This window comes from Anser brachyrhynchus, assembly GCF_964034855.1.
Source record: "Anser brachyrhynchus genome assembly, chromosome: 3".
NCBI lineage: Eukaryota > Metazoa > Chordata > Aves > Anseriformes > Anatidae > Anser > Anser brachyrhynchus.
This window is the reverse complement of record NC_137696.1, coordinates 108,812,105-108,870,886: the sequence shown is the minus strand read 5'-3', so window position 1 is coordinate 108,870,886 and position 58,782 is coordinate 108,812,105. Positions and strand designations below refer to the sequence as shown.

Below are 58,782 nucleotides of genomic sequence, written 5' to 3'. Positions count from 1 at the left end.
TTATGACAAGAAATCTTTGTGTACCAGCTCCAAACATTACAGTCATTATAGATAACTCAGAATGATTTTCTAGGCATCATAGATACTAAAAATAGTTATTTGATTAGAATTTGGTACTGTGGGGACTCTGCAGGCAAATGCAATAGCCATTCCACAAGAAGAATCTGTGAATTTGAGGTTTACTTCTGCTGAAGAATTAAAAGGCCCCTTCCATCCTACATCAAGCAAGTTTCAACTTCCATGGTTTTGAGGTGGGTAGGATTGCCTTTAACTGCCTCTGACTTCACCTCCTGAATCACAATGCAGCCTGAGATTAGTCTTTAATGTGAGGATCGGGATATACTATTTCATCATCACCCTGCTCTCCATGCTATTACAGAATATTAATAATATTCCTTTTTATATGATAATTTAACAGAGAGCATGGATGATTTTCTGTAAAAGTAATTATCTGTTCAGAAGCTGCCTTCCAGCTCCGTGATTAGACTATAACTAGTATTGCTACCTATACTTCATCAATATCCCAGATACTGTCTGACTGTGGAACAAACACTGGTGATGCTCAGAATAAAAAGCAGTGTAGATGCCCCCCTGCTCAGTGCTGACTCAACAGCCAAGATACATTATTACTCCTGTCCCATAACTCACCTTTATGCTTCACTGTACTAATCAAAAAGCTCTGATTCTCTGTATACTTCCTAAATGAAATAATAATGCTTTTTCTCCCTTCTCCCTCATACTCATTTCTGTGCAGTACCAGCAAGGCAGAAATATTTAGCATATTTCTGGTGCTAGGCTGTAATTTTATTTTTTGTGCAGCATGCATGACACTAGACAGGTGTTTTGAAGTGTAAATAAAAGGCAGCGTCGTGTGGGACACAGCAGACAGACTGCTGCAGAAGACCCCAGCTCTGTGCAAAATGCAGCGTCTATCTGTTTAATAGGGCGGCAGGCCTGTGTAATGAGCAGAAACCGCTCGTGTAAAACCTTTGCTACAGCCCTCCAACTAAAACATACAGCACATTCCAAGCAGGCAGGAGGTGGAATAGCACAGCTCCAGTGTAATGTGGAGGGTAACACACAACAGCTCCGTAAAAAGACCTCTATAATAAGTATAGGAAGGGTATGACAGGCCTCTTAAGCAAGGCAGGAGCCAGCAAATAGTAGCAGGCAGTGTTTGCTCTGACAGGCGTGATGCCGAGCAGCCTAAAGGCCGTGTATGTACCTTAAATGTGTGTGCTCAGAGCAGGTTTCTAAGCAAGTTATCCATTTCCAACATTATGTGCCTGTGGTTAAAAGGATTAGCTAGTGGTAATCCAGTTCTGGAGGAGATTAACTTTCAAAAATAAGGGAAAGGTTCTGCAGTGGACACATTTTTGGCTCTGCTGGCTTGGGTGGAGTATTGCGCTGGGTAGAGGAGGAGGGGTTGGACAACCTCCACCCTCTGTTTATCTCCCCACTAGAGGCCTCTACACAACTGTCAAAAAAAGCTTTTATTGTCAGCATATTTTTAGGCCACTTAAGATGACAAAGTGCAGAAACCAGTTAGGCAGCCTTCTGTGGAAGGCAAAGCTGTGTGCAAACACAGCTCCAAGCACAGAGCCTCCCCTTGGGTAACAGTGACTTCCACCCTTGTCTGGTAGCTGCCCTATGAATAGTAATATCTTTAAGCTATATATTAAGTAATTTAAATAATATATTTAAAGGTCTATCTTGACTTCACATCAGCTGGGTTTATTTAGTGTCATTCCACTGCCTTCAGTGAGGTTCCTTTAGTTATTGGTGCAAGCAAGGTGAAAAGCGGGAGGGTTGCAGGTTGTAACATACAAAGTAAACAACAGAACAGATTTCTCGGCATATTGTTATATCTTTCAGCTACTGCTGTTTTGAAAGCTATGGCTCAGCTATGTTACACAAGCTCTTTGGCTTCCCATTAAAACATTATTTCAAATAGCTCTTAGTTTTAGAAGCTGCTTTTCAGTGCTTCAGCCTTTTCAGGCAGAACCAGAGCTGATGCTAATGACATCAGCATCGATGTCTATCCCACAGATCGTAGCAGGTCTCTAATTCCATCAAGGGAAAGACTTGAGGGGTTGGCTAATGTCACCAGAAACCCTCAATGGAATTACAGCCTCAATTGTGAGGGTCTGGAGAATTTCACTTGCTGCAGTACAGGGCAGGAGTATTATCATCCTGCCGCCTCTCTGCTGCCCTCTGAGGCATGGCATTATTGAATTGTCCTGAGTAGGGTGGAGAGATTAGGGAGAAGATGTGTCTGTAACCCCTTGGCACAGTGGAGGTGTCTTCTAGGGTTTTGTAAACCCAGGCAAGTTAGGGGACCCCCACCCCACCAACCTGCAGGTTGCTCTCCTACAAAGGACTGGTTTCCAGCTACAGAAGGAGTGATGCCTAGAGACCCTTTGTTTTAGGAACAGGATGTTAAATTCATTATATAGCTCTGGGTGTTGGGTTTAACCCTGCATGTGCCCACATTGATATTATCTGTATACTGCCAGTAGTTTTTAAAGGTATCTTGCAGCTGAGGTTGCATTTTGCATGTTTCAGCCTCTTCTGTGAATGAACTTTTCCTCTCCCCATCTTGTAACATTAAGCGTTTGGTGCACTACTGTTCAGATGACAAAAGACTACTGTATGAAGTTCCCCTGCTCCTGAATCTTCCACCTGGGAGGCTGGAAAACTTATTTCATTTGCAACCAGAATACACGTGTGTGTCCGTATGCTCTGCTGGGTGACAGCTGCAGCTATACACACCTGGGAAAACCCTTGCAAAAATATAACCAAACCAATCGACCAAACCAAAACGACATAAAAAAAAAATGGTAACAAGAACAAAACAACCAAGCAAAACACAGGGGGTTAAAAAAAGGCATCAATGTTATACAGTTTCACTAAAATCAGAATACAAAGACATATGGGCAGCACCTGGGTCTGTAGCTGTGACCCTTCTCCCTTCCCCCAGGAGCACAGCTCTCTCTGGCTTCTGTAGGCAGAGGTCAGTGATAATATTCTGTTTACATATTTCTGAAGGTCACCTTCATATAAAACTTGCTTTCTTTCTCCAGATTCTCAGGACACATTCCCCAAAACCTTCTTAGCAACGCTGAGGTGATAATACCTCTTCTAGCCCACTCCCACCCCCCAGCACCCAGCTCCAGTTAGACTGGCAGAGAAGCTATCACACTCTCCTCTTCTGCCATTGTATGCTCCTGCAGAAATTGCTCTCTAAGCTGAGTTATGCTTCCAGCCTACTTAAAATATCATAGATTTTCAGCACAAACTGAAACCTAATAACACTAATGAACGGGGAGCTTTTATCTTGCTTTTTTGCCAAGTTCAAGTATTATGGCTCAAACCTTCATAATTACCCTATCATTTTTATCTGTGATTGCTTAGTGTGATGATTTCATGAGTTTTTCTGGGGAAGAGGTAATCTAGCCAAGGAACATTTTCAGGCTATCTGGCAGCCTTTCTTTTCAAAAGATGTATTGTTCGTATTGGAGTTTACTATTTCATCCAATTCGTCTTGACATTTTGCTGCTTGCATGGTGAGCTCTTAAGGAAAAAGATAGTTTAGTCTTTGTCCTCTTTATCTCTCCCCTCATCTTGTTTGTTGTTAGCCTTGAAAGCAAAAGCAATGGCTATCCATAAGCCAAAAGAAAAGACAACTGACTTCCTTCTAGGTTTATCTGGCCTGCTTCAAGCTAATTTAAAGAAGTAGTCCTGGCAGGCCATATAAATGAGGATATAAATGGTCATAACCTGTCTGGGAGACTTCTAAATGCACCTAGCAGATTTAAGAGCACATATCTAATTGTGCCTAAATCGCTTATGTTCTTTTATAAAATTCCTTATCTCCAGTGCCCTCCTGTAGTAAAACACAAAAGGAGAGAGAGGGGTCTTAGACCCTGAGATTGTTGAATTTCTTTTAAAGACTCCATTCAACTGAAAGAGAAATTAAGCCTTGAAAAAGGATGGTATCTCTCACAAAAAAAAAAAAAAAAAAAAGAAAAAATCTATAGTCATAAGGGTGGGTTCTTGTAGGTTGTCCTTTAGGTTTTATTTTTCCCTGGCAGTATCTTTTTTTTTTTTTTTTTTTTCCTTGCAAACAAAGCATAAGTCTTTAGATTAACATATCTTTTCTAAAGTGATCATATGCACTCCTTTAAGAAAATATATGGAAAGCATTATATTCCCATGAGAAGCTGCATCATTTCCCATCTGGAAAACTCTTGTAACTAGCCTTGAGAAGATAGAACTGTTTTCCCATGATTTTTTTAAAACATCTTATGCCAAGCTAAAATGGAAATTTTGAATTTTATGAAAGACGAGATTCTTTTTTGTTGTTGTCTGTTTGTTTGTTTGTTTTTATTATGTCACTAAATTTGGAAATGTCAGAACATTTTTTCCATTTTGTTTTGAGAATGTCAGAAGGTTTCAGTTCAGCAATATTAAAAAAAATCATTCAGGCCATGGCAAATCACAGTATTAAATATTAAATACTCTAGATATGTTATACAGAGAGTAACATTAATATTTAATCCTTAGGTCAGAGGAAAATGCATGAAAACAATAAAACCAAATCAATTTATTTTAATACTAGTAAAGATCTTTATGTTGTTTAAACAAACAAAGCTGTGTTATTAATTTTGATGTGCTTTTATTGAAAGTTCCAGCTTTGCCAAAAATGCCATCTTTAATTTTGAATACTATCTGCAGTCATGTCTGTCTGTCTCCAAAAGGATATTGTACAACTGGTCATGGCACAGAGAAGGTCAATAAAGCTCAAAGGTTTGGTGTGGTTCCTGGGATCAAACGCAAGTCTGGCAGCTGGGAAGAGGTGGATGAGGGCAGATCTGGCACCATGATGGGCTAGAAAGTGCATTGAACAGATGATTCATTTCCTTGTTCAGAGTAAGGACCAGTGAGGGAGTCAAAACAGATGAGAGAGGCTGGTTATGTACATAGGCACATACAAGCCATGAGGCTCCTTGCAGCAGAAGGCATGTGAATCGAAACTTTATTGTAGAATCATGGAATGATTTGGGTTGGAAGGGACCTTAAAGAGCATGTAGTCCAAGTTCCCTGCCATGGGCAGGGATGCCACCCACTAGACCAGGTTGCCCAGATCCCCATCCAACCTGGCCTTGAATACTTCCAATGGTGGGGCATCTGCAACTTTGGGCAGCTGTCCCAGTGTCTCGCCACCCACATTGTGAAAGATTTCTTCCTTATATCTTATCTAAATCAACCTTCTTTCAGTTTAAAACCACTGATCCTTTTATCTTGACTTTCTGAGTAACTGGACAAACTACGGGGTGAATGAAGATCAACGGCTGGGCTGCTGAACACAGATGTGCTGTGCTCTGGGTCAGGAAGCTCATGAGGTGTAAATGCTGGAGGCTGGTGGGGGGTTAGCAAAGTGTAGCAGTTTGACAGCCTCCTTCTCTGTACCTTCCTTGTGCTAGCCAGACTTCTGCTATGGCCCAGCACAGCTGCTGTATATTCTTATATTACCAGGCACAAGGTTTTCTGGGAATCCTTTATAGCTCCTGGTTCAGCAGCACATCAGCAGCCCAAGCAGAGCTGGGAGCTGTGTCTGGGTGGTATCTGCTCAGTCCTGGGTTGTCCTCATCACCTGCACAGTGAAGACTAGAGTATCCTATGCCCTCACTGACTCTCCAGCCCAGCTCTCCTGCACTCTTTCTCCCCCCAGGGGAAGACACAGGACCCCCAACCTGCTGTGAGGGCAGCAGAACCTGATGGTTTTGTGGGACACACTCGGGGTCTCTCTGGGCAGTCTCCTTAAAGTGCTTTCCAGAGTCAAATCTGAAAACTACCCACTGAAATGGCCTTGAGCTCTTTGAGAAACAACTTTTTAAGAACTGCATATTCTCCTTGTTTGCATTAGCCAGAAGCAGAATAGTTGCTTGTGTACCTCGTCCCCAAAAGGCAAAGAACCAGCAAGCTCCCTATGGAGCCCATTCTCAGTCCCTCATCACTGAATCTGCAGAACACAACTCTCCTATGTGAAATATTGCTTAAAGATGTGATGAAGAGGGCAAGTTGTTCATGCCAGCTCATTTTCAGGCTGTCATCTCTCAAGCAATGCAGCAAGCTTGTGATGCACTTTGGAAAATCTAGAGGGAATAGAAGTATGTGGTTAGCCAACTAACCACTGGATGACACTGTTGTTCCACACAGCTACAGCTGAAAGGCTTCATCTGGCAGTGAAAATGTGCCTTGTAAAAGAAAAGTGCAGATGTGGGGTTTTAAGTGTTTAGTGTATTTTGTGTCTTAGTGCAAGGGGCAAATTCATTGCATTTGCCTTTGTGTATGTCCTCACAATTAAATGCTGGCTTTCATTCCTTGGCGTTTAGGTTAAACAGCCTGATTCAATCTGGGTTTAGCCACTACTGCCTGGGTTCTCCAGATTCATAGCAATGAAGAAAATAGTAACTTCATATGTCACACAGGGCGGCTTTACTTACAACATCACTTAGAAGATTAAAAATAAATTGAAGCATATGTCACTTCAAAGGGGGCAAAAAAAGGACATCTGCATTATTTGATGCATTAATGAGAAAGTTCTGCCGAGTCTTGATTTGAACTGTATGGGAAATGATGCGATTGGTAAGCTTGCAAGTTAAATGTATTTCAAATGAAATTGTTTCTGAAATTTGTATTTAAGCTAGGTTAAGGGATGCTTGCATTTTATACTTCGCCTTCTGACATCTTGTTCGTAAATTGAGCTTTACCCTTTTAACTTGAGGAGTTTACAATAAAAAAAAAAATCAAAGCAATTTAGCTACAGATATCTAAGGCTGCATTTCAGTAGAATAAGCAAGAACAGCTCTCCTGCCTGAGGCAAATCTTATCATCCATGACCATCTGTGCAGCTACAAACTAACTACCTCCGGCACTGCATGATTCTGTAGACATTGGGCTATAGACTAGCAAACTAACATCCATCCATCCTGATTTCCACCCCCAGCTCCAAATACTCCTTGTGATATCCTCGTCTCATTTTAAACAGAAAACAAGCATCTCTGTTTTCCTTGTATATCAAATATCCCCCAAAATATAGAGGACCTGATCCTTTTTATCTTTCCCATCCCTACTGCAGGGATAAGGATAAGTAAAGGTCAGTAAAGCATGGCTGGATGCTAGAGATGCATAGACAGAAACAGTCATGAAATATTCACGAGGAATGATATGAGTTTCTCCACGCCATCTTGGTGCTTCTGGATTGTATGGCTCGACTGAGGAAGGTTTCGTTCGTTCTGAAGGAAATACGACTTCCAGGAGGCTAATGTTCTGTGTTTAATGCATTAGCTTTTCCCCTTGAGGCTCGGTTACAAATGCAGCTCAGGCCAAATTGATGAAATATCAGTTAATATGCAAGTCTGACAGCTTGGAGAGGACACAGCTGCAGTGAGCTAGGACAGTCTTGGGGTGATAGAGGAAAATCTAAATATATGAAGGCCAGTATTTGCATATGTGGATGTTTTAGAGGGATACACCAAGAGCTTATTGATGCAGCTAAGTAAATCAGCCTGTTTTTCCAGAGATAATTTCTCTGGTGTTCATCCTACAGGGGAATTTGGCATGGTACAAAAAGCCCAGGCCTAAACCATAGCCCATTTATTTTTTTATTGCTATGACATTTGTGCTGCGTAAAGACTTCAGATACGTCAACTTTTTCAGCATATGTATATCATGACTTTGTGAAAAATTGGAGTGTGGAGACATGCCAAACCTTAAATAAAATGCCTTCCATTTGGTTTACCCTGAAGCCATAGGGATTGTTCCAGCAGAATGGAGGAAGGTCCAGTTTCAAATCATTTCCCACATAGCTACATTCACAACAATATTTTAAACTCATTTCAAAAAGCCAAGAAAAATTTGCCTTTTAATATGGAATAGCCAATGCAGGTGAATAAATAACATACGTGATCAGATTTAAAAATATTTCCTATTGTTGTTCTTAAAAATGTATTTGTGTAAAGGTTTTGCACCTATAATCAGCTGATATGGTGAACTAGGCAGCTCTGTGAGATCCTAGGCTGAGTCCTCGCACCAGTCCATAAAATGGTGGCAGGAGCACAGGCCAGTCCTATGTGTTACTTTTTCCCCTTTCTGCTGCAATTTGTTAGCATGGTTTTTGGCCACAGTCTCCATGTGGTACCTTCGGTGCTGCAACATGGCCTGGAACTAGGACTCAGGACCCCTGGGAGAGGCAGGAACTGTGGGGATATCCCACCCATGAGATGAGCCTCACATTGAAAGGAGCCCTGCTAAAAGTCTCTTTGCCAGGGACTGATACATCTATGTAGTCCATAGGAGCTAATGTACGGATGCACATTCCTTTCTGATAATCCTGCATGCTCACATATGTCTCTATCAAGCTATGTGTTGGCCCAGAAAACAGCTGAGAGGTATATAACATATCTTGAGGTTACACCCCACAGATGGAAGCAGTTAGCTCTTTGTAGCCTGAATATGCACCACAGGGACTAAGAGAAGCCAGGAAGAGAAAATCCCTCAAATTGGAAACTGCCTTCACCCCTGTAGAAAAACAGGAAAATCAGAAATGTCCTCTTTCCTGAACATATTTTGTAGATATTATATAATGGTGTATGAATTAATTAATGAATTATCAACAAGAATTTGAGTGCATTCAAGTTCCAGAGCAGATTTTCTGTTAGCTTTTTTTTTTTCTTTTTTAATCGGATATGATGGCATTAATACAATGAAAAGAAAAAAAAAAGACAGGTGAGGCTTAAACAATGTTTTAAATATATCTCTTCATTGAGGTAAATAGAGGAAGACAAGAAAAAAATCCATAGATAAACATGTAAAACAAACTTCATGCTTACAAATACCTGAACATTTCAGTCATTGATTTATGTCCCAAATGACTTACACGACTTACACAGCTTACTATTTTCAAATATATACCTCTTGGTAAACAGCTTTTCCTCCTGATTTTCCCAAAGTTTGCAAATACTTTGAAATGTCTGGATAAGTTTTCAGCACTAAGGAACCCAAGCTCTGTATAAACCGTCCCGAACAGCTATCCGAAATTGCAAGCAAAATGGCAGTGCTGAGATGAAAGAAAAGCAAGTATTTATGGAACAAGTCATTTGATGAGAAGAAAATTAAAACATGAGCCCAAACAATAGGATTTATAAAGTCAGACTAATTGTGTTTAACTTTTCCAAAGCCCTATTTAGAGAAGCTAGCAATTATTTGTTATTTGATGAAAAAAAAAACTTCTCTGACTGTCTCTGTCTTTCAAAAATAAATGTTTTTAAGGCAAGGTTTCCATAAAATGTCTTCAAACAAAGGGATTTCTAAGGTCAGAGTTGCTAGAAAACATAGGCCAGACCTTCAGTCAATGTAAACTGGTATCATTTGAAGCCAGCTGGAAGGAGTGCAATTTATACCAGCTGAGGAGCTCACCCTCCATGTCTGAGGTAAAGCACAAACAGCACTGTTACTCTTTCCAATACCGTGACATGGTTTTCTTTCTCATCTGAATGGTTTGATTGCACATTTCCCTTTTAAAAGTTTAAGCTTCTGAGTGAAAGTTGCCTGATTAGAGTATGAATAGCAAGGAAAATAGTTGCTTGAGATTGGTAATGGAATTTATGCTTTCACCATAACTAGCAAATGTACAAGAACTTATTGTCATTGTAGTCCTGTAAAGTATATTTCATTTTCTCACTGTGCATATGGAAACACTGCAAACCTGAGTCCATGGCCAGAGAACAAATCACTGTCAGTCACTCCTTTCCGCAGGAGACAATCCATGTTTGCCTTGGTTGGTGGTTTCAGGTAAGATGAAAGCAGAAGCCTACGCTTAAGAAATTTGAGTTTGCTTTTTAATCCCCTTTTGCAAAGGCATAAATCATTGTTGTATATTACATATTCTCTTCCACTGGTGTTGAAATAGAAGCAGCTAGTTTCTGCCATTACAGTACAAAAACAAATTTGAGCAGTGGGTACGTGTTTCCCAATGAACCTTAAAGTACTTTTTCACCTGTGTCAAAAAAGAGGCCCAGGGTGTTCGAAAGTATGCCAATATTTTGAATTCTCTCTCAGATTCGTTATTGCAAGTCCTTGTTTTATTCTGTACTCAGAAATGAGTGGAATGAGAGTTGCCTTGTGTTTTTGCTAGATGGTGCCAGAGTACACTTGTGTTTCCCCCAGTTGACAGAAGTGGCTGGAGCAGAAATCTTTCTTTTTATTAGAAAATCCTGCACTAAATTGTAAGCTGTATAGTGCTGCTGATCTGCACTGGTGACTGTACACAGCGAAAGGCAAAATCCTAATTACACATAGAGGAAAGGCTGGTTTCTGTTAGCAAGCTGAACAAGGAAGTAGAAATACCTCTCTGTGTTTGAAATCTTCCAAAAGAAAAAAAAAAAGGTATACAAAATTATTTTGATCCATTGGCTAATGTTATGAAATCAGCAATCTAACTATGCAAATATTTGTAAAAGAGATTCAAGGAACATCTATGTATCTACAATTTGATAAACATTTAACACACTACTAATGTTGAGTCATTTCCATCAGGGACTCATAACTTGACAGGGTTGTTTTGCACCCCTCCTCCCTGCCCCCTCTTTTTTTTTTTTTTTCCTTCTATCTTCTTTGCCATGGCTCTGCAAGCAATTAACATGGGTGAAGAATTGCCAGAATAGAGTTTTTCCTTGATGTGCATATGTCACTGCCGTAATGTTACTGGAAATGTAATAATTTAAATGGTGAAACTAATTACCTAGAAAGTGACAGCACTGAATGTGCTCTTTCATGGACGGTTCATTGTTGACAGTGGCCCATTAGATATGATATTATGTTGGTTATAGTAGCTCTACAAGGGAAACAGCATCGTTATTACTGCTCTGTGTTATGAAAAATCTTTCCTTGCGGCTGTGCCTGCTGAATCTATGTTTGAAAGGTAAGCACAGTGGACAAAATACGGATCTCAGTTAGAGGGTGGTAAGTTCAGTGTTCTATTGACACATATTTGTATTGGTGGAACGGAATGAATGGAATAAGGCTTTTTTTTTTCTTTCTTTTTTTTTTTTTTTAAGTTCATATTAAAATAATTGGAGGAGAAAGAAAAATAAAGGAATAAATAAAGGTGTTCCCAAGATTTTCAAAGCAACTGGAGAAAGTGCCTTCTTTCTCATGGCCTTATCAGCCTCAGAGGGAAAGGATACAGGTGGAACCATTAAGTTCTCCTTAATGTCATGACAAAATCCACAAACAGGAAGATCAGGAAGATGGCCCCTATGTTCTCAGATACTCTGTGTATGATTTACATGAGGAGATGGATGAAGAGTGGACACAGCTCACCTTGCAACTGGAGCCTGTATTAAAACAGTTAATGAACTGCACAAAGAGAAGCAAACCAAGCAGGCGCTGTGTACAGGCTAATACATTCTTTCTGCATTATAAATATTTGTGTTTATGAAGATTAATGGACTGAAACATTTTAGAGTGAAGTCCGTTGTTTATCCATGAGCTGCAAACACCAGAGATAGCTACAGTGTGAGTTTCCTCACACTGTCCTGTTAATGACCTCAACTCTGACCTCTCGAGGGAAAAGGGGAAATTTAGTCCAGATCATTTATGGCCATTTCCCGTGCAGAGCCGTGCAAGACACTTATTGCTGACTTTGTAATGTGAGCTACTGGCAACTGCATGATCACAAAATTCTTAGTGCTCGAGGCCTTAGACCTACTAGGCATTGTAAAGTTAAAAGTTCAGAAGTTTTCACACTAAAAGGTTTGCACCAGTGTAAAAACACTCTCTAATCCTTAATGATTTAAGAAAGATGCTATGTAGCTTAACTGGAGCTAAATGAACATTTGACTGTACCTGCATGCATAACCATGCTGCAGTGATTTCCTTCCTTTTCTTAAACATTTTGTCAATAATTTCCTACTCAGGTGTAGTCCAAAGTAAGATATATAGTTTAGGGAGGGAAAGAACACAAGTAGAAAGTTAGGTCTAGTCTACCACAGGGAGATATCAAAGGGGTTTGGTTGTAATTTGTGACTACCAGTTTGGTTGTAGTTTGTGATCTCCAGTTTGTACAGAGGGGAAGACTGAATTCAAGCAAAACCAATCAATACTCTTCACTGCTATTTGAATATGCGTGGAATCCCAGCCTGCCTCACTCAGAAATGAAACAAATGAAACACATCTACTTAATCCCCTTTATGCCACATATTTGAATCATGATAAACGCAGTCGGGTACCCTGACTCAGTTGACAAGCAATAGCTCATTAAGTGGTGGTAATTTAATTGATTTTCCTCACTAATGCATATCTTAAGATAGACTGCCGTTACAGGAAGGGTTCAGGAGGTGGTTGATCCCCATTAAAACCATGTGATAATGCTCCCAGTTTCATAGTTTTACAGCCCGACCCCAGCCCATGCCGTGGCTGATTCCAGCCCTGCCCAGTAAGTCGTAGTGATGAACCAGAGTATTCATGCAAGCAAAGAGGCAAGATGAGGTGCAGGAGTATTTCAGGAGTATTTTATTTGTAGGAATTCCAAGAGGGTGCTGGGACTAAGGAATATTGAGAAAAAGGAGAAAAAAAAAAAAAGGAAGGAAGGAAGGAAGTCAAGAAAATGTAATGATAGAAAGAGCTCTTACTCTTACTATCTTCCTCATCACTGTAATATCCAAGTTTGCACAGCCATCAATAATATAGATATATAGATTTGTACTTCCTGTACACTTTTGGGACAGGCAATCATTTTTTCATGTTTTTAACATGTTTTCATGTTGTATTTTATTTTATTTTATTTTATTTTATTTTATTTTATTTTATTTTATTTTATTTTATTTTTAATTCATGTTTCTAGTGCCTCCTCTGATTGATCCAGGAATTCATCCTACCTGTATGCTAACTGCCTAAAGTGTTTTAATGGCAAGGTAAGTCCATGTTTTATCCTGTCTGGATAAAATCTATATCAGGACCAGGGATTCTGTAGCTGTAGTGTGTATACTATGCACTCTATTGCTCTGCTGTGACTTTAATTTTGTGATTTATGTAGTGAAAAGCACTAATGAAAGAAGACTGTGTATTTGTATGAGTCAATTTAAATAATATCCAAATTTGCAGTTTGTTTAGTAACTTTCAAGACAATTGGATATTTCAACACAGAGGAGTTTTCAGGAAGTTCATATGTAACTAAGTTTTGCTCTCCAAATAAATGGAAGTAGAGAAAAAGTACACACAGATACTTGTCTGATAATGGTGACTGATACTGTCTTGGTGGACAAAGATAAGTCCATTGTAGCCTTCCTGTTTACTTTCATTAACCAATTAACCGTTTTTCATTTGTTTGTTTGTTTTTGGTGGTGGTGGTATTGTTTTTTGTTTTGGTTTGGTTTGGTTTGGTTTTTGTTTCTGAGCTGTTTTTTCCCCATTATGACTGCAAAGACTGGTCCTGGAGCATCGCGATTTACCTGATCTTATTTGACGTGATAGGGGAAAACCATATTACCTGCAGTATTTGGCATCTGCAGTTACCCCTTTTGAAATGTCAAGACAAGAAATAAATTTTATAAAGAAGCAGTTCCTCTTGTTTCCTCCTTCTCACTTTAGAAGATGAGGAATGGTTACAGAGATTGTTGCATCAATAAAAGAGGGCTTTTGTGTCAAGACCAATAAATGAATGCAATGCAGTTTTTAATCTCACAATGAGTTATAGGGCACAATCAAATATAACAATAAAGATAGAATATTTTATTATTAAAATAATAACATAAGACAGCAAAACAAATATTTTCTCATCAATCTTCTAGCCATAAGCTTACTGAGTGAAGTGCTGAATGCATTGGAAGGACTGCAATGAAAGCTGATCATGTCATAACACATCAAGGCAAAAAGACTGAAAGTATCTAATGCTTTTTAATTTCAACACTTAGGGAGTATTTTAAACTAATTATTTCTGTCTTGGTATATGAATGAAACAAATGGTAAAATAACAATAATAAAAAAAGAGGATTCTTTCCTCATCTTGCCACAAAACATCCTTCCTGACCCTGAAAAATAAGTATTTATAGAGCTAGAAAAAGGAAGAGGAGGAAGAAAGGAAATGAGGGAAGAAAAAGGAATAAGAAATGGAAAACATCAGTGAAAATTTCTCTAGGCTGGTCTGATAGAGCTTTTTAATACTTAGTTCTAGCTCCTTGTTTTCCTGAATAAAAGGGTGAATTTATTAGATACATGCCTGGGTCTCTGAAAAATGTGTTTTTATGTTAAGTTAGAACAGGTTTTCAGTTCTTTAATATTTACATATGTAGTAAATAATCTACCTCCCATTTCAGTGCCATAAAATTGTTCTGCACTGTGGATTTTACAATACCAGATTTCCTAACCTATTCAATAAAGCATGGCCTTTTATATAAAAAGAAGAAGAATCCCATGGTATTTAAAATATCTTTCTTCTGACCTTTCTTAAGGGTACATCCGATTTGCAGCACTGTATAATGTGTTAGCAGCCAGCGAGACTGCATCTTGAAAATCGTTCAGAATTGATAACGTGTCCCTATGCACATGATCCTCATACACAATTTCCCTTTTCAAAGGAACCTGCTAGGAATCTGAGTTTGTTATTTTAAAACTCACAATAGTGGTGCTGTTTGGGCTCTTCATTTTATTCTGGTCCTTTTAAGGGTTTCAGTGCTCAAAGTATTTATACAATAACAAATTAAGAAGGTAATACTGCTCTGGGCTATGCAGAACAATGCAAGGGCCAATGCTGTCCAAGCATAAAAGATTTCCTAATCTGTGTATCTGAGCCTACTGCCTCCATGACTGTATCTGATAGGCAACACACTCTGTCTCTCCTTTAGCTTTCTTTTTTAAAGAATTTCAATACTCTCTTAAGCTTTCATATGAAAAATGCAGAAGCAGGGCATATATCAAGATGAAAGGTTATGGTTGGAAAAAAGCACCTTTCCATTTTTATTGCTAGCATTTCTTTTTTCCTTTGTAAACTTTCTCTGTCACAGGCAGTTACATGAATATACTAGCAGTCCAGTTCTTTTCAACACTGTTCATTTGAACTGATCCATGATAGATTTATATGGTCACAGATTCTTCATGCTGAATTTATTCTTTATATTTCTATAAATTAATGCCATTGCTATTAGAGATGGCTCCTGACAATAGGCTTCCCTGTTCAGGATCAGCATTTAATGTTTTGTGTGTTCTGGTGAATTCCCTATAAAATATTTCTACTTTATACAATGTAAGTGCTCAAACGAATACAGAGTTTTCTTATTCTTGAAAAAAAAAATCACTAGAAGGAACAATTCATGGTAGAAAAATGACTAGCTCGACAGCACATAAGATTGTTTTATGAAAACATTTTAGCACTGATAACCACATCTTAGATGCAATCCACAGCTGATGGCAAGCCATCCTTGTATCTGTTCCCACTGCATGTAATTAGCTTCTAACACATATCCACATCATACGTTTTAAATCTTCCTTTCATCTTTATACTGGAGTACTGATGTCTCCAACAACAGATTCTTAAGCAAGCATTTTATGACAGATGCTCTACATAGTCATTTTATATCTGTGGCATCAATAAAGCAATAAAACTTAATTGGTTACTTCAGCATGAAGAAGCTCATTTCTGACACCTTGAAGCTGCAGATTGACAGGCGGGTTCACTGAAGGGGAGAAGAGGGAGGAGAGGGTGGGTCAAAGCCAATATTGCTTTATGAATTACTTCTTATGGTGCTGGCCTGGTAATCAGCCTAATGCTAATCCTCTACTTAGTTCATCTGCAGTGGCGTACCTGTGTGTACCCAGTCAGACCAACAGAGTTGAGCACAGCTGGGGCAGAGGTTTAGAGGCCATTTCTCTTTAGCCAGTCCCAGAATTCCAGTAAAACAACTGAGCACTTAAGCAAACTGAAAGCTTTAGTATGGATGTATAGTTAGTGGGACTTCTATCTGGAAACAAAGAATTCTGTAGGTGATGGTAAGCAACAGATGAGTTTAATGATCCTAAAGCCCCCAAACCTCTTGGTTCTGGTTTATGATGAAGCAGAGAGCTTCCACCACTCTCTGAAAAGGGCCTGCTTTCCTTTACATGTTGCTTGAGTTGTGTGGGAAGAGCCAGCCTGGCTTCTCAAACAAATATGAGAAAGATGCTTGTATGCAAAAATAGCTTTCAAAGGGAAGCTCTGAAATCCAGAGTACAGAATACAACATTTCTTTGTTTATACTTCTGTAACACTAGGAAAAAAGATCTTTCCTCATTCTTTAAAGGCTAGTACAGGTGTCTTCTATATGAAAATGAAGTGAGGTTCTTGTCTTAATTTTGCAGATATCCGTAATACAGTCTCTGATTGAAGCCAAACCAAAGGAAACCAAGCACAAGAAATGTAATTTCTGAACCATTGAAGGAAATAAGAGTCTGTCCATGAGTGTATCAACTTTTGTTCATATGTTAATAAATAACTAGGGTTTTATTATTTCCTGTTGAATAGTCCCATATATTCATTTCTTGATAAAGAAGATGGAAAACAAAATTTAGACAGAACAAAGCTGATTTAGAGATCGTGATTAGAAAGTACAGTATGCACTGACTTATGACTAGAGTATTAGGTTTTTTCTTGTCTTCATTAACACATTCATTTACGTCATGTATGATGCAGCAGTGTTGCTTGGGTTATGATAGGGCTTCTGCAAATGTTGTGGTTGAAGTTAGGATTTTCACACTAAGCAAGCACACACCCCATTGCTGCTGAACACAGACTTTTTTTTTTTTTTTCTTTTTTGGTAAATTGTGCAACAAGGAAAATTGCTCAAATAGTTCCGAACTTCTATAACACTCAATCCTACTCTGACCTCAAGTGTAATCTGTTTTCAAGACCCTGTCACCACTTTTGTTTATTGAAGGGTGCACTCAATGCACCTGAGAAAAGCCAGAGTGATTGAGGTCTGGGCAAGTAGACATCTCTCCTCTCTAACCTGGCAGCTAATCACAAGCTTCAATCGCAGTAACTCACTTCCCTACTGCTTGCATGGTACGTGGGAACTACAAGGGGAGACTGAACATTAGGAGTCCAACCATCACTGTGGTCAACCTAGTGATCTTCCTTGTCCATCTCCCTTGCATCTTTCCCTAGCTCTTCATCCCACCAGCCCAGGCTAGCAGCGGTTCCACAATAGGAAGCTGGATGATAAAGCAGATCTCCAACCACTGCTGGAGCTGCTGCAAGCCCTTGGCTCTTCTGGAGAGCCCAGAACTTCAGCAGAAGGTCCCTGAACCGTGGGCTTTCTGCAGTCCCTGAATGGGAATGGGTGGCAGCACTTGGCTTGATGCCCATATAAATGACAAGGGCCCAAGGCACTTTGAACAGACTAAATATTTTGTGCACACCCCTGTGATGTTCAGTGAAATAACACTGAAAGAAATGGTTTCTATTTCTCTGTAAACCTCTGAAAATAAGTATGTTTGTAGGGCTTGTTTGATGGGGGAAAAGGCAAATACATGAAAAAGTATTCAAAAGCCGTTCTCTATGTAGATCTTTCATTTAGAAATATAGAAATGTTTCAGTCAATAGCTTGTGATGGTCTGTATCCTTAACTGCTCCTCGATATCTCAAAACAGGTGCTATCTTTAGATGTGGAGTTCTTCCAAAGCAAAACCTTTAAAATCAGAAAGCACAGGCCAGGGCTTGATTTCATTACTATGAACAGGACCAGGGGCTGTGATGTTATTCAACAACCATCTGAATAACTAGATAAAATTGATGGTTTCCTTACGGTTTGATTAGATTTTGCGTCAGTTCTTACAGTGACAGATTTAGGGAAAAGTAATAAAAAGACAATGTAATTTAAAAATCAATAATGTGGAGGGGAGGGAATGCAGACTGGGGAGTTTTGCATAGTGGGTAGCATTGCATTACAATGTTTGGTTTCTCCTTTTATCTTTTTTATTTATTAAAATTTAAACAGATTTCTAGGGATTTTTATCTTTTATAATGACTACAGCCCTTTTGCTGAGCTCATTTCCATTACAGAATGTTATTTCAGCTGCTAAGCAAAGAGATAATGTTCCCTTCATTAAAAATAGCTAGGAAGAGGAGGGTAGCATAGTGTTGTTCTCCCCCTCCATCCCCTCCCTACCTCTCTCCCACCCCCAGCAAACATTTGTTGTCCCTTATCTTTTTTTTTCTTTTTTTTTTCTTTTCTCTTTCTCTCTCTTTAATTTTATTTTTATTTTTAAATTTATTTTATTTCTTAATGTCCTACTCAGATCTTTTGTCTGCAGAGAAGTTTGATTATGCCTTAATCCAAATGGCCAGTGCAATCTATTTTAATCCAATTAACTGATTCAGACTATGCTGGGTGTCATAATCCATTTCTTAATCCAATTAGCTATTGTTGTTCTTACTCTGGCTGAGGACTTTGCAGTGCAGAGGCTGTTTGTTTTCAATTGCAGAATGCAACATGATGTTGCAAGCTAGTTTCCTTGGTAGCCCAAACAAGGAATGAAAGCAAAAGATGTCAGCAGCAGTTGCATCCTTCCTGGGTTTGACCTATTTTATCAATAATTAAAGTTAGTAGGACTTGATTCTCATGATCAAATGGGATTAGTCTTTTTGATTATTTTCATTATTTTTATTTATTTATTTATTAATGGAACTGAATTTGAATGTACCACAGAGACTGGAATAAAAATTAATTGTAAATTTACCTGCTTTAGCTTGGGGTGCTCAGCTTGATACAGTTCAAGGCTTCCCTGTGTTTTATGAAAATCACTCCCCTTTCAAGGAAATACAAAGTGAGTCTCTCAGTTCCATAATCAGTTGTGAAAATCTTGCCCTTTGTATTTTCCCTTTTGGTTGAGCAGCTTATCCAGGGAAATTCAAGCTTGGATCTCATTTATACATTTCAATTACTTTCCTTTGCAACTGAACCTAGAATATTTATAAATATATCTGGTAATTCCAACATTATAATAAATTCTAAGTACTGAATTATACATTTCCAAATAATAATATTTGATTTTTGCTTTTGCCCAGTGTGGAAAAAACATGGAGATTTTCAGAGTTCACATTTTATGGAGCTCAAAGAGATACTTGCTTCATCCTCTAATGTAAGCTTCTATGAAGACTCTACCAACTCCATAATATATAGTCCAAGATATCACGGTGGACACAGTTTTTTAAGGGCTTCTTGCTTCATTAAAATCATACTAAACTTAAAGGTAGTTATTATTTTTCAGTTGATTCTCCTTTAGACAAGACATAAAATCTGATCTGAAAAGGATTTGATGCCTTTTTTCTGTGAAAAATCAGAGGAAGAGTTAAGCTACTACGGGACCATTAAAAACTCTTCCTTCACAGACTATATTAATGGTGTAAATCTGTACTTGAAACATGATTTAAAAACCATGTGAAGTGCACACCTCAGCAGTATTTGGCTGTTTTACAAACATTTTCCTGATTCTGACATCTAAAAATATATATCTTCACTTTGTTACAGTGAGATTTTAAAAATAAATTTGAATCTTTTTTGCCCCAGTATAAGAAAAAGAACATTATTTTATATATAAATTATGTATATTCAAAAGTTTAAAGAGAGAGCAAAAAAAGAAAAAGTAAGAGAGAGAGAAGAAGAAGAAGAAGATGAGGAAGAAAGATTTTATGAAAAAAAGGAAGTGATTACTGTAAACAAGCAATATGAAATTTCCCTTCTCAGAACAGACAGTATACTTTTCTATTTTATTGTCATGCCTTCTATAGACATGACATTGATGTTTTCTCATCATTTATTAAAGTCATGGAAAATGACTAGAGATGAGGAACATTTAATTATACAGTATTGGCCATTAGACTGGAGAGATGTATTAACACAAGGGAAAACATGAGATGAAATCACCACTTTGCAAATAAATACTGTTTCATGAAAATGGTTTTGATGTCAATTTAGAAGTGAATTGGTACTGGTGTTTAAATCAGGGATTCTCCAAGGAGCTGAAGGTGATAATGTACCAGGCCCCTCCATGGATCCTGAATAACGTTCATATTTCTTGAAGATCATGCCATCAGTGTGCAAGGATACTGGAGATGTACCAGAGTGACAATGGGGAGAGTTCAACTCTAAGATTCATAAATTAGGTATCTATGAACTATGGACCTTCATCTGCCTGTAGGCAGGTCTCCATATATATGGCAGAGATAATCACAAAGATTGTTGTACATAGTCACAATGTGCAAGAAGTTGAAGACTACACAGGGAATGTGCCTTTTGGCCACTACTTTGGACTCATGTTTACATGAAACTGCTCCATTTCCTTCAGATCATACAGTATCCTTCTATGCTGCTGAAGCTTCATAAGCAAGTTATTTTCAAGAAGAATGTACAAGGACACAGTAATGGAGGTTAGCTGCAGCTATGAATTTTATGAACAGTTTGACGGAAACCACATTAAATGGCAACATCAGCCTACAAATCAGCTTTGCCATGCTCTTACTCCAATCTGGTGCTGAGGATGATTCACTGTGAATTTGCTTTTCATGGCCACCATTTCATGCAGTGTCATTTGTCAGCATACCGGCCACTTCTGCTGCAGAAAACTCTGGCATTATGTTTTAGCAGTGTTAACAACTAGTATTTTTACAATGCTTTTCATGTTAGTAAAGTAAGTACTGTAAATAACATCACAAAATCTGCAGTAATTGCCCTTTTTGTAATGTGCCTGTTCACTGGACTATTACCCATGTTATAAAGCTGTCACATCCTGACTCACCATACATTGCATCTTATAACAGTAACACAATTTCTGCTCAGACCAACATAGGTCAAAATGCAGGTTTAAGGTGATCCACAAGAGGAAGAGCCAGATAGTACACAGAAAAGGAAGTCTTCTCACTGAGGGGAAAATTATCCTCTCTAGATAACTAAGCATGAGTGAGAGAGAGGAGTTAAAACAAAGGTGTGAGATGTGATGAAATGGAATGCTCTGCTTTCCCCCCCTTTATTTTGATAAAGTCTATATCTGGTGGAAGAAGGGACAGACAACTCAGGAAGAGTACAAGGAAGTTGCCAATATATGCAGAGAAACAATCAGGAAGTTTAAAGCCCAGCACGAGCTCAACCTGGCCACTATGGTTAAGGATAAAAAATATATTACAAGTATATTAATTGTACGAGAAGGGCCAAGGAAAATCTCCATTCTTTACTGGATGCAGGGGGGAACAGGACTACTGAGGATAAGGAAAAGGCTGGGGTTCTTAAAGCCTTCTTTACATCTGTCCTTACTAGTCAGACCACTTATCCTCAGCATACTCAGCCTCCCGACCTGGAAGTCTGGGATGGGGAGCAGAAGAAACCTCCCACAGTTCAGGTGGAAACAGTCAGAGACCTGCTGCTCCACCTGGACTGTAACAATTCCATGGGACCAGATGGGATCTACCCGAGGATGCTGAGGGAGTTGGCAGATGTGATTGCTGGGCTGCTTTCCATAATCTATCAGCAGTCATGGTCATCCAGAGAGGTCCAGAATGACTGGAGACTTGCTAATGTGATGTCCATCTATAAGAAGGGTCATAAGGGGGACTCAGGGAACTACAGGCCTGTCAACCTGACCTTGGTGCCAGGAAAGGTGATGGAACAGGTCATTGTGAATGTAATCACAGAGCATATGTGGGATAACCGGGGAATGAGGCCCAGTCAGCCTGGGTTCATGAAAGGCAAGTCCTGCCTGTCCAACCCCATCTCCTTCTATGACTGGGTGACCTGCTTGGTGGATGAGGGAAAGGCTGTTGAAGTAGTCTACCCAGACTTCAGCAAAGTCTTTGACATGGTCTCCCACAGCATTCTCCTGGAGAAACTGGCAGCCCATAGCTTGGACAGGCACACTTTTAGCTGTCTTAAAAACTGGCTGGATGGACAGGCCCAGAGATTAGTGGTGAATGGAGTGAAATCCAGCTGGTGACCAGTCACAAGTGTTGTTCCTCAGGGGTCGGTGTTGGGGCCCATTCTCTTTAATATCTTTATTGATGATTTGGATGAGGGAACTGAGTGCACCCTCAGTAAATTTGCAGATGACACTAAGTTGAGGGGAAGGGTCAATTTGGTAGGAAGGCCACCGGGACAGGCTGGACAATAGGCAGAGGCCAATGGGATGAGGTTCAACACGACTAAGTGCCGGGTCCTGCACTTTGGCCACAACAACCCCATGCAGCGCTGCAGGCTTTGGGGAGAGTGGCTCCAAAGCTGTGCAGAGGAAAAGGATCTGGGGGTGATGATTGATGTTCGCCTGAACGTGAGCCAGCAGTGTGCCCAGGTGCCCAAGAAGGCCAATGGTATCCTGGCTTGTATCAGGAATAACGTAGCCAGCAGGGTCCTTGTATTCTGCTTTGGTGAGGCCACACCTCAAGTACTGTGTTCAGTTTTGGGCCCCTCACTACAAGAAGGACATCGAGGCCCTGGAACATGTCCAGAGAGGGGCTACGAAGCTGGTGAAGGGCCTGGAACACAAGTCCTGTGAGGAGCAGCTGAGGGAGCTGGGATTGTTCAGTCTGGAGAAGAGGAGGCTCAGGGGAGACCTTGTTGCTCTCTACAGCTACCTGAAAGGAAGCTGTGGGGAGCTGGGGGTCAGACTCTTCTCACAGGTAACTAGTGACAGGACAAAGGGAATGGTCTCAGGTTGCTCATGGGGATGTTTAGGTTGGAAATTAGGAGAAATTTCTTCTCAGAGAGTGGTCAGGCATTGGAACAGGTTGCACATGAAGGTGATGGTGTCACCGTTCCTGGGGGTGTTTAAGAAAAGGTTGGACGTGGTGCTTAGGGACATAGTTTAGTGGGCGATATTGGTAGTAGGGGGATGGTTGGACCAGATGATCTTTTCCAACCTTAATGATTCTATGATTCTGTCCTGTGGCTTCTGTAGTCTGAATGAATGCTGTCCCTTTTGGGTCTTTGTCCTGCAGCTTGCATTTCTTCCACTTGAAGTCTGGGCCTCAGATAGGGCCAGACTTTGCAATTCCCACTTCCCCATAGCCATGCCAAGGTAATAAATGACTGATAGACTTCTCAAGGTATGTATTATTTAGAAGGAAAGAATTAAAGAGAACATGCTTTAAACCAACATATATTCAAATTCATGCTTTAAACCAACATATATTCAAACAAAGCTTTCCCATACAGCTTGTTACACCCTTGCTCTGGATAGGCACCAATATTTTAGACTTTCTACAGAATCTATTTCTTTCTGTCTCTCCCTCAGCTTAGCCCTTCAGTCTGTTTCCCTAGCCATATTCTGAGAAGCATACAATCCCTTCTTCTCAGGAGACTTTTAACTACTCATTAGCCTTTACATTTTCAAGTTCTGAGCTTGGAAAATTAAACATACATATTATTAGAAGACATGTCCTTGAGGTTAATAATTTTGCCCATTATCTTTGAAGGGTTTGCCTAAGTATTTTTTCTGGGAAGCCAAGTGTTGCTTCCTAATTAGTTTACTATGCATCCCACTGTAATTTAAATCAATATAGTTACAAAGAAAATTCCTGAACTCAGTACAACTTCACTGATCGCTTATATAAAACATTTGTTGTAATACTCTTAAAATAGTCACATATTTTGTTCATTTCTATGAAATGAGATCAAAATAAGTACATTTCAGCAGAAAACAGTGAACCTTTTTTCACCCTTTGAAGGCAGTATTGTATCCGTCTTTTGTGCAGAGAGAAGCTGATGACCTTGCCACAGCCCCTTTCTGTGGAGCAGGGCCCCTCTGCTCTGTCAGTAGAAATATGTGTTTGGATCCAGAGGTCCCAGGTTTAATTCTTACTGTTGACATTTCATCTTTGCTTGCAGTGGTACAGCTTACTACTTCCATACATCAAGATGAATGTAGGGAGAATCTTTTAAGCTTCAAAGCAATCAAAACTGAACAATATTAGTTTTTAAATCATTGATTCTTATGAAAAGCATAAAAGCTACAGGAGATTTTTAGTGGAAGAACAAAATCTGTATGACAAGAATAGCCGCGGGAAGAACGACATACTTCACCAAGCCCAGTTCCCTGCTCTCACATAGTCACATACTGCATATCTTGGTTAGAAAAATCTACAAGATATATACAAGGAGATCACCATAGGATGTTTAGGAGATGTCGAGACTACAAAACTCTTAAATCCAACTCATAACATAAATGGAAAGACCAAAATCCATAACTTTAAAGTATCCAAGAAAGAGAGCAAAAGATAGGAAGTAAATCTCTAAAATCAACAGTTAAAATTAATTCCTGAAATTTTCATTCTTCATATAAATTTTAGAGAGAGCCTGGGGTTGATGGAAAAAAAGAAGAATGAAAGATAGTATTGCCGTTTTTTAATGAATATTTTTTTAGCCAAAGTATTTTCCAGAAGAGGTATATTTCCATACTACAACACTTCAGCATTGAATAAGGTGTGTAAACATGATTCTCTAGGCTTCTTGAGAAACCTCAGGACATAATAAGACATCCATGGGCACTGCAAATATGGCAGAAAACTAGAGGGAACCCTTCTGAATCGGCAGTTGGGTGTTATGTAGAACACCTCAAATGACATTTAATGGATACTAAGTTATATCTAGGATATGACCTCGGATATAGGATGTGATCCTATCTATAGGATACTAGATATAACTGAGAAATGTATTTGAGCCCTTTATGCCCAGATGTGCTTGTTAATACAATAATGGAAACAAGAAAAAATATACAGAATATAAATAAATACATATATCCTTATAGGCCTCTTGCTGAAACAAGTAGAATGAATTCTTCATATTTCTGTAGGAAATGAGACATGTTCTAGCACAGTTAAATAAATAATAAGTAGCATATCTGGTTCACTAGCATCCTTGAGCCACACACAATATCCATATCAGAACTGGATTTCCACACTTCTCTCCATTTAAAATAATAATAATAATAAAATAACATATTTTTTTTTTAGCTAATTCAATATTCTTTAGTATTGTCTTTTTTTTTTTTCTTTGCGTCTTTGCATATGTGACACTCATGCTTGGTATTCATCATTCAGCCTTCTTTATGGTGCTCTATAGAGTGCTCTGTGTTAGATGACCAAGCAAGGATAGAAAAGTCAATCTTTCAGGCAAACAGCAGAGAAAGTAAATGCAGCAGGTTAAGAAAACTAAAGAAATTTTAGAAGCTTGTGCTTGCTCTTGGAAAGTGTGTACAGAGAGACGTTATTATGAATAACCATGAACAGAAGGCTGCTACAGAAAAAAAGTATGTACGTGCTCCCCAAACAGTTGATTCACCATGAAATCTGCAAGAAATTTCTAGGGAGTTTAGTTTAACTTTCTGAGTTCTCTGAATGGACTTAAGGCAGTGCTTATTGCTGACCTCTAAAAACTAAGCTAGCTTTTTTTCCTCCTAGTAAAAGGATTACATGCATAAATTAAATATGTGATATACTGTATTAGAAGGGCTGTGGTCAGGAGCACAAAAAAAATTTGGATATCCCTGTCCTGGCACCTGCACTCTGGGCCAGATGTAACCCTCTGAAGGTAGGATGGGGTGGTAACTGCTCCAGGAAAACAGCCAAAAGAAAGAACTGACAAAATCTTCTGGATATTGACTGAAGATATGTCCAAAATAGCAAATTTTAAAGCAGCAAGTAATATTCCTAAGAGATGGAACTCAAAATTGATTGCAATGTTAAGATGTTAGCCCAGTCCCTGGCATGGTCTGGTAGATAGGGTGAGTCAGAGACCATTGCCAATAAGTCATTTGCATCTGGAGAGTTTCTATTTTATAGACCAACAGAAATGAACAGTGCCAGGACTCATCACACCATAAGAAATGCTGAGTTTGCTCAGAGTGGTAATCTGTCTAGTGTAGTACTCTCTCTTTTATATTGATTCAACAAAGACCAGTTGAAAAGGAATAAAAATTGATAAAAAGCAAGTAGCTATCACACCTTTCACAGGATGTGTGAGAACTTGGGGTAAGGAGAGAATAGTTTATATGGCTATGTCTCTGATTGTTTAATGAAAAAACAGAGAGTATAATAAACCTCATTTCCATGAAATTAGCATATCGTAAGGCTTTGTATGATCTAAGAAAGACACTTTGTTTGAACCCATAGGGTATCAAAATCCTCATTTGAAATCTTTAATTAACTTTTCCCCCCTCTTCATTATCAATCACTTATTTCAACTATTCATAGCCTCAATAAGCTTACTCTGGTGGCTAAGAGATAAGAGATAAGACATTTAAGAATAAAGAGTCAGCGTCAGCATTGCTTTTATTTGTATTGAAATTGAATTTGACCAGAATGCTTTTTTTTTTTTTTTTTTTTTTTTTTTAATCAAAGATTCAAGCAAATGGAGTACTAAAGATGATTTGGCTATATGCTTCCTGGGGATGAAGAATATGAAGGTTCCCATATGGTCTCTGAATGAAAGCTTGATAAACACACATAGACTGAGATTTTAATGTCATATAATGTACATGAAATTTCTCTGGGTATTGTTTTAACAGATTCACATGAAATCTCTCAGGGTGTTCTACTAACAAATGCAACCTTGGGATGAAATTGAGGAAATGTGGGAAGTTATTGGCATATGACTAGAGGTGAATCACAGTACCTGAAAAAAAACAATTTTCAGGTGAATTTTAGTAACTCATGTACACTCTCTTAGAAAGTAAACATGATAATCTAAATGATCATATCTGTATACATAAAAACCCTTGTCCACTGTATTGTTACTCATTTCCTTGCTTGCCCCAAACAGAACCTGGATCTATTACAGTTTTCAAGTCTGATTTGCTAGCTTACAGTGTAGAGATGGAATTATTTTAATCTTGAAAACTCCGTAGACCACTTGAAGAACTGAACAAGATTGTAAATGTCACAATTAGACAACCCAAAATGGCTTGGCTCTGGAAAAACACGGAAGATTACAACAGACAGATGGAGAAAGATGAGGTGCAGCAGATGACCCAAGGATGTCTGTGATCTATAAACATGATGCAGTAATGAGGAAGACAAATTCACATGTAGGACACATTGTGAAAAGTATTTACAGGAGAAACTGAGAAGTATTAGTACCACTTTAAAATTCATCACAGGCTACATCTATGAGAATAAGGGCCAGTCACTTGTGTGTGATCATTTCTATTTTAAATTGCTAGTTTTTGGTTTTGGTCAATTAATATTTTCCCAGCTAGTGTCTGAGCATGGCTCAGGGGCTAAGGTGGGCTAGGAACTATTATCAAGAAAGAAAGGGAAAGCAGGGGAGTAAGTGCTTTCACCTGTATGGAAGTGAGCTATACCAAGACAACTGACCTCCTTTTCATATGATGTATTTACCTGTACTGGTGTGGCCATCTTAATGAAATAAATTCATTAATTTTAATGAAATGATCCTAATCATCCCCTGCAAGGAAAGATGTGTTCAGGCAATCTACAGAGAAAACATACTAGGATTACCAAATGATTTAAGTATTTAATTTTACGAAGGAGATTAGAATAGTCTGGCTTTCTTAACTTCATAAGAAGCTTGCCTAAAAATCACAGAATCATAGAATCTCCCGAGTTGGAAGGGATCTGTAAGGATCATCAAGTCCAACTCCTGGGTCCCCATAGGACCACCTGAAAAATCAGATTATATATCTGAGAGCATTGCCTAGGCACTTGAACTCCAGGAGGATCAATGCCATGACCACTTCCCTGGGAAGCCTGTTCCAGCACCCTACCACCCTCCAGAGAATGAAAAAATATATTTTCAGAGAAGAATAATGTTAATATTAGAACAAATAAGTGATAGTGACCATGAATATAATTTTCACACAAAGTGTGAAAGAAGGTTTTTTCTACTCTACAGGGGTAGGCTTTCATTTGGGGCAGATTTCCATTTGAAGTGGTGGACAGAAGGTAAACTTCAGGTTCAACACGGTAAGTTTATGGATGACATTATATAGTTAAATTGGTTGTTGCAGTAAGTAGATTTAGATTTTGCAGTAAGTGATTCCTTCCATTCCTCAGGTCTGCAAGAGATAGTAGATATTAAAACATTTGGTTGGTATGAATTTTTACAGTTAATTTTAGAGACAAAATGTCCAATAACTTCTTCCACCCAGAACTCTGTTTGATTTTTGACTACTACAAAATCAACGGTACCTTGTGATCATTTTGGAGATGCAGTTACAATTTCTATAAATATAATTTTAAAATTCTGTTTCAGGATAAGTTCCTTCCTTGTTTTATCAGCTGCTGAGATTTTAGTATTCACCAAGTAAAATACACCAATAAGTTCACAACTGGTAATTTCTCCTCACAATTTAAAGATATCTATCTAAAAATCTCTTCCTTTTCAATTCTGATTTTAACCTACTATTGATTTTGGTCTACAATGCGGACAAACACTATGACAAAGGATCATGTATTAATGAATTGGGATTAAAAGTCATTTTTAAAACAGAGGTCTTTACTATGGCCTTCTCTAACCCCAGGTTTTCAAATACTTTCCATGACCAGAAAGTCCAGTAACTTATTTATTTATTAAATAAATAAGTAAGATTTTACTATCTTTACTCTAGGGACTTGAACCTTAGGACAAACACTACAGAACCATGGGATGTGCACCCAAAGCGTTATGGCAAGCAGCCAAGGTGTCATGAAGTCATCTGAATTATCTATTGGTTGATCATGTTTAGACTTGTGAATTTTATTAGAACAGGTGAATTTTCATCTCAAACTCAGATCTAGGTCATGAGGTTCAAGAGACCTCTTTACCTTGGAGGAAACATCAGTTGAATCTGTTGTTTACAGACTGGTATTGCAATGGAAAGACAAATTTAGCAAAGGAATAAATGAGCATAGTTTTAAATTGGAATTAACAGCAACATATAGCTCTAGTCACAATTACCAAACGTGCTCATTGTTAGAAAACAGAGAGTGAATGAATTCTTTGTTTATGGAAAATTGGCACATACAGTCTATAGCTCACGACATAATTTATAGAGTTTTCTGTAGAGTCCTGGTAATTATTACTGAACTATTCATTATTGATCTCATTTGGAATGTTAATGAATTTAAATCCAGCTTGTTAAAATGCAAAAAGCAACCACAAAAATCTATTGTTTTCAGGCAATTCTGCACTCACTGAAGCCAATGGAAAGGATCCCAATAATGTCAAGAAATACTAGATCTATCTGATCTGTCTGAACATGGCTCCGTAGTTGTTTTTATGCCTGCTGAGTTGCTGTTTAACTCTATGATATCCTTAGTGGTTTATATGTGACATGTTTTATGGTAGCATTCCTAGACCTACCTTATCCATGGAGATCAAAGCTTAACCAGAAAAGAACATGTTGAATTTATTTTTTATTTTTTATTTTTTTTGTCAGAAAAGGGTCTCAGTCCAAGTGCTATGGTCAAAGCAACTGAGAACTGGAGAATATCTCAATTTCCTAATTGAGATTAATTGTCTCAAAAATAAAAAATCTGTAGACAAAACATTAGTCATTTGGTCACTTATATATCACAGTGAAGTGCAGCTGGAGCATATGAGTGAAAGTACTTTGTAGTCCCCAAAGGGGTGGTGTACTTGGATGCTTTTCTGTGGGCTTGGAGAATGTGACAAATCTAACAGCATGGTAAGAACTGATGGTCTGTTTTTCATTTGAAAAATAGTATTGTCCCTAGATATGTTATGAGAAAGGTTTTAAGTAGGTGTCATTATGTGGTAAGGTGTCAGGAACTGTGCTAAGTATTGATGAGTATAATACCTTGTTATTTATTTTTTTTTCTGCTTTCATCTTGTTTCTGAAAATAAAATATGTTGAAAAATATTTTTTAAGTGTTGTTTTGTTTTTCTCAAGAAAAGACATAAAAATGTTTTGAGTACAAGAAAAGATATCTAAGTGTTTAAAAAGCTCCATATATTTAGCTTGCTGAGGAGGTATTGAAAAGGCAACATAATTACAAATATTAAGTGCTTACACAAGGATGGGTTATCAATTCGTAGAAGACTCTTTGACCTTGTGGACACTGACAGTAAAATTTGCTCTCAACAGATGAAAATTAAAGGTAGAATGATTTTGACTGAAAATAATGTGCATATTTTTAAATAAAAAAATGTGCTTAACCATCAGGGCAAATTGCCAATGGACATGTAGATTTTTTTTCTTCCTTCATGTTGTCAAGTAGGATGGCACATGTCCAAACATGCATGCTAATTCAAGCTGCATATAACTGGCACTGGACACGGAAATTACTGGAAGAGGTTTTATGGGTTGTTATATACAGAATGGCAGATCATGTTGTGCTTTTTGCCCTTAAAACTAATACTCTGAGAATAAGCTTTTTCCATAACCTGGATGATAGCATTAGTCATATTTAGACAATTTGTCATAATGATTGTCATACTCCTATAGTTTTATAATGGCATAATTTCAGTTGCCAAACAGAAAAAAAAAAAAGAAAAAAAAGAAAAAAAAAAGATAAGTAGTAAGAAATCTTTTCTCTTCCTCTCATTTTCTTCCTTATACTGGGCTTGGCTCTAACATATTTGCATGTTTTCCATACAGTGAAAAACATGGTTAAGCATGGTTCTCAGCCTTTGAACATCTGTTCTGAGCAGTTTATTTTTATGTTCTATCCTCAGCCAGAGAAGTGTGTTCAGTGTCTTGCTTTGTCAAGGTTTCATATTATTACTTTTTTTCCTGGGTAGAAAGTGGGAGAAGTGGGTAGTTTAGAGGTGTTTTTGATTCTCTTTTTGCATTCACATTGCTTAATACTGGTGTTAGGAATCATCTGAGGCTTATGCTGCACTTGTTGAAGAGACTAGCAAGGTTTATAAAAGCCTAGGTTTTGGTGTATGTTCTACCATTTTGTATCTCCCTTCACAAGAAAACTTGCTTCTGCCACAGTATTGTCTTTACAACAAATTGTGAACAGGTATGAGTGTGATACACTAGATCAGATGGGATATATTAGATCAAAACAACTTTGCAACAATGAGACTGTGGACAAAATGCTGAACATGAGTCACAGTGTGCACTTGTGGAGCTGAAGGCTAACAGTGTATGCATAGCAAGACAATCCAGGGAGCTTGTTATTCTTTGTCTATCTAGGACTTGTGAAGCTACACTATGTCCAGTGCGGGGCTTCCTACTGCAACTAAGACACTGAAGGAGCAAGTGGCTGAGGAAGCTGAGACTGATCCACTTAGAGAAGGCAAGGCTATGGAGAGAACCTAACTGCTGTGTTCAGATAAAAAAAAAAAAAAAACTAAAATGAGCATTTACAGAGAAGGCTACAGAGAGGATGAGACTCAACAGTCAAAAATTTCATCAAGGGAAATATTATTTTGCAGTAAGAAAAAAAAAATACCATAAGGGTGTTCAAATTGTCAGTCAGGTTGCTCAGAAGTGTTTTAAAATCTCTATCTTTGGAAATGTATAAGACTCAACGGGACAAGGTCTTGTCTTGGAGCTCTAAAACACCAAGGGCTCCTAACGCTGGAACTGGACCAGCTTTGAATTGGAGTTTCACTAGATCACTTCCTGAGGTCCCCTCCAGCTTAAATCATTCTGTGATTCTAAATACAATAGTGTCCAAATGTAATTACAGGGCTTTTGAATTATAACTGGCTGAAGTGTTTGCAGGGTTAAAGCACGTGTAGATCCAGCTTCATCCAGTCCATAAAATGTCGTTGAGATATAGTTATGGGCAAGGAGTGGGGAGTCAATTATATTACAGCAAACTGTTAAAAAGTTATCAAATTTGGTTTTCATCATGAAACATATAGACCTTTTCATTCCTGATCCCCAGCTATGGTGTATACTAAAGAAAGGAATCAAGACCTTGAATTTCTTTAGGTAGTCTATGAAAATATAAGGAAAAGCCTGGAGGACATGTCGGATAGGTTCCCCATGGCCTGCACTGTGGAAATGAGATGTACCACTCATTAGCAGCTGAATTTCTGTAAGCACTGGAACACTATGACCATTTATACTGAATGCTGAATCACTGCAATCTAAATGAGAAATGACAAAAGCATGAATAACTGAGGCCAGGTCACTGCCTTCCAGGAAATAGTCTTTTAGCCAGCTGGAAGGAAAACTTTACTGGTGATTGCTGTTATGCAAGCCTTGAGGATCAGTGAAGAACTTGATGTGCTTTCACATATTTAAGGCCAGAATGAGCCATCAGATCAAGTATTTTGAACTGTTATTGATGGTTTTCCTCAAATAACCTATTTTTTAGAATGGCATCTGGAATTCTTTTGAAAATATTAGAAAAAAAAATATTAGGACCTCCATCACAATGGTCAGCTTGTTCCTGTAGTGAACCATCCTCATTTTTAACATCTATACGTCAACTTCAATTTTAAATTTGCCTAGCTTTAGCTTTGTAACACTGATTCTTTTATGCCTTTCTTTGTTACATTAAAGAGCTTGATAGCACTCATAACTGTCTACTTCCAAAGTTACTTCCTCTTTTTTTTTCTCAGTTTTCTTTCTTTAAGTCTTTCAGTAAACAAGCCTTCTTAGAGTTCTCAGATATTTTTGCAGCTTTTTTTTTTGAATGGTCTTCAACTTTTAAATCTTTCGATTATGAATATGAGATCATATCACAGTATACCACTACCAGTTCTGCTCAGCCAGGGGAGGTTTAGGTTGGAAATTAGGAGACATTTCTTCTCAGAAAAAGTAGTCAGGCATTGGAACGGGTTGCCCAGGGAGGTGGTAGACTCACCATCCCTGAGGGTGTTTAAGGAGAGGTTGGACGTGATGCTTAGGGACATTTTTTAGTGGGTGACATTGGTAGTAGGATTATGGTTGGACCAGATGATCTTGGAGGTCTTTTCCAACCTTAACAATTCTATAATTAACATGTATTTGGAGAATTAAAATTGTTGCCTCAGATGAGTAAAGTGTTAGTTATGTTAGCTATTTTATTTATTTTATTTATTTTATTTTATTTTACTTTATTTTATATTTTATTTTATTTTATTTTATTTTATTTTATTTTATTTTATTTTATTTTATTTTATTTTATTTTATTTTATTTTATATTATTTTATTTTATTTTATTTTATTTTATTTTATTTTATTTTATTTTATTTTATTTTATTTATATATATACATATTTATTTATTTATTTTTCCATCTAAGAATCATGTCATCCATTTACGGTAGCTTTTAAATTGGAACTTATATTGTATTGTCTATCTCCTGAACTCTTTTCTGAGCCTCTAGTTACCACATTAGAGTCCCTCGTTCTGTACGTGCACAGATCTTTCCTTGTTCTTTGCTGACACTGAATTTTATGAAATGAAAAAAAAAAAATATGACGGCAGTTCCCCAGACAAGTCATCTAGCTCTGACTTCAGCGTCCTGCCCATCTCACTCACTGCCATTCTAACAAACATTTGGAAAATTTCAAGGTAGTTTTATTACCAGTTACTTCACAGTTAATTTGAGACCCTTACTAAGGAAGATGATCAGTGTCTTCCATACTCTTGATTCAGGTGGAACACCTCAAAATTAAATTTCTTTCCTGGCTATAGCTCATCGACAACTGCATGTTGAAGTTTGTCAGCCAGCTGTTGATTTTTTAGTCAGTATTACTAGTGTATTACATGATGCTCAAGTTTTGACAAAATGACACACAGTGCAAAATCATTGCAAAAATCTAAGGGAATGCTTACACTCTGTGACAGAGTGAGGGCCTCCTTAAACCAGCATTGAATATGTTGGCTTTAGAAGAAAAATCAGAAGTACAACTTATCTAGGTAGTCCTTCTGAAAGGGAAACTGATCAGTGTGGATGTGAAATTTTACAGATATGTCTACTGATGGGCGAAGTCCAATTGCATGCCATTCAACAAGGCTAAGTGCTGGGTCCTGCACTGGGGCCATATCAACCCCATGGAGTGGAATAAGCTTAAGAAAGAGTTGCTGGTAAGTTGTCCAGCACAAAAGGACCTGGGGGTGCTGGTCAACAGATGGAATATGAGCCAGCAGTGTGCCCAGGGGGCCAAGAACGCCAACAGCATCCTGGCCTGCATCAGAAACAGCGTGGCCAGAAGGTCTGGGGAAGTTGTTGTACTCTTGTATGATGAGACCTTGACTCGAAAGTAAGATGGGAGGAAACAGTTCCAAGGTGTGTCAGGGGAGGTTTAGATTGCACATTAGTAAGAAATACTTCACAGAGAGGGTGATCAAGCATTGGAATAGGCTGCTGCTTTGGAGTGATGCCCCTGGAGGTATTTAAGAGATATGGATGTGGCATGTGACATGGTTTAATGATGAGACTCAGTAGGTCAGGTTGGCAGTTGGACTTGATGATCCTGAAGGTCTTTTCTTAACCTAAAAAATTCTCTATAATTCTGTGCAATTCTGGTAAACCAGTGCCTTTGCATGAAACATTATCAGCTCATCTGTAATTAGAGATATGTAAGAATCATAGTATTAAAATTCTGATTGACAAAGATCATGTGCACACATTACAAAGTTAGATAACTTGGATAGAGTTTTTGTTGTTGTTGTTGTTTTTGTTTTCACCACACATTCACTTTGATTAAATCCCGTGCCAGATTTTCTAGGATTTCTGCTGACACTTAAAGCCCATTGACTGACTGACCATTGACCATATTGACATAACATACCTAATCCAGGGCCTCCTGATGTTTTCTGAATGTATGAATATATGTATATAGAATCTTTATTATAAACTAATATCAGTGATTTCTAGGCCTCCTGATTTAAAAATGTTTTTCCTAAGTAGATGTTTTCTAACTTCTTCCTAAGGCTTATTAATAGCCTACAAATTGCTTCCCTGCCCTCATATGGTATGAATGCAGCACTCTGCTTCCTTCCAAATATAGAGACACAATATTTATTAAAAACTTATGTTCTTCCCATATCATCATTGACAATTTTACAGTCTTCATTTGGTAATGGACCTTTATAAAATTTATTTTGTCCCCTATCCATTTTCAAAAAGTATCTTAAATATTTTTTGCTCTGCTGGTCTGTATATTCCACTGTTACCCTAAGCTACTTTTGGTAATGCATAGCTTTTATGTTAACTATCTATTTCACCTTTTTTTTTCCACCAATTATAAATTCCTTTTTTTATTTTTATTTTTATTTTTATTTTTATTTTTATTTTTATTTTTATTTTTATTTTTATTTTTATTTTTATTTTTATTTTTATTTTTATTTTTATTTTTATTTTTATTTTTATTTTTATTTTTATTTTTATTTTATTTTTATTTTTATTTTTATTTTTATTTTTATTTTTATTTTTATTTTTATTTTTATTTTTATTTTTATTTAATTTTAATTTTAATTTTAATTTTATTTTTTTTTTTATTATTCTTCAGTTGTCTTTACCACTGAACCAAGACACACTTTTAGCTTTATTTTTAGAGTTATCCTACTTTTAATTGTGGAACTAGGAAATTCTGGACACTTAACATTATTTTCACAAAGTTCTTTATTATTTTTCCTGTCAGCATTTTTCCTACTAATATTTTTTTTTCCTAATTTCTTCAAATTTTGACTATAAATTAATTTGGAGCATTATGCATGTTCTTTGTATATCAGTGTTTGGGGCAGTGTTTGCTCTTAATGAATAAGAGGTCTTGATCCCCATTTTCTAGGCAACCACTGTCTACCAGTACCATGGTTATTTGGCTTTATCTGGCACAGTGAAGTCCAAAACTGAGTCATCTTTTCTTGCTCTAATTCTCTGTGTATTATAAAGTCTTCATCCAGAATTCTAAGGATTCTGAAGAAGTTTCACTACCAACTACTTGTGATCACCAGTATGCATTACTCAAATTCAAAACCTTGTAAAAACATGATTTCTCTTCCTATACATAATTAAAAGATACTTAGGAAGAAACTTATTCTTATTTAGAGGACTGTTAAAAGCAGTGATTTTAATGAAAAACTCCAATTCTTTCTTTCTTTCTTTCTTTCTTTCTTTCTTTCTTTCTTTCTTTCTTTCTTTCTTTCTTTCTTTCTTTCTTTCTTTCTTTCTTTCTTTCTTTCTTTCTTTCTTTCTTTCTTTCTTTCTTTCTTTCTTTCTTTCTTTCTTTCTTTCTTTCTTTCTTTTCTTCCTTCCTTCCTTCCTTCCTTCCTTCCTTCCTTCCTTCCTTCCTTCCTTCCTTCCTTCCTTCCTTCCTTCCTTCCTTCCTTCCTTCCTTCCTTCCTTTCTTTTCTTCCTTTCTCTCTCTCTCTCTCTCTGTCTCTCTCTGTCTCTCTCTCTCTCTGTCTCTCTCTCTGTCTCTCTCTCTCTGTCTCTCTCTCTCTGTCTCTCTTTCTTTAATCTATTTTACTATTAAAAAACAAATAGTAACAAGAAGTTTTCATATGATAATTATGTGATGCATCTCAACAAGTGGTAATAATGCCAGTTATAACAAACTTTGTCTTCATAATTGTACATTTCTGATTCCTGAAATTAGAAAGACAATATGTAAAGGTTTAAAATCTTTTTGTTATGTTAATCAGTATTTATCTATTCGTTGTGGTCACCAGCTCTTTTATTTTCTATTCTACTTCAGAATTAATGTTTTATGTTATTAGTTTCCCTCTAAGAAACCTAATACCAGTACCACCGTCTCTCTCTGCTTTTTTTCCAGACACAGACAGACACACAGACACATATACACATGACAGTCATCATCTAGCTGTTGCAATTCTCTCTCCCACTAGAGCTGGCTGAGTGCTGCACAAAGCCAATAGGGCACCTGCCGCCTGACCTTCACTGTGTTCTTTCAGCTGTGTGGATCTCTAGGAATGTCACCACACTTCTAAAGTCTGCTATATGTGATCATTTTGAAGTCACAAACTTCCTGAAATTTTTTCAGGACAATTTTATTATATTTTCACTTACAGTGTAGAACACTCTATTCTGTCTGTATATTCTTTACAATTTTATATATACTTTTTTTCACCTTTCTCCCTGTGATTCATTGATAATGAACCTGTTTTCTAATTTGGCTGAAGTTCCTTTTTGGTGACTCCTTTGCCATAGTCCAGAGAGAGCCACCAGGGATGTGCCCTGTTGCTTTTGGTTCCTTTCTTCCACAGAGATATTCTTTGCAACAGATTTACCAGCGATCCAATAATAGATCAAAAAATTCAGATGGGAAGATGACAGCCATTTGGTCAAAACTTTGGCAGTCTATCCTTTCTGTGTCTATTGCCATGTGTTCCCTTACTGTATACCCTTTTCTTTCATGGAGTCTATCTCAATGGTGTACAAACAGAGCTGTGAAATAGATACTTGTTTCCATACACATTGTACAATGTTAAAAACTAGGTGTTTGGGTCATGCTCTCTGTTCTCCATTTTGACCAGCCTACTCTCCTCAGTACCAAAACCATCTTAAAACAAACCATGGACAGAGTTTGATCATCATCTACATTTTAAGTCATATTTAGAGGCAGGTGTAAAGATAAAAAAAAAAAAAAAAAAAGTGAAATCATCTTTTACTGCTTCAAATCTCAAGACTCTGTGCTGAAATCAAAGATCCATTGCATGTGCCTATATTTTCCATTTCATTTCCAAGTGCTTCACTCACTCTATCTCAAAACAGAACCCCCTCCCACATAGCTAAACATCTATATTTCTCCTTAGTGTATTTCCAAGTTTCTAGAATAACTGAGAAATGAACTTAAGTATGTGCAGCAAGATTTGGAAGCCATTATTATCATTCTTGCCTATATATAGCATCTGACTCTGCTTGTTGAATACTGCTGTGAAACACTGTGCATCTACAGTCCTCCATTTTACAGTGGGAATTAAGGGCACTAACACTTAACAGATAAATATTCTTATGGGAATTCTGACAGAAAGAATTACAAATGCAGATTGGGATGCTGGTACTCTGTTACTCTGAAACCAATTAAATATTTTTGTTGATTTTAGGAATAGCTTGTTGAATTAGATGTTTCTTAAATTGGTGATCAAATAAAAGTATCAGCATGACTTTCTTAGAAGAATATATTAAAGTACCACACTTTTGCAGGCAGATTATATCTTTAAAATTCATACTTGCTACTTGCAACATAGATATCTAAAGATATGATCTGAAATGAAGACCCCAAACCAGTGTTAACAATCAGGGAATATTACTTACCACAGATTATAATAATTTATTAAAAGGGGGAAATAGAAATCAATGGCTGAGTTACATTAAAGCTCAGAAGATGGCACTGTAGACTAGATCCTTATAATGTTTTATTTCTCCTACCTTATAGTAATCACTAGTGTTATAAAACCACAAGAATATCTTATTATTCCTCATTTCTAAGTCTCTATTCATGCAGAAGTGAGCATGCAACTAAATAGGCAACCCTGAAAAGTAGTGTCAGCAATTCTGAAACTTGGTGAACATGTGGCATGATTGTTGTTACTTCTTTTTGAAACCTGAACACTTATAAGCACTTAGGAGGTAGTAGCTCATTTAAATAAATACATTTCATACAAACATTTTTACAATGTACACTAATCATTTTTTTACTGTCCAGGTCAATCCGAAAATGACTGCAATTTCTTTTAGCTGCATGATTTTCTCTACAGGAGAGTGACCAATGATTTCTTTGGGAATTGCAGTCTGCTAGCATTCAGCAATATTATTGATAAATATTAATCTAGGATAGGTTGCTATTGAACCAGAGAATGAAAGCAGATTCATTAATATGATATTAAAAATTCATTTCCTGAGGGAATGTAGGAAGAAGTTGACACAATCACCAAGTGGAGAAATTATAAAATCACCGTATGGAAGCAACCTCTATAATGATAGTTGTAGTGCACTCATGTGAAATCTCTTGATTAAAGCAGCCACTGAAGTTCAATGAGTACAAGACTTAAATTCTGTCTTTTCTGTTGGCTACTTCATGAAAAGAGTACTTGAATTGAGCACTGATTGTGATAGGTAACACTTTTATAAAATATAAATCTACCTTCTGTGAGAGATGCATACATAAATGTGTACAGATAAAAGGATGATGAGGCCTAGGATTGTGCTTGTTCTGTTGCTCTTAAGGTTTTCTTCCTGTTAACAAGCAAACAAACAAACCAAAAAAAAAAAAAAGCAAAACAAAACACTTTAAACTCTCAGATTACTATAGCGAAGCTGAAGAGTTCCACCATATCTTCCACCCTGTCCATAGTGGAAAAAAGATGGACAATTATGGGGAAAAGAGGCTTTCCCTATTTTTGAATATATGTTATGTGAACATGGAACATGGCAAAAATGTCAGGAATTGGTTAGTGTTTACAGCCCTGTGTAGTCTTCCCCTCAATCATCATGACTTTTGCTCCTTTAGCTGAGTAAGGTTGTTTTTTTTTTCCTTTTTTTTTTTTTCCATACTGTTCCTGTGATCTGAACCACAACACTTGAATGCAGTCTTTCACCTTGATGTGCACACCTGTCCATCCTTTAGTTTGCACAGCCAGAATCCACAGACTCTAGTTTGCCCCAGGAGATTAATTATTTGATCCAATTCTTTGGTGTGGCCCCATGGACTTTGCTGTTCAGCAGTGTAGGTAGTAGTCACATCACTTTAAGCTCACCTCCTTTTTAACGATTCATTAGTGCTTTTTGTCCTGATGATCATGAATCTCAGTTTCTCAGCTGAAAGATGGGTGCCACAAGCATCTTCAGATAACGGAAAGCAGACCGTCTCTTAAAACTCTCTCTGAAAGGTGAGATGAAGAGATTGAGAATCTAAACTGTGATCTGGAGAATTTCCAAGGAAATAAAAATTGAGAGAAAGCAACTGCATGAAAGTTTTGCAAGTACTTGACACCCTCCTTCTCCTTTTCCCATTATTGAAAGTCTGCTCATTTTCTACATGAGGTGGTGTATTTATTGCTAACTATCTGTCAGACTGCAGCATAAAAATATCAGCCATAATTACATTCATACTACCAGTCTTGACATTAAAGCTAATCTGAAAAACACTCATTTTTCTATACTACCTTATGTAACCAGAACTTAGATGCAGCGATGGTTCACTGTCAGGTTTTGTTCTCCCATGTTTCAGTACAGAGCATTACTTGACAGCTGTGAAAATGCTGTCTTGCCCTTTGTCTTACAAAGGGAAGTATTAGAAGAGCCTGACATTTGTCAAATGAAACTCTTATCAGTATGACCTATTTTTAGGTACCCTTTGAAACACTATGATAAGTACCTGAAAACTAACGATTTTTATTCTGTTTCAAGAGAGAACATTTAGGAATGGGCTATTAGAAAAGACAGACACAGGACCAGAAGGAGCCTCCTGGCAGGGCATTGTGATAAGTTACAACCTTAAAGGGTTTATAAAAGAGTTTATTTTTAGTAATCAGTTTTAGGAAACCAAAATTATGTGTAGGAGGTCGTAGAGTGAGCTGTGTCCATTCACCAGCTCTGAGATAGATAGCAACAAACTTCCAAAATATCTAGGCACACATTTCCACTATAGAAGGTGTTTTTTTATTATTTTATTTTATTTATTTATTTATTTATTTATTTATTTATTTATTTATTTATTTTAAGGGTAGATCGCAGGTAATGAGTCCATCAAGAAATGGCTCAAAGTTTCTCAGACACTTCCTCAAGATTTAGTTCTGATATTGAGGGTGATAAAGGAGTTTCCAAAGGAGGAATAAAGTCAAGGGGAACCTTTGGATAAAATGTATAGGACGGAGATGGATGGAGACACGTCTTCACCTGGATAAAGACTGCTCTGATGTAAAGTTAAGGTTGGGGTTAGAGTAGTGTTATGGTTAAGACAGAGAAAAACCTTGGAGCTTCAGCTGGTATGGGAGTGACAAGGAGTTTCAAAGGAAGGGATAGGCTGAAAAAAAGAATCCACTCCACAGAAGTCTTTCATCTGGGCCATGGATGGGGCCTGTAGTAAAAGCTGAGCCCACAACTGAGGTTTAGAGTTAGGGCTGGAAGACAGGCAAAACCTAGAGACACAGCTGGAGTGAGGTTGGAGTTAATTTTCTTCCTAGTAGCTGGTATGGTGCTGTGTTTTGGATTTAGGATGAGAATAATGCTGATAACATGCAGATGTTTTAGATGTTGCAGATAAGTCCTTGGCTTAGTGTAAGCACTGTTCTGCTCCTTGTGCTACCCTGCCAGCGAGGAGGCTGGGGTGTGCTCAAGGAGCTGGGAGGGGACGCAGCCAGGACAGCTGGCCCAGGCTGACTAAAGGGATATTCCATGCCATATAGCATCATGCTCAGCATAATTATGTGGGAAAGTTGTTGCTCAGGGTTTGGCTGGGCATTGGTTATTAGGTGGGGAGCAATTGCTTTGTATATTCTTTTAAAATTAATATTCTCCCTTTCTTTTCAGTCCTACTATACTGTCTTTATCTCAACCCATGAGTTCTTAACATTTTTTTTCCCACTTATTCTTCCCCTCATCCCACTGTGTGTGTATGGGAAGTGAGGGAGAGAGTAAGAGTGCATGAAAGGCTGTGTGGTGCTTAGCTGCCTGCTGGGTTAAACCACAATATTTGCAAAGGAAGGTGTATGCTGTAAAAAAGATGTTCCCCAGATAGTCTTCCAGATCCCAGAGTATGCCTCTTCTCTTCTCAGAACTAAAAGCAATGGAGATCTTCAAAAAGGAGGAAGGCTAGAACATCTTGCCTTCATCTCTTGTAACTACTGCATCTAGCTGTCTAATTTGTCCGTCTTGAGACTACTCACTTCTGGTTAACACTTCAGACTGAAAGGTATAATGTAGAAATAGCTGAGTTTGTTTTAAACCAGCTGGATCAGTCATAGAAAGAAGTCTGGCCATGGCATTAAGGGGTCTCTGTGGGTAAAAATTTTTTTATGTCTCAGACATCTGCTGTGTCTGAAAGATTAAAGCAAGTAAATGAACCTTTTTGTATATGTATTCACTTCTGGTATTTCAAGCAGTGACCTGTACACTGTTGTGATTATAGTGTTAAAAGTTCTGTTTGAAAATTTAATTTAAAACACAAATTTATCAGCAGATTATGTCATCTGAAAGATCAAATTCATATTTGATCACAATTAATACATGAAGTAGGTGCATCACTAATGCTAGCTCTGATACGGTATGGTTTATGTCATCAATACATATCTGAGATTAATGAGTCAAATCACAGAGTATAGGAAAGCCATTTGTCACCCTAGCTGGCACTTAAATCAGCTGCAAAACTTACCAAGAGCACTTCCAAAATATGGAGGCTTTATTAGAATGTTTGCCAAAGTATGGCCTAAGGTTACAGAGCTCTAAATAATTTTTTTTTTGTTTTGTTCAACCAGGTAATCTATTTAGGTTCCTCTGTGGATGTAGAAGATGCTTATTCCACTACAGGCAAGTTGGATGCAGTATTATAGGATCCTGTGCCAATAAATGTGTCATAGTTGAAATCTTTTTTTTTTTTCTCTCTTAAAATAAAATACTAAATTTATAACAACCCGGGGTTTATTGTTGTCAGCCTTCCAACAAAGGAACTACTGAAAAATTGAAACTGAAGATTGCTTCAAAAAGTTTTAATTTTCTGTGAGATAGACTAAACAGCAAATGACAGCCGTGAAAATGTTAGTGCTTATGACCCAGGTTATCCGGGGTGCTTGATTGTTCATTCCACATACTGAAGTATTATAGTTCCTTTAGGTGAGTCAGCTAGTTATATTTGGCTTACCCTGCAGGTGAGCAACGCTTAAGAACAAGAAGTCCTTTCTCCAGTCTTTGCTCTGTTGAAACCATCTCTCATTTGTGGAGATGGCATCAAGTCATCGAGATATTTCCTAACTTCCTTTTCAGGACTTACTGGTAGGACTGATGGATTCTCAGAGGCTGGGAGCATAGCTAATTTTAAATGACAATGGCATTGCGGTAGTGAAATTGCAAAACTCCATCAGTACCTCAAGAAAAGTTTCATTCAGAAGTTTAGCTGTTTGTTGAACTATTTCCCATTTAAAAATAAGTAAAAGAATGTTACACAGTAAATTTTTAAAAAGCAGAGCTATCCTTGTAAGCGTTGTCAATTAATAGGAAATATAAACATATTGTTAATTAGGAGTCTTCTCAGTACCAGAATAACTCTGAAGTGGAATCTGAATCTCCTATGCCAACTGCTCATGTTGCAGATACATGCATGTTCTCAGCTTCCAAGGCTGGAGTCAGGGAGCTATGTTCTCATTCAAAATAATGCTATACCTTCTAACAATGACTTGTTTTTCTTTTCTGCAGAGAACTTGAATTACATTGTAAGTATTTTAAGCCAGGGTTAATGGGTCAGATTCACTAAAGTGAGAACCGGTATGTAGATCAAAATTAACAAAAATAACATATGTGGCTAGATTATCATTTTGACAGCTTGGTTGAAAACATAAACATTAATTATGGGAAGAAGGTACAAAGATAGGCTACTAATTTTTCCTTTTTTTGGGCACTATGTTCAGTTCCTCCAGAAAATGTTGTGGAGTTTTAAAATGGCAAGTAAACAGGGCTTCAGTACAGTTTTGCACTTTACCCAGAAGACAGTATTAGTAGCACAAAGCTATCTTTCAAGAGAGATTGACCATGTACTGCTTGAAAAAAGAATGCTAGATGCTTAATAACCAACACTAGATCTTATTTCATATAAGTATTCTTGACCATCTTTTGAGAATCAAACAGAGCTAACTCAGCTCTGTCTGACCAGATAACAGGGTACTGTAGTATATGAACCATTAGTGATTTATGACCCTTTTCAAGGTAGGGTGGCCCAGGCTGTCAGGAAGTGCTGCTGCTACTGTTGGTAACAGAACCAGTTGCCATTGCTTGTAATGGTACTACTCAACCAAAAAAAAACCTGGGAACTCCTGACCTTCAGTCTACTCTGAGATGGCAATGAGCATTGCACAGTACCTAATGAAGTTCAGTAGTTTTCATTCATATTATGTTACATTATGATGTCTGGCTTTCAACTGTTATGACATGGGTTAGTTAAATTGCCTTTACATGTCACCTACATCACATTCTGCCCTGAAACAAACTCATATGTATGTCAGTCAACTGTATAGCTTACATGTAATTACACTACATTTACATATAGCACAAATCCACATAGGATAGCCAGCCTTTAGAGAAGAGAGATTTCACATCCATTCTGTATATCTTGTTGCAGTGCTAATCTGTCATTATGGTCAGAAGTTTGCCTAACATCCTGTATCTCATTTATTAAATATTAACTCATTTGGATCATAGCCAGTTCTGGTGGGAATGGGAACATCTGATCATCTTTATAGTAGCCTTTTACATTATTGGAAGGCTGTTATTCTGTACAGCTTCAGAGTACTCTTTCATTTCAGTAAAAATCCCTATTTTGGGTGCTTTTACCTGTGACTAGCTGTTCCTATCTGTATGCTTAGTGCTGACATATTATTTGTGTGATTGTACTGCAAACCAGTTTAGGAGATGATAGAACTAAAACAAAACAAAACAAGACAACAACAACAAAACTGGCACAAAGAATTAAGCGAATAGAGGAATGTACAAGTAAGACGAAACAAAGGATTTGATCTGGAAAACAGCACTTTTGTTAAGAAAAGACGTGGAAAATGGGCACGTGTTATATACACAAGGCTGAGAGAGCTGGGAATGCTCATCCTCAAGAAGAGACGGCTCCATTGAGACGGCTCCAAAGACCTCATTTTGGCCTTTCAGTACTTAAATGGGTCTTATAAAAAAGATGGAGAATAACTCTTTACTCAGGTAGATAATGATAAGACAAGGGGAAATGGTCTTAAATTAGGAGAGGATAGATTTATACTAGACATTAGAAGGAAATTCTTCACTGTAAGGGCAGTGACACACTGGAACAGGTTGCCCAAAGAAGCTGTGGATGCCCCATCCCTGGAGGTGTTCAAGGCCAGACTGGATGGGGCCTTGGCCAACCTGATCTAGTGGGTGGCATCCCTGCCTATGGCAGGGGGTTGGAATTAAATCATCTTTAAGGTCCCTTCCAACATGAGCCATTCTATGATTCTATATTTTCTGGATTACTTGGATTTCTTTTTTTTTTTTTTTTTTTTTTTTTTTCCCTGGGTTATCTCTGAGTTTTTATAGCTCTTACAATGTGGGAAGCTCAGATGATGACGGAGTTCTTTAGACATGGCTCCACAAATGATGAATAAAATAACTTAGCTCCTGTTTCTTAAGTATCACATGCCAGTCAATACATCCAAGAATAACTTAATTATTGTAACAACACCAGCTGGTTGACTTGGTATTAAGTTCGTAGTATGCAGATTCTTGTCCACAGTCTCTTGTCTACTTTGTCATTTATTTGGACTTTTCTCTCTCCTAAGAAAACATCTTACACTTTGCCTTATTTAATTTCATTTTATTGAATGCCTTTCAGATATTCATGTTTGTCAAGATATAACACTATTCTCCAGAATGTTCACAACCCATCCAAACTTGTGTCATGTGCAACTTAGTATTGAATCTGAGAGAGAAGCTTCAATTCAGTATTTTCCTCCAGTTTACTTCGGAAGTGAAGCACTAGCAGGAACAGTTTGATTCTGTAGAGCATTTCAGCTCTGACAGGGAGCTGACGGCTCCATTGAAACTTCTCCGACCAGTTTCCCCAATGAGTCACCTATCTCCAAATGCAGAGATCTTGTAGAAGACAATGCTGCCTCTTGCCTGCTTCCTTCAATGTATGCATTTTGTCATCATTCTGTGAGCTCATTGGTTGACTTTTAAAAGTCTGTAATTATCTCCACCAAGAATAGTATTAACTTTAGAAAGCCTCCTTCAGCCTATCCTTTATCTGCTGCCAGCTGCTATAGATCTGTCTGTCCCACTGAATTAAATTAGCACATCCAAAAGCAATGTCTCTAAAGTGATTGACAAAAATTCTGCCATTGCTCATGAAGGAAATAAGAACAGGAAAAGTTCTCACAGCAGCCTTCAATGACTGTGTTTGCTAGAAACAAAGACCTTATTAGATCCTCAGCTGTTATATACTGTTATAACTCACTGAATATAAACATAAAGCTATGTTAATGTTAAAACAGTTGAAAGCCTGTCCTGAAACACAATTAAATATATCAAGGCTAGAGTAATTGGTCCACCACAAAGCATTAATATAGTGGTTTACTTTTCCCGTGAGCTGTTCAAACACACTAAACAAATATAATTGTGTTCTTATTTAACCCTCGTATCTCTATCATCTACATAACTCTTCTTTCAGACACTGTTAGACAATAAAAACAGCTGGGTTCAATTTCTGGGGTTGCTTGCAAAAAGTCCAACAGAAGAACAACCACTTTAAAATTTTAGTTGACACCAGCTTTAGCATCCACCTCCAGTCTTGGCAAGCTCTATTAAACTGCCTGAATGATGGTGTGTTAGCAATGCTTTTTCAATTACAAGCTAAGATTTTAAACAGAAGGATTAAAACAGGGATAATTTTATTATGGAGGAAGGAAAACAGTAAAATACTATATTTAGAAACTTGAGAGGAAGAGGCATGAATTCTTTGGATGTGCTATCATCAGAAGAGGTAGCTGGGCTCTTCCTCTGCTTGCATGAGTTTATTGTCATGCAGTGTGGGGATGGTGGGCTGAGCAGACTTCATCATTGGGGCAGGGGGGGTTGAGAAAGCTCCATTGACTGTCACAGTGTTATTTTGTTGTTGAATAGGTGTTTTGTTGTTCCAAGGTGTTTTGGACTTGGTAATATATGTAGCTGTCAAAACAAGCACCATTTGGACCCCAAATTGAAAAACCTCAGCCCAAATGAGTGCTGGCAATCATACCTGTCAGCTTTTATGATGCTTGGTGTAGTGTTCTGGAAAGGATATGAGGCACAGAGGGCCCTCTCTGAACCTCTGCCCCTTGCCTCCCTCACCATCACCTTTCCGAGGCAGACTGAAGCACTGACTCCATGTACTGTGGACCTATTTCCCTCGTCTATATATTTGTACGTGCAGATACAAATGATGTATTCACCCAGCTTTAGAAAAATAAAGGTTTATTCTTTTACCAAATAGTCCCATATTGAACCATAACTGATAGATTAATGAGGTTCAGCCTCTATCAGAAAGCTCACTTGATCCCTAGCATGCGCTTCCTCAAAGGGCTCCAGTCTGGAATTTCTGGGTCTCTGAAGGGCCCAAGGTTTTAGAGGTAAAAAAATTTGAGTTTTCCTACAGGGTTAACTTTGTAAAACAACCAGCTGCTTGGCATGCAAAGGTTGACTCAAGCAGATCTAACTAGGGATTCCCCAGCTGTAGGGGAAACATGCAGGGATTAGGAAATTAGTAGCAAGCTGTCTGCTGTGGATGCAGGGACCCTGAAGGAATAGTAGTGTAACCCTCAGAGAAAGGAGAAGCAAGAGCTTAGGGCAAGCTGCAGGGGTTACAATGGGGATTTATGAGCAAGAAAACTTCCGTCTGCTATTTATTTGTGTTTTATGCAGAGCAACAATACTAAGTAAAGACTGTGTGCAAATAAGAAGACAGAGAATATATTTATCTCTGCTCACCAGATTCTTATTCCAAGAGATCCTGAATTTTGGCTAAAGGGAGTAAGATGATGAGTTACATTTCTTTGTTACTAGATTGTGTAAGTACATCAACAGTTGTTTTTGGGGGAAGGCGGATGCTCTGAAATAGAGTGCAGAGTGCAAGGTGGGTGTTTAACATTGCATGTATTATTTGCAGTTTATTTCAGACACATTGCTTTTTTGCTTTTCTTTTCTTTTTGTCATAGGACTGGGGGAGAAAAAACAACATCCAATTTTCATGTAACAAGACATTTTCAATTTTAGAAAAGAGGTGAATTCCTTCTAAGCTGATCAAATGATAACTTTTGTTGCAGATGAGTGGGAGCAGAAGCTTTAGAAAGCAATGAGCTGTAATACATCCCCACTTTCAATCTCCTTTCTCAGGTGCTCCAAGAAAACATTATTGATAGTAAAAGAAAAGTAATAAGAATCATTTTGTAGGATAGTGCAAACCTGCTTAGATCCTACTTGGATAATCCTTAATCTTTTCTTCTTGACAGTGTACCAGTGATGTAACACCACTCCTCCTGCTCTAAATATGTTATTTTAATCACTGTGGAAAGAACTTGTGAGAGCAATCATCTCTCCTACCTCATGTGATCTTAGTCACCTGTAACAGTTTCTCTGGCTCATACCAGCAATGAAATCTCACTGTCATAAAATGAGGAAAAAATATAATGGAATAGAAATATAATAGGAATAGAAAATAGGAATATAATAGGAATAGAAAATTTCAAAATGCTCTCAGAAGGACAAGTTTTAGCTCTCGTGTTTTGTTGTCATTGTCTGGAATTCCTTGAAAGCCAAAAGGCAGGTGCCAAAGGACAGTGGTGTGAGCACCTGAAACCTTTGAACTGAGCAAGCATGCAAGACTGGGGATGAGAGCCACGCTGCTGACCCCAACACAGCAAAAAGTTTCCTCAGCCAGTTGTGTCTCGCATGACCTGCAACAACCTGCTGGGTTAGGCTGCTAAATATCTGTGCAGTTGAGTTGTACTTGCTGTTGCTTTGACAATTTGTAGATTTGAATATAAAGTGAATGCACAGATCCGCGTTTTTTTTTTTTTTTTTTCTGGTAGTGTTTTAGAGTAAACTACTGTTATGACATTTTATATATTTTAATTTTTTCTGTAATTTAATAGTGTACTGATTTATGTACCCTGTCTCCAAACGGTGAAAAGCCTACTTTTATCCAGATGCCATGGATTGTAGAAAGATGTAACATCTCTTATTAGGTCACCTCACCTACCTGGAAAAAAATTGACATGTTTTCAGGCACACAAGTTCTTCTTCAGGGAAAGTTATATATCTACATGCTTTACATCTGAGAGTAAACTGAAGATATGACAAAGAACTAAATTAATATACATGCACACATATATAAATTTAGTTCTTTGTCATATTTTCAGTTTACTGCCAGATGACCCCCTCTTGCATGCACAGCTGAAATAGCTCTGTGCAGTGACCAAGAAAATGTCTACTTAGACAAAAATGATGTTATTTTAATTTCATGCAGATTTATTTCATTTTCATTTGATTTTAATAAAATATTTTCTCTTTTCTCATAGCAGAAAAATATATGTTATATTTATATAATATATAATATATAGTAATTAAAAAAATAGAGGAAACAAACATACACAGCCTTTTTTTTTTTTTTTTGTAGTCCGTGTTAGTTCAGTATCTTAACCTGTCATTTATGGTTTTATTTTCAGAACCTTTTTATGGAAAATTAATTATTAATATTTCTCTGGTGAGGAGATATAGGATAACTACATATCTTGTCCATAGTCAGTTTCTTAATTTGAAATCTGTAAAATATCAGTGTACAATCCTAACCAATGACTGTTTTGTAAGCTGTTGAGACGAGTGACAGGAATTTTAATTGTGATGTGCTATAGAGGATTTACATATTCTAAGAAAGATGCTCTGCTGCTTCATTGCTTCAATGCATTGAAGCAGTGCTTTTCTGAAGGAATTGGTCTAAATTTCTTCAGTGGAAAATGTGTCCTTGGGAAATTACTGTTTGAGAAAATTAATTTATTTTATTCCCAACTATATGAATTTTGTTGACATGTTATGTGTAAAGAATGATGTTTTCCAGTATTTCTTATGACAGATGATTTTAAAATGGTTTTAAAAGCAGGTATTTGAAGCTGCATTTTTCATTTTATAAGTACTATTTTTACAGTATTTTGTTACATTGCCACTTGTACATAACATGCCATTTAACAGTAGCTAAAGTATTTATTTTCTGTTTTGCATAAAAATGTTAAAGACACGGTTAAAATTACTCTGCAGACTAGAGACACAGTAATACGACATCATTTTAAGTACCAATATCTGTCATTAAATTAAAACAAAACCAAACCAGCAACAGTCATAAAAACTTTAAAATAAAATGATTTTTTTTGCACCCAATAGTATTCTTTTCTTTTTATAGTAAGAACATACAGAAATAATTTAAAATTTGCAATTCATTGGAAAACAAAATATTTTGTTGTGAATGTGAAAGTGAAATGAAAAAGCAAACATATTCTGTGAAATGAACATTTATAATTTTCTTCCATCTATGGTTAACAGCATAGATGACACTTGAGAAGTTGGCCAGCTTAACAGGTAGTCAACATTATTAACAGTGTTTTTTGTTAAAAAGCAATAGTTTGAGTGGGAAATACAAATTTCAGATATATTAAATACAGAAATTTGAAAGCAGCACTGTGTCTGTTTGTCTGTTGCAAATTTTTCATTATCAAAGCTTTGCTTTTTCTTTTTATCCAATATATTTTTATGACTGGTATTGGAAAACTAGTCTTCTGTAGGGGACAGCTTATCCTGATGTGAAGGTGGCTTTGCTTCTTGGTTTGAGTAAGATCCACTCCAAGGCACTGCAGGTCAGAAGAGGCAGCTCTGATAGGAAAGTTTGCATTTATTTTATTTGGAAAAATGAGGAGAGCCCTTTAGTTAGTAAGGTCCTGAACAATTCTAAGATAGACTACCATTTTTACTGAGTCCTTTTAACCCCCTTAATATATTTTCTTTAAGGAAATTTTCAACTTTTCAAAGAATAAAATTCTTCAAGATTTTTTCTTCAAGACCGAGCGAGCTGTTTGTAGTTTGCTTACTATTCATGGGGTTTTGACATGTCTGCTTGTGTGAACAGAGACTTTTAACAGGGTAGTGGGAGCAGAGATGTTTATTGTGTTTATCACTATTTGAAATACTAGGATGTGGGAAGCTGTGTGTATGAGTTAAGGGATTTCCCATGGGACATGAAAAGATATTCATTTATCATAAAGCATTTTTAACATGATAAAGGACCTGAATTAAGAAATCTAGGTGTTCATTTACAGCAAAAAATTAAGACTAGCCAGGAAGCCTATTTTCAGGGTTTTGTACTTCCACCTCCCAGAAAACATCAGATGCAGAATATGGGAATCCCAAATAAGGTCTCTCCAGAGTTGTTGAAGGACACCATCAGACCCCAAGGAAATAGAGATGGCGTGTTCCTCTGACTTTACCCATGCTGTCTCAGGTAAATAGGAAGACACGTCTGTCGTGACAGCGAAAGCCATTCTTAACAAGTAAATAAGAAATGCGTGGACAAAACAGTTGTCCATTTCTTAGCCTTCCTTGAACCATGTGAGATACTTATCTCTCTGTGTTATTGTCTCACTTCAGTATAAATGTGGGAAGACATCTAGAAAGAAGGAATTGATAAACAATGAGGTAGGAAAAGAGACTTGGAGAAGAGAGAAAGTCCAATAATAATAATAATTTTTAAAAAAGAATGCAATAGAAAATGGTGTTTTATCTACAGGTCACCCATTGGTGCCAGCCAATTTTTTAACGAGTAACACATGCTTCCTTTTAGCAAGTAGGAAAACCTGTCTTTATTTTTAATTGAATTATACTCAGAGGATGTAAGAAAAAAGAGGAGTGAGTTGGGGAAGGAACATGGCTTTAGGTTACAGGGGAAATATGTTCAGAAATGGAGCTTTATATATTCCCCCCACACACCCTGAAAGAGTTGAGACATTTGGAAAACCTCAAATGCTACTACATTCTCACATCTGTATCATAAACAGTTACTAAACACCTTATTGCCCCTAATATTACATTGTCATAGGCAACCACTTTTGCTCCCTGTGTTAAAGCATCGGCTCTGGCTACATTTGCAGCTGTCGCTCTGGGTAGGATCTGGGTTGTAAAAAAAGGAATGTGGCAATCCACACTTGTGGATTAAGGCTTTGCAAACCCATTAAGGCACTCCCAGTGGCCCACAATATGGACTAGCATACTGTCACCTTTTATAATGGCTAGAAATCAGAATTGTTGACTTTTAAATATTTTTAATGAAATTAAACAATGTTACTATTTCCGGTGGTGAAACATATTTTAGAAAGCATGTATATCCCAATTTCAAAACAAAATCAAAATAAAACCTGCAAAATTTTATTCAAAAATTTCATGAGGAAATGAAATTTCTCTTCTGATAAAACTATAACATGGAAGTGCCATCATCATTGAAAAGATGCTTTTCAGCCTATACTATATTTGCTAATTATTCTGTAGAGGGCACCATTTATATACCAGGAAACTCTGGTAAGAGAATAAAAAAACAGCTGACTTAGAAAAAAAAATCACTGAGCTTTATCCTTTAAATCAACCAGCAGCTACATACAGAAAATAAACATAGAATATATACAGAATATATTTAGAAAATATATAGAAAATAAAACTAGGGTTACACAGAATTATATGGAATAATATGAGTTGAAATTTTAAATAGTTCTTTATGAAATTCATTTATGTGTGACACATACTGCTTTTGTGTTACAGTTGGAGTAGAGGTGTTAGCTGGGTAGGAAGTAATTACAGAAATAGGAAGAGTCACAGAAAGAAAGGAAATGGAGCCAGCAGAACAGGACCAGGGTCAGGGAGCCAGATGTGGCTGCGGCCAGAGTGAACATCTTGAAGGAGAGGCAGCAAGTAGCCAGCTGGCACAGGGACAAGAGAAGCCAGAAGAAACTGTAAAGTGCAATCAAATCTTTACTTTCAAAGTTTTTATCTCTCCTCTCGTACCCTCACTTTTGTCAAGCACTACATCATGATTCATGTGTTAATAACAAACGTAACTTTTTTACATGTGTATTTTTTTGCTAACTGGAAAAAAAAAAAGAGAGAGAGAGATTTGGTATTATTAGCTGCGTTTATTTATGAGGTGTGAGCTTTCTTAATGGACAGGGTGGGAGACAGGGGACTATTCCAACACTCAGCCAATACAGAGTCTCCTACTTCGTAGTAATAATAATTATTGTTAAGAAAAAGCAGACTCTAAGGGCAGTTTTTAGTTGTATTGTGACATAATAACTGCATAAATCACAGTGAAATTGGAATGGCAAAACTACCTCCTTGCTATATAAACTACTTAAACTTGCTGGTTTCATTCCACATATTGTTTGCAATCAGAAACCTACTCATTTTTGTATGTTTCAGAAACCTGTGACAGATTCCCTTGCACTATTTTACAAAAGTGCAATAGACGTATCAAATTTGTGACAGAATGTATGAAATGTATTTTTTCACCTGGAAAGGATTTTAAATGGTTTTTAATTTAAATCCTAGAAATTATATTTTTTAAAAATGGCCCTTATGAGTATAAAATATTTTATTTTGCATGATGTCTTTAATTCTAGTGGCCTTTTTTATAAGCAGTCAATAATTTACCATGTGGTTCGACACTGGTTTAATTTATATTGATGATAATTGATTTTCAAGAAAGCCCTGCAAATTTATTTATTTATTTTTTCTTCATTCCTAAAATGTTGTTTGGTTCTGTTTTCTTAAGACTGGAAATTTTAGTTGTGGCAGACCAGTAGTTGTCATGTGAATGTTCAGCTGCACAGCTATGGTAAAGCTTAACATCATGACATATAAATGGCACAGTGGTGAATGGCACAAGAGTCTGAAGAGAATAGAAAAGCATCTTTGTCTTCCAACACCATAGTGAAAAACCTATGCTGTTGGTGGAAACTTCAGCTTAAGCTACAGCTGCCAGTTCCTTATCCTTGATCTTTGGGTGATGCTTGCATTTTCTACTTATAAATTTTAAAAGCCAAAATTTACATCTACTACTGACCTAATTCAAGTCAGCATCAAAACTCTTATTGACTTCAGTGATTCAAAAATTTCCTTGAACTTTATTGTGCAACTGTCTGATTCTAGCTTGCAGAGGTTCATGTGAATCATTTTAACAGGCTCGAGTGGGTTTACGGCCCATCATTTGGATTTGAATAAACCTCAAAGCCCAATGGGAATTTCATCTCAAATCTTAAGAACTGGATCAAGACTTTGCGTAATCCATTGTAAACTATATGTCAGCCTATTTTCCCTGCAAACCTCTCCTAGCACTGCTAGAGGATTTGGAAAGCTCAGCAAACCTTGAGAAGAATCCAGTTTCTTGGCTTGTAACCAAACCTCAAACCTTAGAAATTGACTTTCTTTTCCTTGCAAAGGTTTCACAAAGTTCCCATCACCCTGCAGTTGTTTTTAAGGCAGTTTTTTTTTTTTTTTTTTTTTTTTTTTTCTGTGTATGTCCTCTGTGCTGCTTCCGAAATGAGAAACATTCTTCCAGGAGTTAGCAGAAGGTTACCTCTTTCCCCTGAGATATGTTCCCTAGACTGGTATCCACCAAAATAAATAAATAAATAAATAAATAAATGAGAGAGAACAAACACATTTTTAAAGGTTTAATGTATATAAAGCTCACTGTGAAGTTGTTTTCTTTTAATTTTTATATATTACCTTTATCTCTTCATATATCACTTTTTCTGATGACTGAAAGTGCCTTGGACGTAGATTATATCTTTGTGTTTGTGTAGTCCAAAACACAGCTGGACCATGATCCTGTGTGGGGCCTCTGGGCACCTCTGCAATGTAAATAAATGGCAATAACAATAATAGTCTCTCGTACAATTTATGTGAGCTATAGCTATGGAATAAAGCTTTCATGAACAAAGTTTCTTGGTGCCAGACAAGTTTTAGCTGGTCAGGAGTCCCACTCTTGACTCTAACAGCTCACAATTGTACTAGCAGTTCCTCATGCCAGCTGCCCCCCTTTGGGGCTGTAAATTTTCCTCCTTGAACCTTATAAATCCATTGACCTCTATAACTTGGCACTTTGCATCAGAATAAACAACCCACCTGCTAATGAATTTATTGAAACAAAGCATACATTTTGCTGACATGACCCCACACTTTTCCAAATGCTGGCTTTTAGAAACCTTTAGGGAAAGTCATCTGCTTAAAAAAGTGGTTTTCTAAACTAATTCCTTGGCTTTATTTAAACATTAAAAATATATGCTGAAATGCTGTATGAAATAGTGCCAAAGCTATGAATAATAGTGGATATTATTTTTAAATGTTCATCTGTAACTACATCTCTCTAAACTTAAAATTTATGTTTCATGAGGATTTTTTTTTTTCAGGGAGGAATGTATTATATTTTAAAGAGAAATTAATGACCTTCAGTAAATGTAGAGATGGCTGGCAAGTCTGCTTTGTGTGTTGTAATAAAAATAGTTTATTGTACTAATGTAGTTAAATGCAGGAGCCAAATTATACTCAGGCTTGACTTCATATCTTGTGTGACTCTGGGGGCATCATTTGCTGACCTGGATTCCTCCTTTTCTCCAATCCCACTTCTTTTTCTGTCTGAAAACAAAGCTTAGATGAAATAAAGTAAATATCTCTTCTTTCATTTAGTGATATTTATTTTCCATTGGCTCCTTTAGAACAGCACCACTAATGTCCCCAGAGCTCCTAAAGCCATTTATTTTCTATCTGCTACCCGCCAGCCCAAAGCAGAAGCTAATTCACCCCAGAAAGTTTAACTCCCCTCAGCTGCAGTATCAGGGCTGTATCAGAGCCACTGTATGTAGGTGAGGATTAGTATGCTCAGGAGGTATAGAAAGGACACAGCTTCAGAAAAGCAGTGTTTGGAGGCTGTTTCATGAAGTGTCCAGAGGGACTTGGTATCTGGATTTGGAAGGGAAACTTGTTTTGGAATAAAAAGAGATATTCCACCAGGTTCTCCTTATGGAAAGTCAAGCCTATTGTAAATAACAAGGTACAGATTAATAATTTTTTTTTTTGATTTACAACGCTATTAAGAAATAGATTGTATAATTAGGTTAGAAGACTTTCAAGGTTCTGAAACACTGTAATCCTAATTTTCAAAGTGTCTGAACATCTAGAAGCTTCTTTTTCTCAACTTAATCCATACCTAGAGTCCCTTCACCTTATCAACTCAATACTGAACACTCAATGTCAAAGGTAGTAGAAGCAAGTCAGAAAGATTGGGGTTTATACAGGTTCTTCATAGAAGTGTAAAACCATCCCCAGCTGAATGATAAACTGAAACACTTGCCACAATTCTGAATAGTCATGTGGATTTTTTTTTCCTTGGATTTTTTGTGTTTTACATCCCTGATGATTTTTTTTTTCAAAGTTTTGAGGTGCAGTTTATATTTCTGCAGTCTCAAATTTGTAACCTTTAGCAGTTCTCTTAGTCTTGTCACTAAAGGGTCCTCATTAAAAACTCTCTCTATACTTTCATGTGGTTGATTTTACAGGGATAGTTACCTTCAGATCTTTTTGTATGACACTATATTTTACTTATTTTAAAGCTATATATTTTACATAAATTAAAGCTTTTCTATGCCAGGAAAAATAAGCTGTACATTACAGACACAGAAGAAAATAATCCAAATAATCTATGATGTTACTCATTTCTGAACTGTTACTCTGTTATGTAGAAAACTAAATAAGAAAAAGTGTACATAGGGGATCCAAACAGATGAACCACGCTGAATGTGCAGGGTAACACAACTTCCATTGTCTCTGAAAACCTTAGATTTAAAAGAAAATTCCTTCCTGATCCCAAATCAAGAAATCAGCATGGCCCTTAAAATCAGCATGGCCCAGGAGCAAGGCGCACACCAGCTGGCCATCTGCTAAACAGAATTCTCTCTATTGTGAAAATATTGGAGAGTGTCCAGAGGAAGGCTACAAAGATGGTGAAGGGCCTAGAAGGGAAGACGTATGAGGAGCAGCTGAGGTCACTTGGCCTGTTCAGCCTGGAAAAGAGGAGGCTGAGGGGAGACCTCATCACGGTCTACAGCTTCCTCACGAGGGGGAGTGGAGGGGTAGACGCTGATCTATTCTCTTTAGTGACCTGAGGGAATGGTGTCAAGCTGCGACAGGGGAGGTTCAGGCTGGGTATCAGGAAGAGGTCCTTCACTGAGAAGGTGGTTGCATACTGGAACAGGCTCCCCAAGGAAGTAGTCACGGCACCAAGCCTGTTGGAGCATTTGGACTGTGCACTTAGTCATATGGTCTGAATTTTTGAGTAGACCTGTGTGGTGCCAGGAGCTGGACGTGATGATCCTTGTGGGTTCCTTCCAACTTGGGATATTCTATGATTCTATGATTTTATGATTCTATGATTTTTTCCTTTATCTGGATTGGTGTAATTTCTTCTGCATCCCTTCTTCAACTGTGAAGACTGTTTAAGGGAAGGTATTAAAAACACAGTCCCTTGAATGCAAGTCAGACAGTAGTAAGTTGAGATAAAAAAATATATATATATATATTTCTAACCATCTGAAATGACCCTTTGAGGCTTGAAAGATGATATTTCCATATACTATGAATGCCAAGTACAAGGTCGGTATACCAATTCTCCCCAAGGGCAAGGAAAAAAAGGATGAGGTAGATGTACATACTGTTAGATGGTGAAGCAGACAGACCATCCTGATCATCCAGGTGTATCCAAAAGTGTCTTGCTCAATATCCAGTCTTTAGCAGTCATTACATTACATGTCATTTTGAGATAGACTGAAAAATCACTGAAATTAATTGTCAGATGTGTTTTCCTCCATGTGCTATAGTCTAATCAACATCTCAGCTTCTCTTCAGTGAGCTGAACATGTGGGTCCCCTAAGCCTTACATCCAGCTGTTCAGTCAGCTTTCATCTAAATGTCCGTATTCTTAAAGTATGAACATTATTATTGACTTATTCCACCTAATTTTAGACGCTTAAGTGAGGCATCCAAGCTAGGAAAATAAATACACCAGACCCCTAGTGTCAAAGAAAGAGTGTACTTTCTTTGCATGTGCCTATCTATCTGTATATTTTACAAGGTGTTTAAGTTACTTCATGCTTAGAACAACATTTAAAGCTAGAAGAGTTGAATCCAGACCAAGAAGTGGACAATGGTAGTCAAGAGGAAGTCTTACTCATGACATGCTGATGTGAAAGCTAACTTCCATGTGTATGGTCCTCCTTCTCTTACATTTAAAGTAGCTTCCCATGGAAGCACAGCTTGTATGATCACACTATGTATATACCAACCTACTTCATTACCAGTCTCTCAAAAATTTGGAATCTCTCACATAGTTTCTGAGATACAGTAACTTTTTAACCTAAGGGATGTCTCTCACTTTATTCACTCGCAAGTATTTTTTTAATGAAAACCCGTGAGCAGACAAAGGGAAGAGATACAGTAACTTTTTCACCTGAGGGATAGGTTACAACATGAACTTGCAACTTGTCTGATACCAGATAATCCATTCAAGTAAGGAACTTTATAATCGGCTTGGCAAATCTTCATTCACAGATATTAAAATCAAGCAGCCATGAGTGAGCAGGCTGAAAACAGTCAACTCCTTATCTTTAAAAAAAATGGACTACATGGAAATTTTATGGCAACATCTTATTTTATGACTATAATATATGTACAATTTTAGTATACTTACCCAAAAGGTGAGAATGAAAAAAATACTTTTCTAAATATTAATAAAATTGGCACAGAAAACATACAAAAAATTCAGTGGGAAGGGAAATTGTCTGTATTACTGAAAAGATGAGGATCTAAACAAAAATACAGGAAATGTTCTTATGATATTTCGTTCACTAACCAGAAAGTGTTCACAATATTTTTTTATTATTATTATTTTTTATTTTTTCCATGAACATTTCAGCAACCACCCACTCACATGTACACAGATTCCCCCTAATGTCTAGGTTCCTCTTACTCAAAAACTGAAAAGCTTGTCATAATTTGCCTTAATTCATAACAGTCAGAAAAAAACATTTCTCT

At 37.3% G+C, this 58,782-nt stretch overlaps 1 long non-coding RNA gene across 1 annotated transcript; it reads left to right on the top strand.

The window, feature by feature from the left end:
- The first annotated feature begins 9,505 nt into the window (after window positions 1-9,505).
- LOC308192761 lies at window positions 9,506-12,466 on the top strand. Its single transcript, XR_013949122.1, has 2 exons — window positions 9,506-9,858; window positions 11,174-12,466. It is a non-coding gene; the product is annotated as an uncharacterized lncRNA (long non-coding RNA).
- The last annotated feature ends 46,316 nt before the right edge of the window (window positions 12,467-58,782 follow it).